Source organism: Macaca fascicularis, chromosome 2 (assembly GCF_037993035.2).
Source record: "Macaca fascicularis isolate 582-1 chromosome 2, T2T-MFA8v1.1".
In the NCBI taxonomy this organism is placed as follows: Eukaryota; Metazoa; Chordata; class Mammalia; order Primates; family Cercopithecidae; genus Macaca; species Macaca fascicularis.
Window position 1 is genome coordinate 503,445 of NC_088376.1, and position 71,599 is coordinate 575,043.

At 49.3% G+C, this 71,599-nt stretch overlaps 1 long non-coding RNA gene across 6 annotated transcripts; it reads right to left on the reverse strand.

Moving 5' to 3' along the window:
- Positions 1 to 9,450: 9,450 nt before the first annotated feature.
- On the reverse strand, positions 9,451 to 46,320 carry LOC135969577 (uncharacterized). 6 transcript variants are annotated; one of them, XR_012430393.1, is made up of 4 exons: positions 45,782 to 46,320; positions 34,631 to 41,663; positions 21,650 to 21,832; positions 9,451 to 13,677 (listed from the first exon to the last, which is right to left on the reverse strand). It is a non-coding gene; the product is annotated as an uncharacterized lncRNA (long non-coding RNA). The 6 variants fall into 6 exon arrangements; XR_010584821.2 differs by lacking the exons at positions 34,631 to 41,663; positions 45,782 to 46,320 and adding an exon at positions 22,395 to 23,258; XR_012430404.1 differs by lacking the exons at positions 34,631 to 41,663; positions 45,782 to 46,320 and adding an exon at positions 19,251 to 19,290 and having other exon boundaries at positions 21,650 to 23,258.
- Between the last annotated feature and the right edge of the window lie 25,279 nt (positions 46,321 to 71,599).

The following is a 71,599-nucleotide window of genomic DNA, read 5'->3' on the forward strand; positions in this document are numbered from 1 at the left end:
GAGGAGGAAGAAGAGAGAGGGCGGTGGGCAGGAGCCTGGGAAATGTGTCCCAGAGCCGGTTCCTGACCGTCATGGGTGCGTCAGAGCTGATCTTCCAGGAGAGGTGGCCTGGGAGGGCTGACCCTTAGGAAGTGAGGGCCAGGGGGAGCTGATTTTTTGGCCCTCAGCGGGGCTGTTGTTGACCTGAGATACAGTCGATAGTTTTCCTGAAGAGATCGTCTGCACAGCCACCGTTTGCTGCCAGGTTGGAGACAGAAGTGCTCCTCCCCATGGATTCTTTCTAGTTTGTGGATTTTTCCCAGTTTACCTGAGCAGCCTGTCAGTGGAAATGTCGGGGATTACTAACATGTCTCCATTCTACAGAGCAGTCGACCAGCTTCCAATCCTGTAGTTGTTGGGGGCACCATTCCGGTCCTGTCAGTGCCGGCCCAGCGTGGAAGCCGCAGCCCGAGGCGCTGGGAAACCTGCGGGGCTCTCACTGCCAGGAAAGATGTCCTTAGGGCAGAGCCTGGCGAGGAGGGGGTGCTGCTGTTGCAGCAGTACATGGAATTTCAAATGACAAATGAAACAAGCTTTTAATTATGACCAGAGCCCTATGCTCTGCGTTTCTTCAAATGGAAATGTTGTGCTGAAATGAATTTGCTGTTAATCGGTTGCCTCATCCAAGACGCAAGACGGAGGGCTGGGAGCAAAGTAGAACGTGGATTTATCTACAAAGCTTCCTCCTCTCAGACTATCATCAGTTGGATGGTGCTACACAGGAATATGTGAGAATTCGTGTGAGAAAGGTGATGGGTGCAGACCTGTGTGACCGGCAGGTGTGGGGGGAGGTTTGAGAGAAGCTTTTGGCTGAAGCGATGTCAGATGCAGGTGCTGAAGTGTGATGTCTGTCTGGATGGAAGAGCACACACGCCTCTGGGCTGCGGGAAACAGATAAAGGAGGAGGTGGACAGACGTGAGTCGTGTCTTAGGAATGGTAGCAATTCAGGCAGACCCAGGATCAGGCTCCCACGGGGGAGGAGTGGATATCAGGACCCAGGGAGCGTGGGACGGGGGTCATGCCCAGGCCTCTGCGGGTCTTGCTCTTGTGTCAGCAGGGCCCTGTGCTTGCCCTCCTTAAAACTTTCCTGATCCATAAAACGGGCACGACAAAATCCACCTTGTGACACTGAAGCTTAAATGAGATGATGTACATGGTGTCTTCCTTCCCTTCCTGACACATCCTAGACTCACAGCTATGGTAGCAGCGACAGACTGGATGGAATGCTGGAGCCGCTTTGCGCCTGGTGAAGCCACATGGATTTGTGCAGTGCTGGCGACTGTCTCTGAAAGCCTTTGGTCATGGCAGTGGCAGCCTGGAGTGGCTCTTGGCATACTTGAGTCTGTGGAGTGCAAGGTTGACTGGAGCTCCGAGGCCATTGATACTATCTAGGGGTGAGCTGATGAGGCCCTAAAACATGGGGGGAAGGCCGAGAGGACTTGGCTGCCAGAAGCATTGTAGATTTCTGGCTTCGAGAACTGGCTGACTTATGGACATAGGAAGGTAAACCCAGATGGCTCCAAAATTGTAAGTCCAGAAGAAAGGTGGGAGGGTACAATTGCTGACTAGGTCATGGTTGCCCTGTCCCTTTGTTTCTGGCCATCGTTTCTCCTCCCTCCCCCTGCCTTTGTGGGCTGGAGGGCCTGAGCCTGCACAGCGGTCTATTTCATGATGACAATGGCCGATTATTACCCTGCAGTAAGAAGTCTCTCCATTTTATTTGGCAGCAGTAGTTAAATAAATTTAAGGAGTGATGGTGTAGTAGTATTTGATTTGTTTGTGCTTTTTTTTTTTTTTTTTTTTTTTTTTTTTTTTTTTTTAGTGTCATTTAACTGAATGTTATTTCCAATTTCACTGATTGAGAGGCCAAAACATGCTTTGATTTGTTATTTTGTGTTTGAGCTAGTTTATTGCCTCACAGGAATGCCAAGTATTCTGTTGTCACACATCAGTAAGTATCTCAAATTGTGTTACTATAATACTTAGCTGAATTACCTCCCTTATTTTGGCTTTTAAAAATCTAAAATCTGTGTGAAACACAGGATGGTGCATCTCCATTGAGGATTGTTGAGAAGTGTGACTTTTGCTGGCATGCTTGAGAATCAGTGACATTATTTTATAGAAACACTTTGTAACTGACAGCAAAGCTAGAAGCTCCTGTAAAGGGCAGAGTAGGCAACGTGTTATGCTTTGAGGGCCACAGAAGTCTCTGCATATATTTCTTTTGTGAAAACTTCAACGTGTAAAAATCCCTGGCCAAGGCTCGGTCGGGATCATGGTTTGCAGACCCTTAACAGCAGCTTAGCTGAAAGCTGGTCTCCCATGCGGTGAGCAGGAGCCTACCTCATTGCTTCAGCCAGGAAGATGCTGCCCTGATGCTGGAATTTACTTCAAACAAACTTGAAAGCTCTGGCACCGCTGCTCATTTCCATACTGTTGCAGGCTATCTAAAATACGGAGGATGCCGTGGCGTTTTGATTTTGTTACTCCTCTTGAACGGCTCTGAGATGGCTCATCGCGAGTTAGACATTTGCAGAAATGATCAAGCAGAGCTGCAGTCATCTTGCAGATAAAGTGAAGTTTTTTCTGAAAACTCGTTACAGGCTTAAATTTCTGATCCCATTCCATCCACTGATCTTGTATGATTGGTTTCTTTTTGTACCCATTTGGGTCTATGAAGCGTCTCCCCACCGTGGTAGAAATTTAGCTCTGATTTTGTGCATGAGTCGGTATCCTCACTCCTCATCTGCGAGGAGAAAGTGCTGCAGGTCCTGTGTGGTTTCCATCCCCTCCCTGCACGCGGATGGATTGGGAGGTATTTGTGGTGTGTGAACTTGCTACCCCCAGAGCCTTCTGCTTCATTCCCTGGACCGCTTTCCTCCCTCCTCCCTCCTGACTCACTCCCCTGGACCACACTTCTCCCTCCTGGTTCACTCCTTGGGCCGAACTCCACCCTCCTCCCTCCTGGTTCACTGCCCTGGGCCCCCACGCCTCCCTCCTTGTTCACTCCCCTGAGCCCCCACGCCTCCCTCATAGTTCACTCCCCAGGGCCCCCACTCCTCCCTACTCTCCTGGGCCAGATTCCTCCCTCCTGGTTCACTCCCCTGGGTCCCCAATCCTCCCTCTTGGGGGCTTGGTAGTTTCTGATGTGCTTGTGCCAGCACGATAAGGCTGAGTGGCAGCTCCAGGGCTGCGGCTGCTCACGCAGCTGTGGCATGAGTGCAGAGAACTGCGGGGATGCAGCTGCCCTTGCTGTGATGCTTCGAGTGTCATAGTCGATATGGGAAACTGGGTGGGATGTGGATGTCCCAGGAAGGGACAGGAGCCTCCCCTCAGCCTCTGTCAAACAGTTCTCAGCCAGGCGTGGTGGCTCACGCCTGTAATCCCAGCACTTTGGGAGGCCGGGGCGGGCAGATCCCCTGAGGTCAGGAGTTGGAGACCAGCTTGGCCAATGTGGTAATTTTTGACGCATTAAGGATTAAGGAAAATGACTCACACTAGTTTGCCTTGCTTTTTAATTGATAATTGGTGTACCCCAGTAGTCTGAACTTGTTAAGCAACCATTCTTACCGAAAGACTAATCTTTAAAAGTCTCTTCCTCTTGACACGTCTTTGGCTGCTGTAATCAAATGCAATGTAATCAGCACTGGTTAATGGCTTTCCTTGCTTGGCTAACAATTGCTCCTCAAAAACTTTGATTTCTTGTTATTTCCATTTATAATTATGTTTTAAGCCTTCTAAATTTTCTAGCTTTCCTGCGAGTTGGGAATAACTGTGATGGGTGCTTAGTTTGGGATGTTGACGTACACTCTATGCCCAGCTACTATGCCATTGTGTGAACACTGATTTCTCACTTTCTCATGAACACTGATTTCACCTAGTTTGGTAAATTCTATTAATTTTAAGGAAGGGGGTGGAATGCAACTGCTGTTAGGAGGCTTTTCTAAGGATCGAGGAAATGTTGCCATGATTATTACCATTACAGAAGGAACATAAAAATGCGTGCTGCCTTCAGTCATGATGAATATGTAAGTCCGCATCTGTGACTGCAGAAAACGGCAGCCCCAAATCCTAAAATCGTGTGGATGCACCAAGCCCATCTGCAGGGCACTGTGGAGCAGCCTGCATTAGCCGAAGTTAGCCCACAAGCCCTGAGGGATGGTGTCTGAGTTATGATAAGGCTCTGACTTGGGATTAAACAGGCCTCCAAATAGTGTGATATTCTAAACAAAAACATGATACTGCCCAGGGAGCCCAGTGGGCACCTGTAGGCAGTGTAGGTGAGAAAAGGTTCCAAAGAAGATTCCTGCAGCTCAGCTAGGAGGATTCTGTAAGGCAGTAGACACATCAATGTTCACATAGGAGTGTTGAGCTATATTCATTCCTTTTAAGCAGCCAGGCTTGTGTGTGTTTTTAGGGGCACTCACATGGCGCCCTTTCCACCCTCACTGCTGGTTGTGCCTGTTTGATGTTGCGGACTTCTGTGTTAAGTGTGTCCACTCTCCAAATGTATCTCTGTCTCTAGAATATTTTAGAGTAAACCATTTATTGTTTAAACGCTTGTTTTTAGTGAGGAAGAAATCTTTAAAATGGGCCATACAGACCCTGCTATAAATGTTGAACAATGGCACGTGTAATGTTTAACACGTAGTGTTTAAAGTAGAAGACAGTTTAATTTAGAAATCCTGTTGGAATGCCAACTTAAATTATGACCATCTGTACACATATGGAAAAGAATGAGAGTGAAGGTACAGAATTGGAATTTTGTCTATTTTGTAGAGATTCTGTAATGTATCAGGTACAAGTCTCACTTCATGATTTAAATGCATGAAGCTGAAATTAGAAAACTTGACAAAAACATGCCTTTGAATAGTGAGCCTTTATCCTCCTTGAAATAGTGACTCATTCACTAAAACGTCCACCTGCAACTTTGTCAAATACATTTGTTGCATTAGTCCTCAAGTGAGCTCAGTTTTCCAGACAGGCAGATTATTACTGTTTAAAGTTTGTCCTGATGATGTTGGTGAACAGGGAAAATCCTTTGACGTGGATCCTCTGTGTGTGTTACACATCAGACGCGGCCTGCCCAACCCTCTGCCTGTAACTGGGAACCTTGACTGTCAGGATCATTGTAGAGAACCTTGAGGAAAGCAAAACAAGCCTCTGGAGTAGCAAAAGATGTAGCTGATTTCATGCAATAAAACTTACACATTTTTCTTTAAAATGCTTCCTTCGGAACGTCAGCTTGCTGACTATCTTAGAATCGCTGTAGTCCGCTGACAGCAGTCATGGGAACAGGTGCATGGCCTGGCTGATGCAGGAGGGTCTCAGAGTGGAGCCACACTCCTGACACTGAAGGAGGGGCTGGAGCCATCGCGCTCGTGACTCGTGCAGATGGCCTTGGCTGACCTCCAGAAGAGAAAACGTCAGTATCCAAGGAGGAAAAAGTCTATTAATTTCATGAGTGTTTGCCTTCGCAATGGCTAATACCCTGAGTTTGTGGCACCTGCTGTCTCTGGAATGAGGAGTCTTCCCTTCCTGGCAGACAAGCTCTAGATGGGAACAGGAGCTGTGATTGCTGGATTGAAGAGATTTCCTTCTTGGGGAGGTGGCCTTCGAGCCTGACATGAAGGAAGCTGTGACTGGCGGGAAAGGGCCTTGGAGACAGTGCATTTACCAGGAGGGTCGGTGACTGAGAACCATCCTGTTCCGAGTGTTGCCATTCTGGTTCTAGAGTAAACTTGGGGAGAGACAACAGCCAAAAGCCCCGAGGAATATTCTGTGATGTTGATCACGTCTGGTAGATTTGTTGCTGAGACTCTGAAATGAGAAGCCCGGGAGGTGCAGGTCTATCAGGCCGTGGGACGTGAGACAGCTGCTGCTTCAGGGGTTGGAGTCCCCGTGCCAGAGGCTCAGTCCTGCAGAGACTTCTGCACAGTGGGCAACTGATGCCTCCGGTTGATTGTGAGTCCCCCAGATGAATACCCATGAAAGGTACCGTGTCAGCAAAGAGTCAAACTCTGTGAAGCATTTGGAGATTTATTCTGAGCCAAATGAGTTACCATGGCCCTTGATACTGCCCTCAGGAAATCCTAAGAACGTATTCCCGAGGTGGTCAGAGCCCAGCCTGGTTTTATAGCTTTTAGGGAGGCATAAGACAATCAATCAAATAAATGTAAGATGTACATGGGTTTGGTCTGGAAAGGTGGGACAACTGGAAGCAGGGGTGTCCAGGTCATAGGTAGATTCGAAAATTTCCTGATTGACAGTTGGTTAAGAGAGTTGTCAGATAAGGGGTTGTGGAGACCAAGGCTTTGTCATGTGGAGGAAATCCTCCAGGTAGCTTTGGAGAGAATAGATTGTAAATGTTTCCCATCAGACTAAGCGTCTAAGTTCTGTCTAATTCCAGAAGGGAGGTGGGGTGATGAGGCAAGTCCGACCCCCCAGCGATCATGGCCTGGACTAGTTTTTCAGATTACCTTTGGAATGCCCTTGTCAAAAGCAGGGGCTGTTCAGATGGCCAAAGGGGCTTCGAATTCTAATGTTTTTAAAACCAGAAAGTGATTGTGTTTTTTTCTGTGGATGACAGCCAGTGTAGTAATTAATATTTTATTAGCAGATTAATTTGGAAGTCAATGTGTTTTCAAGTATGTTAATTATTAAGTCATCAACAAACAGAGAAAGGCTTACTTTGAAACCAGCCTGAGACTCAAGAGGCTCATCAAAGAAAACGTTGGACTTGGGAGAACTGATTCACGTGTTTACTGTGCCAAGTTTCAGGCATTATGAGAAGTCTGTGCTGATACATTGTGACTTGAGAACTTAAATCTTGATGGACTCTTAAGAGTGAGGCTTTTTTTTTCTTTTCTTTGTAAATGGTCAGTGTTTCTGTCTCCTGTGTTTTGTCTTCCAGCCGCTGAGCACTTTAGCTTTGTGTTCACGTGGCCTTGTTCTCCGAACCACCTGCTTTGTGGCTCCTCTGTCCTGCCCACCTTGATCGCGTCTTCCCTGCCCCGTGGGTTTTATCCCGAGGACTGTTCTCCGCTGTGGGGAGGGGAGGATCAGTGGACACTGGCTTTACCGCCTCATTTTCTGTGTAGCTCCCAGTTTCTCAAAATCTTAATTGTCTTGGATTCCCTGTGAAACTGGGAGTCAGGCCTTGGGCGCAGTGCTGGGTGGCCTTGGGCGCAGTACTGGGGCAGGAGGGAGAGATGAGAACAGGAAGGATGGGTTTGTCAGGGGAAGGAACCCCTTGCCAAATTCCTGTGTCTGTTTTAGGTTAAAGATGAATGGCCGGATGGTGGATGTCTCACCTGCTGTGGCTGGACCTCGCTGTGCTGAACCCTGAGCAGGGGCCCCAGCAGCTGCCTCCTGCCAGGCCGGGGCCACAGGGCTGGGCTTCTGCCTCTGGGAGGGCTCGTGCCAAGGTGCAAGGGTCTGCACCGCTCGTGTGTGACCTGAGGGGCATGTGGGAAGCTTTTCTGTGCTCCTCACCTGGGAGAAGTTGAGCTCATCTGGGCTAGAGCCTCTGGGGAGGTAGGAAGGCAGAGGCCTGGAATTCCTGCTTTCCCCAGACAGCAAGAAAGCTCAGCGTTGTACCTGCTCTGAGATGCCCTCAGCAGCCATATATAGTTGATTTTAACATGACGGAAGGTGCCAATTAACCCGGCTCTGTGGAGAGCTTTGAGGAGTCCAGGCCCTGGGCCCCGGGCTTTTTAATATGTTCCTTCCTGAACAAAAAACAACAAAAGATCCCTGTGGCTGATGTCGACTGCGTGGGGTAGGACATGCCGAGCTTGGGTGGGGCTTGCCCCTGAGTTTCCTTGGTGCTCCTCCCAGCCCCCACGGACACCAGCCTCTCCAGGCCGAGGCTTGTCCTGTTTAGACCCTCGTTGGTGGGGTCTGTGGTCCTGGATCGAGGGCCCAAGCACTTCTTTCATATTATTATAAATGATTCACCAGAGATGCACGGCTGTGCCCAAACATCTCACGAGCATGAGATACAGCCAGTGTCGCCGCCGCAAGCTCATAATTCTAGTGGAAAGAGGAAATTTTACTTTTAATGTGCTCGTGTGACTCAGATGCAAATATTCAATTCCCATTAAACTTTCAAGACCTTGAGATCCTCTGAGATTCCTTGGAAAGCCGTTCCTTGGCCCCACGACTAACTCTCCTGTGGAAGGAGGCTGGGGTGGTCCGCGGGGTCTGGGATCCTGCTGCGTTCTCCAGGATTCCTTAGGTTTCATCATTAGTCCCAGCTCTTCAGCAGGTGGAGCTGATTGACTCTGACATTTCCATTATATTGTTCTTGTGTTGCCTCAGTTAACTTAGAATAACCAGTATTTACCAGAAATAATTGATGGCGAGATGGGAATTATTGGTGATTCCCTGACATAGGCAGCCTGTATAGATAAGCGTGTTACACGGTGTCTAATTTCTGAGATGTTGGTCCACACCTTCTCAGGAACACACTTTCAGGGGTAGATTCCTGTGCAGGAGAAGCTGCTTTTCCCCGAGACGCGGTGGCGGCTCCTGCACTGGCATGGCAGGGTGGCTGTGTGACTGGGCAGGGCTGGACATGCTCCTGCGCTGGGCGCCCACCTCCGCCCTACATCTGTGTCGAGGGTGCCTGCCTTTGTTCCCCCAGCTCGAACTCATAGAATTGTATACCTTCCTGACACATTCCTGCATAGAGATGATTAGATCTGGGGGCTGAATCTCAATCTGACATGCATGTAGGTAAATTATTGACGTGAATGACTTGGGTCCTCCACCTTCAGGGTCAGGAGGCACGAGATGGGTTTGGAGACAGCTGCCTGGCCTCAGGAAGTTTCTCTCAGAGCCTGTTTCTTTCTCTAGCAAAGTAAATGATGCCTACCTCACCGGGCTTAACACACGCTCAGTACTCAGATGCTGTCTGATCTTTGTTATAGTTAGTATTTGGGGAACAGCGTGGCTGGTAAGAAAATGTGTTATCTTTACAATTTATACAATGTCATACAAGGCAAGCGTGAAACCGGGACACTACCTTAATCTGAAGATGCTGGTGCTTAGTCTTCTCCTCAAGCATTTTGTTGTCATTCTGGCGTGTGTCAGCCAAGTCATATGACGGTACCGCGTGCGTGATGCCAGCTCAGTTACCTTGGAATGGGGAACCTGAGGCTGCCAGGGAGCATCCCTCCTGCCTCCAGTCCTCGGGGGTTTCTCTCTCTCTCTCCTTTCCTCTGTCCCTCCCTATCCCCCAATCCTCCTCACCACTCCTGCTCCCCTCCCTACCCTCCTCACTTACTCTACAACAGAGGTCCAGACTTTGACAAATCCCAGCTGGGCCTATTTATCGCTTGGCTGGGAAAGCAGAGGGAAATGGGCCCAGTTACTACAAAAATAGAGAATTGAAATAGAATGTGAGCTACTTTTGCGTCTTGTTTTTTATTTTAATCTGAATATAAAAGGCAAGTGTCAAACAAAATCGGTGCTAACTGCGCCACTCAGCTCCGAGTCTGCTTTGTCGGGGCTCCGTGGGTTCCCACGCCGTGGCCTTCTCCATGAGCGTCTGGACACGCCGTGGCTGTGAAAGGAGCATTCAGTTATGGTCCTTTGAATGTTCCAGAGTCATGTTTAATAAAAATCTTCACGTTTACCCACAGCCAAGTCTTGATTTAATAACAGGTACTGCAGGTCTCTGGGTGGGGCTGAGCCTCTGTTTTAGAAGCAGCTGCACCATCTGAGGGGCAGGTCCGTATGGGCTGGCAGGCGGCCTGGTCCTTGGAGCACAGGGTGGACCTGACTCAGTCCTGGCAGTGGGGGGCCTTGCAGTTCTAGGATGTAGTGATGCAACCTGTGGCATAAATAAAAAGCCTCATGTGCCCCCATGAGAAGCTGGGGCTTCCCCCTCAGTACTGTGGTGTGCTGTGTTTGTGATCGTGCAGATGTAAAAGGGTGAGGGAGATGTCTAAAAACCAGGCTCCCAAAGACAGCCCTTCATGTCTGGTGCTTTCATGTGTATATGCACACGTGTTTGACGCGTGTACACCTTCACACGTTCACCTCTTTCATGCGTGTACACCTGTTCCTGTGTTCATACACCTGTTTCGCGCATGCGCCTGTTTCTCCTGTGTATGTGCCTGCGCGTTCACCCTGTATTGCGTCATACGTTGTATTTTACAGATTGGGTATTTTCAGTTTGTATCGTGAGCTTGTAACGACGTCGTGAAGAAAAGAGGGGGCCCTGGCAGCCTTTGGCTCTGAGAAACGTGATGTCACGGGAACAGATGAGACAGCCCGGGTGAGGCCGGCAGAGGCCATCGTGGCCTTGGGAGTCCGTGCACATCCACTGTCTGTCGCTGTGTGACAAGTGACCCCAAAACCTAGGGGCTTAAGGCAACATACACGTACGACTGTGCAGCTTTTTCAGGTTGGAAATTCAGGGCAGCCCTGCTGAGCGGCTCTGGCCCAGTCCCCCGGGTCACTGTGAAGATGCTGTCCAGGGCTGCAGCCATCTGTAGGCTCAGCTGGGCTGGAAGTTCTGCTCCAGGATGCCGTGCTGACGTGTCTGCGGGCAGAGGCCTGGTCGTCCACACCTGGCCACTCCCCGGGGCTGCCAAGTGCATTCCTGCCCAGGGCCTCTCCTTTCCCCAGAGACGTAGCAGTGCTGGTCTTATGCCCAGCGTCAAGGTGGCCGGGTCAGGAGCAAAGACTTGTTTCCCCTACTCGGCGGCTACTCCTGCAGGGCTGGGAGACAGTGGAGGTCGCGCAGGAAGGTGTTCGCTGAAGACCGTGCTCTGTGACTTGACGGGTGTTCCTCCCAGGAGAGTGAAATGGAGACTGGACGCCGGAAGCAGCATCCTGCGTGACCCCATGTGTAGTGGGGTCACAGCAGAGCTAAGTCCTTCCTTTACAGATACTTTTCAGAGTCTACCCGCCTTTAGATTCTCTGATTAACGTGTCTGAGGAGGGTCCCAGGAGTCTGCCACCTGCCAGGCCAAGGAGGTTCCCTGCATGTGGCTCTCCCCTGACACCTTGAGAAACGTGACTCGAGAGAATCACCGAAGTTTCCTTAAATGAGTCACCTGCTTTCTCTTCTCTTTGCTTTCATGCCCCCCCAGGGTAGGTCAGTCCTGTCCGCCACAGCGATACCGGCATGCTGGAGTTCCAAGGAGATTGGGGGTGTGTGTGGTCCCCCAGGGAGATTCGGTGACTGAGGATGCTGTCATAGCAGCCAACATGTCCTTATTGTTTTCACTTTTAATGAAGTTCAGTTACTAGGTTTTCTGAGGCACAATGATATCCTTGTGAAAAATTGGTGATCAGGGAAGCAAGCAAGTGTGGGAAAATGATCCTGCCCTTAAATCTAAAAAACGATGAAACAGCAAAGAGCCCTGAAGAGCCCATGAACCTCCTCATGGGGCGGTGAGGAGACACCTCAGTAATGGCTTAAAAAAAAAGTGATAATACTGAAGAAAAGGTAAACTAAATTTTGGGTCTCCTATGGGTAAAGAGATTGTGGTTTACATTTTGGATGTATGCGTTTATATACTTATTTATTTTTCTTTGTTGGATTTAGAATTAGTTGAAATAATTGTGTTTTTTTAATTAAAAAAATTGGGGTATACGAAGTCTAATCCCTTTGTGATATTTCTGTACTGTGAGACTCCACATACAAAAGTGAAGCCCAGACTGTCTGTCTCTAATGAACCAGAGAGAGGTGGTCATCTCCTGCAGGCCGGTCTGGTCTCCAGGCATCTGGCCATCCTCCCAGTCTTGGGCACACCTGCATCACTGGTGCTTCCTGCCAGACTGTGACTCTGCCCAGGTTTCAGGAGCACCCGGAACAGTTTTCCTAGGGGCTCCTGCTTTGTCCTGGCTCCTGGAAGCACAGGCTTTTGACGAAGGACTCTCCCCACTGCCAGGTAAATTGGTGATTGCCCCATAGTCTGTATTTATCACATGGGGCACAGAGAGTCTGGACGTGCTGTCCTGGCCCTGGAGCCAGCTCTAGGACTGCCCGGCGGCATTGCCTCCACCCCTCATCTGGGAACAGGGCGGTGGGGAGGAGAAGGGAAGCAGGGTCTTGACCCTTCTGCGTCTCGAGAACACGGGAACACATCGTCTCATTGCCTCACACCATTCACAGCCCAAGCTTGTGTGAAGTATTATTTTATAACCTCCCCTGACAATGATGTATTTTATATAAGCAGCACATAAAGTGGTAATTTAATACCCTATCGAGCAGGATTAAACAATAAGGAGCAGATATCACTGTAGAAAAGTTACTTTATCCGGGAAACATTTATCTACTGCAGGTGGATGTGAATCATGGCTTCCTCCTCGGTGGCTCCTGATGAGCCTGTGAAATTCTGTCCTGTTCACCACTGTTAGTTATAAGCTACACCTTTCCTTCTATGACGTTAGTTACAAGCTCTACCTTTCCTTCTATGATGTTTATTTCTTGCCTGTTCAGCACTGTTAGTTACAAGCTATACCTTTTCTTCTGTGATGTATATTTCTTGAAGGCATGGACTAAATCCTAATTCCACAGTATTCGATGCACATACTCAAGAGATACTTGTTTGAATGAATGGATTAATAGAAAATAGAAGTGGTGACTTCACTTTATTTCATTATGTCAAACTTTGTCTACACGGAAAATTATATGGTCCTTTGGAAAAACAGGGCCTCTGTGCAGGGTTGTTAGAGATTGTGAGAATGCCGCAAATGGCTCTGTGGCTCTAGGCTCACAAAGGGCTTGAGGGACTTGGTGGCGCACCTGTGTTGAAAACTGAGTTCTGCAAATCCATTCGAGTGACCTGCCAGCACACACAATCCTACTTCCCAGTTGATTTCTGCACAGAGGCTTCTCCTGAATGCCCCAGGTGAACGTGGGTTCAGCCAGCACTGCTGGGCTTCCACAGCAAGCCAGGGTGCTGCAGGGACGAGAGAGAAGAGGGGCAGGACCAGGATCTTCCTGGGCCCCAGTGCCCGTGTGGGGACGCTGCCTGGCCTGGCTTTTCTGGGGGAGGTCAGGGAAATGATGGCATGGAGGGACTGTTGGTATGAGTCGCTTGCTCAAACATAGATCCCAGGTCTGTGTGGGAGGCAAATAGAAATTTATGTGGGTATCATCAGTAACATAGCAAACATGGGCTTCTTCACTAGGGTGGCTGACCCTCTTGCTCATCTGCTGAGCAAAGGCCCGGCCCGGCCCGGCCCGGCCTGGCCTGGCCTTCTACGCCTCCAGAGTGAGCTTTTCTCAAGCTCTGTCCACTCCATGGAGATAGCCGGAGCCAGGGCAGATATGGGGTGTTTTCCACTTTTTATTTATTTTTTCTTTTTTGAGATGGAGTCTTGCTCTGTCGCCCAGGCTGGAGTGCAGTGGTGTGATCTCGGCTCAGTGCAAGCTCCACCTCCCAGGTTCACGCCATTCTCCTGCCTCAGTCTCTCGAGTAGCTGGGGCCACAGGTGTCCGCCAACACACCAGGCTAATTTTTTGCGTTTTTAGTAGAGTCAGGGCTTCACCGTGTTAGCCAGGATGGTCTCAATCTCCTGACCTCGTGATCCACCAGCCTCGGCCTCCCAAAGTGCTGGGATTACAGGCGTGAGCCACTGCACCCGGCCAGGTATTTGTCAGTTTTTGAAAGCTACATTTAAAGAATGAAATAGACCGAACAGAATTACTTCCTTTTGAATATTTAATACTCAGTCTACCAGAACACTTAAATATAGTTAATGTATTCAAATAATAAGAAAGAACTTTCCCTCTGTTCCAAAGAAAAAGTATAAACAACCTTTTACTTGTCAGGGATTTCACTATGTTTCTAAAAAGCCAGCAAGCACTTTTCCTGAAATAGACCCATCTCTTCCTCTGCATAGACCCTATGAACATTTTAGCTACATTTCTGCTGTATCTTAATGTGATAGATTGTAGAAAATTCCTTGCTACTGGAACTTCACGATGCTTTCCTTTGAAACATCAAATAGAAAGTATGGATAGTAAATCTCAGACTAGTTGCAATTATCAGTCTTGGTAGAGCTGCCACCCACAGCCTCTGTCAATTACAACAGAGTGTGTCTCCCCAGCAACCCGGATTAGATTGCGGACCAAGCCAGGCTCACCCAGGATTCAGTGCAACGTCTTTCAAAGCGGTAGTCACTGCCCCTGGAGGAGACTTGAGAAGTCCTCCCTTTGATGCCTGTGCAGGGCTGTTCTCAGATCACAGCAGCTGCAGCTGCAGCTGCAACTGCAGCAGCATCTCAGAGGATGCCAGCAGGGGTGTCCTGGGTATTGACATCACGGTAGGGGCCTGCAGTGTCTGAATGAAATGGGCCGTGAAAGTGAGCACCCTAGAGGAGTCCACAGCCACGTTTCAAAGGTGCAGTGGCCCGAGGTGAACCCCAGAGCACTGAGGAGCCTGGAGTTGACCTGTCACGACTTCATTGAGAGAGCTGACGGAATTCCGTACCTGTGCGGGCAAAATATGGCTGTTTGCGCTTGGCCCCTTCTCAGTCCAGGGCTAGGGAGGTTGTCTGCACAGCTAGTGGGAGCTTAACTTTGTGCACACTCGGGGTTGGGTCCCACTCCTTTCTGTGATCCCAGGGAAGATAGACATGCCGAGCTCTCCTGGAAGAGGGCCCTGACGAGTGGAAGCTGAGCTTCAAGATGGTCGGCCTTGTGGTGTGCGTGGCGGGTTCGGAGTCGGTGTGTGCTGAGTGGGGGCCCGGCTGCTGCTGTTGCTATTGGGCTCAGCAGACGCTGCGGTGGATGTGGCTCCTGTGGTACTTGGTTTTCTCCTCACAGAGGTGGGTTTCCCTGCGGTGAAGGTGTTGGTGCTGTGACAGGCAGCCTGGCAGGAGGAAAGGTGCTCGTGGGGTTGTGCCCCGAGGCCCCCTTCCTCTTGAGGAGGAGGAAGTAGGTTTGGGACCCAGCTTCCTGCTGCGCTTCCTTGCTGGTTCTTGGCCTCGGGGGCCGGGAGAAGCTGAGTGCAGGGCTGAAACCTGGACCCCTTCCACAGCCTCCGTGGCGTTTGTGGTGGTATGCGGGACGAGGCCCTTGGAACTCCAAGCCCTACGCTGGCATGCCCGCCCACTGGGGCGTCTTGGGCACCTGCTGTGTGCTTGGCTCCGTGGTGGGGTGGGCGGTAGCAAGGGCTGTGGGGTAGAGTGGACACGGTACGCGGATGATGAGAAGCGTCAGGGAGGCAGTGAGAGCACAGCTGAGACCTGCAAGGAGGGGACTGGCTGTGGGTGTTGGGGCTCAGGGAGCTGCCTCTACCCAGAGCCACAGTGGCCAGTGAGGGCAGAGCAGGGGACCGAGGCCCAGGGAAGCCGAGTGTATGGTTCGCATCAGGTGTGCGGGTCTGCCGGGCTGTGCGGCCCTTCTCAGTCCTGGCTGGGCCTGGGGTCCCAGAGGGAACGGAGGGTCTTCGCATCTCCCTCCTCTTGCTTCCCTGCTGCTTCCTGGTCAAGGGATGCTTCTTTATTGCAACTCTGGCAGTTATTCTGCATATTAAGAGGAGTTTCACAAAATCGTAGGGGGGGAGGCGGACTAGGGATTCATTTTTTTTTTCTCCCCCTGATTTTACACGGAGCCTTCTACTACCCCTTAGTGTGGAGGCAGAGTGCAGATGCTCTACAGTTATCTATCCAGGAAGAGAAGAGCTGATGGGAAGTCACAGATCTGATCATTGCAATAGCACTGACATTTTTAAGTGGGAGAATGCTGATGTCTATAATAATCAGAGTAAAACTTCAGTAGCTTCAACATAAAGATTCTGAGATGATCTTAGAGCCATTTCGTCCCTAGATCCTTCTGCAGTGTGGAGTGTGACATCTCTACCAGCCTCTGGTCAGTGGCCGCCTGTGGGCAACTGAATGCTTGAAGTGTAAATGAGAACTTCTAATTTTATTTAATTTTAGTCAAATTTAAATAGCTATATGGCCCGGGCACCGTGGCTCATGCGTGTATTCCCAGCAGTTTGGGAGGTCGAGGCGGGTGGATCATGTGAGGTCAGGTGTTCAAGACCAGCCTGGCCAACAAGGTGAAATCCCATCTGTACTTAAAAATATAAATAAAATAGTCAGGCGCGGTGACAGGCGCCTGTAATTCCAGCTACTCGGGAGGCCGAGGCAGAAGAATCACTTGAACTCGAGAGGCAGAGGTTGCAGCAAGCCGAGATCGAGCCACTGCACTCCAGCCTGGGTGACAGAGGGATACTCTGTCTTAAGAAAAAAAAAAGATTTTAAAAAACCCTACATGCCCCTAGTTTCCTCTGTAGGAGACGGCATGGTTCCAGAAGGTACACTTTGTGTTGAGGACTCTGCAGCGTCAGGCTGGAGACAGTCTCCCTTCCTAGCAGCGTGGGCCCCTGGGCTGTTCTTCTACCAGAAGGGATGGTGGCGTCTCTGGGAGGTATCTGTAGACTCAGATCTGTGTGGATTAGTGACTTGTGTTACTCACAGATACTTAATTTTATGGGTAAATGAATACCTGGACTGGCTGCAACTTCAGGGCGAGATTCGGGAGTAGGGAGTGAAAAGTACGACGGAACCCTGGGCTTGTCCTGCTGCCCCCAGGACCCGGTCGGGGTGCCTTCTCGTCTGAAGTCCCAGCACGTGGTCAGGGTACCCCTTGCCTCTGAAGCCCCCAGGAAGTGATCGGGGCACCAATCCCCTCTGAAGCCCCAGCACCTGGTCGGGGCACCCTTCCCTTCTGAATCCCCCAGCCACCTGGTCGGGGAGCCCCTCCCTTCTGAATCCCCCAGTACCTGGTCGGGGCGCCCCTCCCTTCTGAATCCCCCAGACCCTCCTGGCCTGCGGTGCTGCTTCTCCAAATGCTGTCCTTGGCTGTTTTCCAGGAGTCACCTGCACCAGAGCAGGCTGCGTGTGTCATTTCTTGTCGGATCTGGGGTGTCAGTGAAGCTCATTTATCTTGTCTTCCTCCTCATGTGCCGTATCTCACCTGTTGACTGTCTGAGTTTGTGTGAGTGCGTGTTGTGCGTTCTCAGGCTGTACTCGGTGCTTAGGTGACAAGAACGTCTTAGAGCAACGAACTGTCTGCTCCAAAGGATGCTGGGCATGAATCGAGACACAGTTTACTTGTGGGGTTTAAATTTCCTGGGTGTTGGAGGCAATTAAGGGGAAACAAGGTCTAAAAAAGCCCCTGCAGATGAGGAAGGCAATAATGAAAAAAATTACTCTATACACACTTAGCAGTTGATTTAATTTGTAGGTGAATTTTGCATTTCGGGAACTACTAAAGGTACTGTTTGTAGGGATTCCTTGATGAGCTTCTTGTTTTCTGTCTAGAAAGTAAAGTGGATCGGTTTTGCCTTTAATGCTGACTGACTAGAATCTACTTCCTTTTCCCCCCATTCACGTTAGGGTGGGGATTGGACTGGAAGAGCTGTAGGATCTCTTTATTTCTGATCTTAAATGAATTTTTTCTTCAATGCCCTGTTCTTTGGTTTGGGAAATGTGCTCAATTTGTACCGTGCTTTAAATGTACACAAGGGTCGAAATTGCTACTTTTCTTTAAAGTTAGATATAACATCTTAAGTAAAATGTCATCTATAAATCAGGCACAGTCTGGGGCCTGGAGACCCCTCTTGTCGCTTCCTTCCAGCTGTGTCTTCTTCCCTGGCCACATTGCCCTGGCCACATCTCCTCCCCACACCACGCCGTGTCATCCGCCCACCACCTCACCTCTGGTCACAACACCTCCCTCCCGGCCACATCACCTGTGGCCTCACTGCCTGCCTCCCTCCTTCCTGGTGGCCTCCGTGGCTCCCACTGTCTGCCCTCCCGAGGGTCTGTTCAAGGCTCCTTCCCCGTTTTCCACTCCTGAGTGGGTCTCGGGGCCTAGATGTTTCACAGGATGCAAGTTTCTTCCCTTCCAGCCGTGGGTCTCTGAGCGACAACTCCAGAGAGGGCACTAAGCTCTCCTTACCTACCTGGGGGGCCCTGAGCCCTGACCACCGACCACCAAGGCTTTTCTGCAGTGTGTGGGGCAGACTCATGCATGAATTGGACTAAAAAGATGCTTCCAGGAATCCTTGTTTTAAATGCACTGGAGCAGAGATGGGGAGAGGGGACCACCTGGTTTGCTCAGAATTTGGTCCTGATCACAGCCAATGAGGCAACATAAGCACCTCCTAAATGAAGCGTTCCACAGACTGATTTTACACATGACAGAAAGGCTTCACACAATGAGTGAGTTTGAGCTACATTTGAAGGAAGAACAGGTCCCTGTAGGTGGAAATGAAAGGTAAGCGTGACCCAAGCCATCAGCAGCAGCGGGGGTGGGGTGGTGCAGACTCCCCATGGATGGTGGGCATGGCTGAAATGCAGGAGAGGGCAGGGGTGCGAAGGAACAGCAGGGCGGCAGTAAAATTCCCCTGCAGAGAGGGGACGTGACTGAGATATTATCACATGTATACAACTGAGAGATGATTTGAGGAGGATTTCTGGGAGCCTGTGGGAAGAGCACGTGGTCATCATCAGTTCTCGGGATCTCTTTTTATGAAGTGAAAATAGTCTTGCCTCTGCCTATCTTGTGAGCTGTTGTGACGATCAAATCAGATAATCTTCAGCGAGCCTTGTAAATGCTAAAGGTTATGACAGACTGTTCCAGCCCCCTTGTCTCTACCCTCCTTTCCTCCTGGGTAACGTGAACCCTGCTGGGTACCTCACTATCTGCCTGGTTTCCTCCTCCATAACGTGAGCCTTGAGTACTTGCTGGGTCCCTCGCTGTGCACCTTCCTTAGTAACGTGAGCCCTGAGTATTTGCTGGGTACCTCGCTACCTGCCGTACAGCTGGCTGTAGAATTGTCAAACGCACTTGGCTGGCACATAAGCAGAAGTGCTCGCTGGGCCTTGGGAGGGCTTTGTGACATGTGGGTGCCTTCTGTTCCCTGTTAGGCTGGAGCTGCAGGAGCCCCCCTAGACCAGATAGAGGACCAAGGCTGTGGCCTCGGGGTGGGGGCTGGGGGAGCTCCCTGGGTTTATTGTGTGGGTGAGAGCAAACTTCAGTCCCGCTGTGGCATTGGGATTCAGGGTTCCTTCTGGAATGTTCTGAGTGAGAAACAGGAAGTGCGCACAGGTGCGTCTTCTGCGGATTTTATGGTTATCTCTTGGGAGAGCACTGGTGCCTCTGAACTATGAACCTGCAGAACCACTTGTTCCACTAACGGCCGCCTTTATATAAAGAATGACTTACAAAAGATGCCACTTCAGATGGAGGTATTTGCAGGTGTGGCCTGAAAAATGAACAAAATGACTTTCATCTCAAGGAAAGTACCGTACATTTTTCCCAATGATAGACATTTGAGCTTTCCAGCGAATATTAAAACATAAAAATCTTGTGTCCACCACTTTCTCATGTGATCAATGGTGATACTGATGTGGGGTTTTTTTTTTTTTTTTTTTTTTTTGGACATATAATGAAACGTGGAAGCCGCTCATAACTCTGAACCAGTATTTTCTAACCAATGTGTGATTACAAAATCGTGTGCTGGTAAAAGCCATTCAAGTGCAAGACGGACCAGTCGACTTAGAAGGAATTGGGGCAGAAAGGCCCGTCGACCAGAGCACAGACTCTGTGTTGCAGACAGCCTGTACGGAAGTGCCACTTGTTACATTTGGCAGCAGAGAATACCTAAAATGATCTGAAAACACAATGAAAATACTGCTTCCTAATTGTATATCAGTATGGGGTCGGACTTTCTTCATAAACTTCAGCCATGGCTCTGCAGCCCACTGAACGCAGATGCAGGCATGAGAATCCTGCTGTCTGAGGTGCAGAGATGTTAGGTGTTTTCACAGCAGCACAAACTGTTGCCACGCTGCTGCTTATTTTGGAAAATGGTTTCTTCTTTAAGACTGTGTTAAGATGTAATGACTTTATCCTTGTAAAAGAAACTAAATTATGTTCTTTTTTTTTTTTTTTTTTTTTTTTTTTTTTTGAGACGGAGTCTTGCTCTGCCACGCAGGCCGGAGTGCGGTGGTGTGACCTCAGCTCACTTCAACCTCTGCCTCCTGAGTTCAAGCGATTCTCCTGCCTCAGCCTCCCTAGTAGCCGGTACTACAGGTGTTCGGCACCATGCCAGGCTAATTTTTGTATTTTAGTAGAGACGGGGTTTCACCATGTTGGCCAGGCCGGTCTCGAACTCCTGACCTCAAGTGATCCACCTGTCTCTGCCTCCCAAAGTGCTGGGATTACAGGCATGAGCAGCCACCACTCCCGGCCTGATGAGAAAGCTTTTTTGTGCTCTTTAATAAAGTGCAAAGGGTTCCTGAGACCCAAAAGTTTGAAAACCACTGGCTTAAACCGACAAAATTGTCCATGATTCTTCAGTGTATCTTCTAATCTGTTGATGGAGAGAGGACAGCAAGGGTTGCTTTACTTTTTTCCTTTCACAACTCAATGGTGCTGGGACAACTGGGGTATCCACATAGAAAAGGATGGACTGGACCCTTCCTCACCCTACACGCAAAGCTCCACATGGTTCCAATGTGAGGAGCTGACTGAGACCCATTCTGTCAGTCTGCTGGGTACCATAACGGACACCACAGACCGTGCGACTTAGACAATAGCATCTTATTTCCTTTTTTCTGGAGACTGGAAGCCTGGGATCAAGGTGAGGGGGGCAGGGTTGGATTCTCTGGGGCCTCACCCCATGCTGTGTAGACAGCTTCTTCTCTGTGTCCTCACAGGTTTCTCTCACGTGTATGCAGCACTGAGGACTGTGTCTAAATTCTCTTAAAAGAACACCAGTCATACTGGATCAGGGCCTACTTTTAAGATCTTATGGGACCTAAATTGCCAAGTTAAAGGCCCTGTATGTAAATACAGTGACATTTTGGGTTTCTGGGGTTGTGACTTTAACATGGAATCTTGGGGGAGGGGGACAGTTCAGCTCATAACACCTTTAGGGGAGAATCCTGGGGAAACTGTTAGGTTGGATTAGGCAATGTTTCCTTGGCTGAGACGTCTAGAGCTATAACAAGCAACTGAAGGGAAAAAGACGGTATCAAAATTAAAAATGTTCAATTCAGAGGATACTATTAAAGTAAAAAGACAACCCACAGAACAGGATACATTATCACGATAAGGACCTGATATCAAGAATATATTCAAAAACTCTTAATAAAAATCCAATTTAAAAATGGACAAAGGATTTGAATAGACACTCTCCAAAGAAAGACATATCAATGCCTTAAAAAGCACATGAGATGTTTAGCAGAATTCGTCATCTTAGAAATGGAAATCAAAACCACCGTGAAATAACACTTCACAACCACCGTGATGGGTGGGTAAAACCCCCCAGTATTGGACAGTGACATGTTGGTGAATTGGGGAAAACTGAAATCTTGATATATTGCTAGTGGGAGGGGAAGTAAAATGGTGCAGTTGATTTGGAAAAGTCCGACAGTTCCTCAGAAAAGCATGAAATCACCGTACGACCCAGCAATTTCACTCCTAGCCATATGCTCAAGAAAACTGAAAACATTTTTCCAAAAAGTATGTCATGCCTGAATCTTCACAGCAGCATTATTCATAGTGGTAGAAACAGTCCAGGTGTCTGTCAACCGGTCACTCACTGAGATTCCACTCACCTTAGACGTGAAAGATGTCAGCACCGAAGGTCACACCAAAGGTCATGCACTGTACGATTCTCCTCACAACAGGTGTCCAGAATGTGCAAATCCAGAGAAAAGGAAGTTGGCTGGTGATTGCCAGGGGCTGGTAGAAGGAAGGAGCCAGGTGCTGACTCTTAATGGGTTCAAGGTTTCTTTGGCCTGTGGTGAAAAAGTCCCGGAATTACATACTAGTGGTTGATGTGCAGCTTTTAGAATATGCTAAAAAGACTGAATTGTATTCTTTAATATTGGGGCTTTTGTGCTTTGTAAATTGCTTTTCAATTTAAAAAGGAATTCAAGAAGTTATTTGGTGTTGATATGATAGCATCCAAAACAAGTTACTATGTAACTCACGTCCCCAGAGTTAAACTTCATTTTCTGAGGATCTTGAAGTGTTTGAGGCTAGGAGACACAACGATCCTATACTGTATGTTACACCCCATCTTACTGATTTCTATCTCACATAACCATATTCAGGAAAAACCGACATGTAAATGTGAGCTGAATGCTATGCAGAGGCACATTCCTCTTACCCGGATGATCTTTAGTGGTACAGTAAGAGATGAGATCATAGCAACGTTAGTTTAGTTAGTTTAATTTCCATGGCAACAGGAATTTGGCACATGGGATGAGTTAGATCTCCCTGCACAGCTCCTAACGGGGTTGCCCATTTCTGTGTGGTGTCTGTGTATATTCTCGCTGTGGAAATAAGTGATAGCACCTGCACAAACACTTGTCCGGAAGCGCACACGAAGCTGGTGAAGGCAGAGGACAGGCGAGAGGGAAGCATGGCTCAGCCCTGGCAAAGAAGACCGTTATTCCAAACGCAAAATATTCAGGAACACAATCCTTGGGAAGACTGGTGATGTCTTTAGACCTCACCACTATCGGGTTGTATCTGTGCAGCCAGTTACCAGAGCCGCAGAACGGCGTGTGTTGGTATTGGTGTCATCAGTCAACGATTCTGACTTTTCCTGGTGCTGAGGATGACTGCATATGGCAGAAGCAAAGTGCTAATCTAGCACAGGTCATCATATCCAAGTTCTTTTCTATGAAGGCGGGCAGGGTTAGGAACCACCCCACCCCACCCCACTCCCCAATCCTATAAGAACTGGGATCTGATGATCTGTGCTGTCGAGAGAGGCAGGGTTAGAACACCTCATTCCTCAATCCCATTGTTGAAAATAATAGTTGGATTGGGAGGGTTTTTACTCCTAAGGTTGAAGCCGTGCATTTCTGGAGCCTGGGCTGTCAGTCATGGTGGCTGGGGAATGCTGGGGCTGCGGTTGTCTGGCTGCCGGTAGCCCTGCTGGTGGGTCCTCCCTCTTTGACACCGTTCATTTCTGAAGCTTGCTTTCCCCGGTGTTGGAAGTAGCAGCACTGGAGGAATGGCCGCCTTCCTACAGTGAAGCTCTGGCAGGAGAGGAGAAGATACGGAGCGTCTGTTCAAGGACGTGACGTTCTGGGCACTGCACCATGCGTTCTGCTTCTCAGCTGTGCCTCCTGGTTGATGTTACCATCACCTGGCATTTCCCAGGAGGTAACTCGCGAATGCCACACTGATGGAACAGTGCGGCTCGAGTCCAGGGCCGCTGGAGCACATCAGCAAGGTCAGGCTGGAGGCATGTGCTTGCTGACAGGAAAATGACAGGAAATGACATGTCAGTTCAGGAAAATGACAGGAAATGTCATGTCAGTTCAGGAAAATGACAGGAAATGTCATGTCAGTTCAGGAAAATGACAGGAAATGTGTTTGCTGACAGAAAAATGACAGGAAGAGGACAGGAAAGAGGCCCATGAGGAGAGGAACCAGTAGATTCAAGGCAGTTAACCGAAGGAGCGAGCCATCACAGGCTGGGAGGACACCCCAGCCACAGTGGATGTCAGCGGTGGTGGCTGGACTCGGGGTCCGTGAATGTTGCATGATCGAACGTGTTTGGTACATTCTCAGCTCCTGCCCAGGTGCCTCCCAAGCATCAGGTGTTGTGGCTCCCCACACCCTTCCCATCTGTGTGTAGCATGACCACCACCTTCCTACCGTGTGTTTGTCCTATCACGGCTGCTGTGCCTAACGGACGCTTTGCTTTCCAGCTACTTTCCTATAACCAAAACCCTTGAACGACTTTGCGTTTCAGAGACGACAGGGTATTAGTTTTTCATGATTGCTCTGAGGATTGCCGAAAGCAAATGTAACTTACAGGATGGAAGATATTGGAGACAGTAATTATAGATGACTTTTCTCAGTTTTTTGATTGTGGTAAAGTTACACAGCACTCTATTTTTAAGTGTATGGTTTTGTGGCATTAAGTGTGTTCACACTGTCGTGCTGCGATCACCGCCATCCATCTCCAGAACTTTCTGGTCTCCCCACGCTTGAAACTCGGTCTACCAAACACTAGCTCTCCTCCCGCCCCAGCTCTGGTAAGCACTACAGGTTGCTTACAAAATAAGCTTTTTCAGTAAGAGAAGGGGCAAGGAAAAGAGCTCTAAAGACTGTCTTGAGATTTGAGGAAGTGTTTTAGGTTTTGTTGTGTGGTTCCCGGTGTAAAGGAACTATTGAAGACGTGGGAAGGCGAAGGTCTGTGATCTCAGGAAGTGCTGGGCTGGGCAGCTTTCCCACTGTGACGGGGGCACTTGCCCTCAAACCTGCCTGAGATAATCGCGTGAGGATGGTGCTGCATTGTGACAGCTCTGAACTTGGTCTCCTTGAACGTTGCCAGGTACATAAGCTTTGGCGGTTACCGTCTAGTGTCTGTGGGAGACCTAGAATTTGAACATTGTTGACTTTAGGACACACTCATTTTATAACACTCTACCTGTTCTCATCAATAGGAAATATGCTGTGTCCTTTTTTTTTTTTTTTTGAGAGGGAGTCTCGCTCTGTCGCCCAGGCTGGGGTGCAGTGGCCGGATCTCAGCTCACTGCAAGCTCCGCCTCCTGGGTTTACGCCATTCTCCTGCCTCAGCCTCCCGAGTAGCTGGGACTACAGGCGCCCGCCACCTCGCCCGGTTAGGTTTTTTTTTTTTTTTTTTTTGTATTTTTTAGTAGAGATGGGGTTTCACCGTGTTAGCCAGGATGGTCTCGATCTCCTGACCTCGTGATCCGCCCGTCTTGGCCCCCCAAAGTGCTGGGATTACAGGCTTGAGCCACCGCGCCCGGCCTTTTTTTTTTTTTTTTTTTTTTTTCCCTTAATATTCTGTGTTGCTGTAACAGTAGTTGCAGCGGACGCTACTTCTGGTTCATGGTCGTCACCAAACACAAGCTTCAGGAAACCGTGTGAAAAATGAAGGGGAAAGTGCTTTTCTGCAAAGGGCTTTTTTGAACATCTTGTTTTTTTCTGGAATATCTGTTTTGGTGTAAAACGTTTTCATATTTAGGGGTTTGTAACGTGTTTTATACTGGTTAGCTTTGAAACCCCATGTTTTTGCATGCCATGGGGCTGCTTTATCCTGTTATTCTATGATATAGCAGGTTGGCAAAACTATTGGTTATTTCACTTTAAAAACCAAAGCAGCTTACAGATTGAGTGTGATTCTTGTAAGAATTTCATTGTAAAATTGATTTGTGTTCAACAAGCTTACTGGAATGGCTAGATCCGTGGACAAAAAGATAAGAACATGTCAAGTCTCTGGGCCAGGAAGGACTTCCAAATAATACAAGTGATACACATTAATTTCTTAACAAAAGATTAGATTTAGTACATAACTGTTTAAAACCTCCATATTTTCTATTATAGCCATTCCACAGTGCCCATGGGGGTGGGCTGCAGGACTGCCTATGGAATCCAAGGTCTTTGGGCGTTGAGGTCCCTGCAATAAAATGGCATCGTGTTTGCATATGACATATGCACATCCTCCTGCAGACAGTCATGTCAGGGTTGCTCGTAACAGCTATACCATGGACATTCCATGCGAGTAGTTGTTTAATGAATAATAAAGTCTGAATGCTTAGTACAAACACATTAAAAAATATGTTGATCTATGGTTGGTTGAATCCACAGGCCTGGAACCCCGGGAGAGAGTACAAACTCTAGAAGCAAAACGAACAAAGCACTTGAGGTCAGCAGTGACGGGTGTGGGATCACACTGAATCTCATGTGTTTTGCTGTCTGTGTCACTGTGTCCCGTGTAAACGGGAATCATTTGTAGCTTAAGGTAAAATAGGTAACAGGAAACACTACAGAGTGGGCACGAAGGCGCGCCCCTCATTACCCCGTGTTACAGCCAAGCGTCTGCCTCCTGGGGAAGGATTTGTTCTGTGGGGAGACTAGATGTTGATGATTTCCGGATGTGTGAAGGGAAACTCCCTCCGAGAAGCGTGGCTTTGGCCGGAGCACATCAGACGAGAGTTAGCGTGGCATGGAGTTTCCACAGTGGCCCTCAGGCCTGCTGCTTCTCTCCTCTCCCCACCCCTGGCCCTGACTCTTACCAAGGGAGGCAAGTTCAGCTCCAGCTGAGCCCCGCACAGGGCTGTGGGTCTCTAGGGCAGGTGCCCACCTTCGCCTGAACAGGCTGTGTCAGAGGAGGGTCTGGCTGTACTTGAGCTGTGAGAGATGCTCTCAGAGATCCAGCATCCTGAAAACCCAGGTGCTGAAGGTTCCTCCTCTTCCACCATCCTGCGGGGAAGGGGGTCTTATCCTGCTTCCCCTCAACCCAGGCTGACTTCTTGTCTGTTCTGTACACCTAGGTTTTCAGAACAGTTTTGTTAATCATCTAGCAGACAAACAACCATAAGGTGACAGCCTGGGAGGGTAGACGGCGCTGGAAGGTAGTTTCCTGAATAACAGCGTTCAGTTTCCTGTTTTGCCATCATTTGACCCAAGGCCCCAAGATAATTGAAATATTGTCAGCCAAACACCGATTTTTTATCTGAGTTTTTTTTTTCTTTTTAAGTTATGGGTGCAAACTTATAACCAGGGACCTGACAAAAGAGAAGGATTTATTTGCAAAGTGAATGTCGGGGATGGTTGGCATTTGCCAACTCTGACTAGCAGGGACCCAGGCTGCTTCCGTTCTGCTGCCCGACTCCTGATCCTCCAGCTCCTGCCCCTGTTCCCACCAGCAGGAAGAGGAGTGGGAAGGTGCCTTTTCCCCTTTAAGGGGATGAGGTGAGAGTTGCACCTGCCAGTTTGCTAGTCCCTGGGGTGATTCTCCAGCATGGGTGGGAGTTGGGTTTGGAGGCCTGAGCCCCGTGAAGCTGGGGTTGCTGTTCCCTGAGCAGCAGGAAACTGGACTCTGGGAAGTGGGGTCAGAGGGTAGCATCCTCAGGAGGGGCCTCTCGTCCCATTTGACATCTTCACTGCAAAAGGGGGTGTGGGCTTCATGGTCCATTGACAAATAGAACGTTACTTTTTTTTTTTGAAGCACATAGAACCCTAATTCCTTTGGCTTTTACTAAAGTGGCATTTTGTAATTCCACATGATTTCATTGATATACTCGCAGGAGAGAATGCTTCCTGTAAACCAGAAGGATCTCTGCGACAGTCCTCGATCCATAGAGAGTTCATTTCCCCAAGGTTATAGACACAGTCTTAGGAGGGGTTGAGGACACACTGTGGCAGCCTCAGGAGGTCCTGGACATGTGTCCAAGGTGTTTGGGGCACAACTTGGTCTTACACATTTTAGGGAGACGTGAGACATCAATACATGTGAGACGTACGTTGGTTCAGTCTAGGAAGGATGGACGGCTCGAAGCGGGGAGGGATTTCCAGGTCACAGGTAGATCAGACAAATGCATTTCTGGTGCATCTTTCCAGAGGAAGCAGTCAGATCCGCATTTATCTCCGTGTGCAGATGGTGACTTTGAGTTCTGTCCTCTGTCCATGAGGAATTTCCTTGTGGATCGGTTGTGAGGGAGGTACGTGGCTTTTCCCCCCACCCCCAGTAGCTGTCTCTGTTAGGAAGAGCATGGGAGGCAGGTTTGGTCTAAGCTCTTCCTCACCTTGACGTCCCTTTACCTTAGTGATTTTGGGGTCCTGAGATGTATTTTCAACTTCATGTTTCTGAATACACTGGCACTCTAAACAGTGTTGTAGGAGGCATCTAACTTACTTAGAAGAAGAAGAATATTTGGAAACACTTGAGCACCTTCGTCCTTGAGAGAACCAAGCCTTTGTTTAGTTTGCTTTGCCCTGAGGCTGTTACGCTGTCCCGGGCTGTGCGGCCTTAGAAAGCTGTGCCCCTGTGAGCTACTGCCTGTGGAATCTGGTGACTTTGAAGTTAATCCAGCAGCTACATATTTTGGAAAGCAGATTCCCTCTTAAAGTGTTGGTGATTATGATTCTAGCACTAGAATTTCAGTGTGTATTTTCCACCCTTCTTACTTTGTCTCCTCATACACTGAGATGCTGCTGCATTTGCTCTTAGGCTTCACGGAGGGAGGGTCAGTTCTGACCCTTTCTTGGATATTGACCTTGAACGGACAGAATCGAGATTCAGGAAAACTCTCGAGCTGTGAGAGTGTGCTGATATCTATGTAAGTGGGGTTCATGTGTCAAACTCAGGTTTAAGAAAAACCAATTCTAGGCTGGGCATAGTGGCTCACACCTGTCATCCCAGCACCTTGGGAGGCTGAGTTGGGCAGTTCACTTTTGAGCCCAGGAATTCGAGACCAGCCTGGGCAACATAGCAAGACCCTGACTCTACAAAAAATTAAATAGGACAGGTGATGTACACCTGTGGTCCCAGCTACTCGGGAAGCTAAGGCTGGAGGATGACCCAAGCCTGGCAGGTTGAGGCTGCAGTGAACCACGATAGCACCACTGTACTTATGGTGCACTGTGCCTGAGTGGCAGAAGAACAACCACTCCCCCACACACAAAATATCAATTAATGCAGTGGCCAGTTCTGCTGGGACCACCTGTTAAGACTACTCTGGGTCTCATGGTTTGAGAAGCATCTGTCCGGGGTCGAGAGGGAGTAGCTTGAGGGCCTAGAAACCAGTTCTTGTGGTTGAGCGTGATTGCGGGTGTGGAGTTGGGGGCAGGGCTCTCCACGGCATGAGTGGGTAAATGGATAGGCTTCCAGGACGAGCCCCTGTGACTTTGCCTGGTTTACATCCGTCCAATACAAATCCACAGGCTCTTACTCTAGAAGCTTCTGCAGGGCCTGATGGACTGGCCTGGGGACAGAGGGTGCCCTCAGAGCCTCATGGTGCCGTCTGGTTTAGGAAGAGCACTTAGTCACCTAGATCTAGGATTTATGGCACTACAAGGGGACTCCTCACACTCGGAGCAGCATCCATCTGCATTCTAGACTTGGTTCTAGGCAAAGTATTTTGGAGCCTGTTGGTACCCTGTGTTCTGTTTATGTGTAAAACAAGTTAGAGTTATAACTAGTTAAAACCTATTTTTAAAATTTTGTCACAGAATATGGCAGTTGTGGTGGAGCCTGGCCAGAGACCCCCACACTCAGACGCTGTTGCTTGCTGGAGTTGCAGGCGTTGCCTGCATCGGCTGCCCCTCCCGGCGTGTCTGTGTTCTTGACACGGGCGCCCATCGAGGCTCGGCCTGTGAGAATCGTGCCACCGTTTGTCTCCGTGTTCCTCTGAGGTTCCGCAGACTTCACGGTCCCGTGGCAGAGCGTACGGTATCTGCTTGCATCCTGATTTCCCCAAACCCCAGGACAGACCAAGAGTTCCTTACACACAACTGCAGAGGGCCCCGTGGCGTGGATTTGCAGAGACACAGCCTTTCCCCAGCTTGGCCTTCGTCTCCAGAGTTGGCTTTAGGGTGATAGAAGCTTCCTTCAGACTGGGGGGCCTTGAAGCTTTGGTGCTAGGAATTCGGTGACCAGCACGGATGATACCCCGTTTCTCTGCATTTGTAGCAACAGTTGTTAACACGACCACGAGATGTACAGAGGAAGGAAAAAGGAGGTTTTATTTTCAGAGTAACACTCTGTGCTTTGGGAAATGTGGTCTTGGGGGAGCTGTAAGCACACGCCCCTCAGGAGGGGAGGAGGCCGCGGCATTACACGTTCCGGGGTTTGTTGGCTGTGTGTGTTCATCGGGCTCAAGGAATGTCTGAACGTTTACAGGGAAAGTGGGGTTTGTTCATCCGGTTCGTACAATGTCTGAACACTTACAGGGAAAGTCTAGCACACATGCAGTGAGTTAACCTGTAACATCCATGTTCGCCTTGGGGCAAGTGTAACATTTGAAATGAGGTGGACTGGGCGTGTCATGTACAAAGGTGAGCTGTTGGGCGCAGACGTTTATGCGCAGCCTCAGTCACAGCCAGGACTGGCTCAGGGTCTGCAGCCTGTGGCAGGAAAGGACACTCATGAGGCCATTCTGTCCAGTCGGGGCTGCCGGCAGGGTCCCAGGGTGGGGCTGTCTGGTCGACCGGCATCTGGAGTCCACCCAGGTCCAGTGGGCAGCGTTCCTCTACACCAGGCTTCTGATTGTGGAGGAGACTTCATGCTGGTTAACACACTGTACAGGAGTAATGTTGTGGGGCTTTGGGGTCCACCTTCCCTATGATGCCGGTTACATTTCTCTCCGGACCTCACAGCCACAGAGATTGCACCTCGTCTGACAGCAGGGGGTGCCATGTTGACATAGTAATTTATTGTATTAACCTTTTTATTACTATTTTAATAACTTTCTTTTTCTTTTTAAAGAGATAGGGTATTGCTGTGTTACTCAAGCCAGTCTTGAACTCCTGGCCTCAAGCAATCCTCCCACCTCGGCCTCCCAAAGTGCTGGGCTTATAGACGTGAGCCAGTGCGCCCAGCCTACAGCCACGTTTTTAAAACTCAGCAGTTTAAAAATCCTATTCCTTTTACCCCCTCAAGCAGGCTGGTTGGCCTTGTGCAAACTGGGGTGTCACGATCTTAGCCCCCCTTTTATTTTTCCCTTTGGCCTCAAATTCTGATGAGAACAGCAGTTACAAAATGGGCTTTAGGTGATCCTTCCGTTACTAAAGCCAGAATTCTCACCAGTTAGAGGTGTCTGTCCCCAGGATTCCAGAAAGCTGTTTTGAATCAAGCCCGTAGCAAATAAGTAAGGAACTAAACTCTTGGTCCTCTGCTTAGTACCAGGGGAATGGGTTAGTTGCTGATACCCTTTGATCTGTGCTCACGTGCTGCATCTCATCACGGGAAGCAGAGTCGCCCTGTGGAATAAAGCCCGGCTCAAGGTGGCGCGTCGAGACGCTTGGGGCTGTCAGTCCCTTATACAGCGGCAGACTTGGAGACTCAGTATCGCGTGCAGAGCCCAGGCAACCGGAGTGCATCCACCTTAGAGACCACATGGACGGTCGGCAAGGTGGATGTCCGGGCATATGGCCTTGACAGGCCCACTGCGAGGTGAATTAGGAATTCGTTAGCAAAGAAATCAAACTCGCCTTTGGGTCCCAACTACTTGGAAGGTTGAGGCGGGAGGATTGCTTGAGGCAGAAGGTCAAGGCCGCGATGAGCCGTGATTGTAATACTGCACTCTGGACTGGGTGACATAGCGAGACTCCAAGTCAAAAAAAAAAAAAAGAAAAACAAAAAAAACAAACCTTACTCTTCATAGCAAGAGGGAGAATTTATCAAAGTAACTGAAACAAAATCTTAGATGATGTAATTTCAGTGGCTAAGTGAGCTGTCCAGCCCACGTGGCTGGCTCACAACGCAACAGAGCCAGGTGCTGCTGCAACTGCCCCCCAACCACGATCGCTTGTGGACATTTTCTGTTTTCCCATATCTCCCTTTTGGATACGTAGCTCGCTACTTTATAGCTAAGCATCAGTAAAACAGGTTGTCTATTTTGAAAAGTAACTATTTTGTCTTTTAAGGACAGAAAATGAAGCAGGTGACAATAGCATGGCAACCTGGTGAATAGATTTAGAGGAATATTTAATACTTGGCACCACTCTGATCCCTTCTTCTCTCATGCTTAGTTACAGCTACCGCCTCCTAGGACAGAACACTTTGAGCTCTGTGAGTAGGAATTAAACATGTTCTAAATCAGAAGTTTTAGTTAAGCAGTATTTTATGTGAATGCCCAGATCCTAAGTGTTCACTGTACTGGTGTGTGGTGTTGAAGAAGGAACGAGGGCTTGGGGCCACGTCTATGGTGCAGCGTCCGGGTTCCCATATGTGAGATGAGGGCCATGAGACACGGCCTGGAAGGTTCAGACTGTGGGATTGAAGGGATCTACCCACTCCTGGAAAGCCTCAAGTCTAACTTGACTTGGGCTGGTTTTAGGGAGATGCTGGCAGCGCTGTCCACACAGGTCACTGGGAGGGGCTCTGGCACCGTCCCCGTCAGGTGTCTCATGATCAGCCCAGCTTGCTCATCTCAGAAGCTGTTGGTCGTGTTCTCGTTCCTGTTGTTCGTTGCGTGTTATTTAGGTTCTGTTCATGTGGGGACCTAGGAAGTTCCACAGTGGGAGGAGAGCCGCTGAGCCGCCTTCCTGCCTGGACGCCAGCCCCACGGAGGACCGTAACTGCTTGAGGTTGGCTTCTGCCCCCGGCCTCACCTGTGGAGGCATTGATGCAGTGGTACTTTCTAAGCTCCTGGGGCACACAGTGCTGTTGTGTGGATCCACAGGCCACTGTGGCGTCCAAGCACGTGCTCCCGGAGGAGAGGACTCTGCGGGCACTGATAGTGGGAGCTGGCTGAGAGTCCAGCGAGTTGAGACTCCCTGTGACGTGCACAGCTGCCATCTGCACAGCCCCTCCTGACGCCAAGATGGTTGTGCGATAAATGCACAAAGCACATCTCCAGCAAAAAGCCGCCGAGTGTCCACATCCAGGATATCCACCACGGTGGCTTTTTGGTGTTAATACGATGAATGTGAGCAGCAGGTGGTCTGCATTGAGTGTGACTGTGCCACTGCAGTTTTGTTCTCATGTCGTGATGAGCATGAACGGTTCCTGACGAGGGTAGGTAAGGATGCTGGGACCTGAGACTCTGCAGTATTGTAGCTTGAGGAACCAAGGAGTTTTTCTGTCTTGCAAACCTGTCAGGGAGGATGTTCCAGGCTGGTGACTGCTCCATGAGGTATTCAGAGATCCAGGTTTCTTCCCGACCCCTGCTCTGCGTTCCCAGGGACACGGCTGTCCTTGCCGTGGTTGGGAATGGGTGATTGCCATGCTGGCGGGGGAGGCTTAAGGTGAGAGTGGCCCTGATTTACCTAATCTACATAATGACAGGGAGCCTGGGAGTAAAGTGTAGCCATGGCCTGGAGGATGGATGATGGATGTTGGTGAACGACTGGCTGCACTCACCGCAGCTGGCCCAGGAATGGGGAAGGATGGCTGAGTATGCCGTTCAACGGTACCTGGTTCTTTCAGATTTGACTTCCTTATGGATTTTCTGCTGTAAAGAGGAGAGAGCCTGTGGTTCTAGGCCAAGCATCTCACTCATCTCATAGCATCTTGTATCCCTCAGCCAACATTTATGTCAAGTTTTAGAAGTCCTATCAAACTGGCAAGCATTTCTCAATTTGGTTTAACCATTGGATTTTATATCTGTGTCTGCATGTCTATTTTACATCTATGTGGTTATTTGACACTCTGTAGTACCTTTGTAATAGGTTCTATTTGGTGGAAGTTACTTTCAACAAACCCTTGCTGCTACTTGAATTTTCAAGGTTGCAAGTAGAAAGGAGAGAATAAAAACCACATCTTCTCTAATTTTAAAATGTGTTGTTTCTCAAATCACACCAGAAGTACAGATATTACAAATTACGAAAGCAGCCAGAATCAAGGTTAAGAGATTTCTGGGCGATTCTGGCTAATCAGCAGTATTTGCTGAGGTGTGTGCAGCAGAGCAACATGCCAAGAAGCCCGGGACGGGGGAGAGTTGGGAGGCCAGGCTGTGACTTCGGAGGTGTGTTGCCTCAGGGAGAGGAGCTAGATGTAGAGAGGATAAATGGCCACAGGTGTGACCACCGCCATCCTTGCCGCGGTACGGAGGCCTTTCTACAGGGGCCTTTGTGAGCTGAGTTAAAAATCGAAATTGAGAGAGTGCAATGCATTCTTAGTTTTTAAAATAAAATGCTAATAGAGAACGTTTTGTTTGTAAGAATGTAAAATGTTACATCTTTGTTTAGAATTTAAGAATAATAATTTGCTTCTGAGATCTTTGTGAGTGAGATTTGAAATCTTAAGTATGGTTTTTTCTTCCATGTTTTATACATATGCACGTATACACATATATGTAAGGTATATAAAAGGAAAATAAGCGTGTCTGTATTCACATTTATATACACTTCCATAATGTGTATACTTCCAGTCACACTTAGGTCTAAGAGACTATGACTTGACTTGATAACCATGAGAGGGTAATCGCGCCTCCTGCGTTCCAGGCCTCACACAGCCCGTGCCAGGTTTTGGAAGCAGGAGTTTGTCTGCAGCCACTTCGGGAAGCATGTGGTTGCCAGGATTGCCTAGAGCTCCAGGCTGTCTCCAGTCCCAGCCTCCCTGGGGTAGAAGCTGCCCTACCAGGGGCCTGGACATGGATGTTAGGGCCTGGAGCCAGGGACCGCTCCTGAAGCGGGGGGCTCCCCTCACGGCTGGGCATGAGAACCGAGGATAGGAGGCGGAACCAGCCTCGGGCCAGTGCACGGCCTCGCTGAAGTGCTTGCGGGAAGCCCCAGCTGCACTTTGCTGACCCCATAGACAGCACCTCACTCTGTGAGATCCCCCTGGCCCACCCCTCAGGTTCCTAAAATGATGAAGGTTTCCTGAGCTGTGAATTTTTAGGTCTAGGCTAAAAAGTCCTGGGACAGGCTCACAGGGTTCTTTATGTAGAAATGATGAGTGTGCTGGTGACTCAGAGCAGGCACTGCACCCTCACTCCAGGGTCCTTCGTGCCAGGTGGAAACGAGCGTGTGGGTCACCCAGAGTCCCTGCATCCTCACTCCAGTCACTGCTCTTTGGTTTCTTAATTAAAAGCCTAAAAGCCTTGATAATGAAAATGCATTCTCCCCAGAGAGTCGAGTTTCCGGTTATGGAGGCTCACCTGTAAATGCCGTGCCAGGTCAAATATGCTGAGATCTGGGCCAGGTCCTGCTTCCTGCCCACGGCCAAAGCAGGTACTTCATTTGGGAGGTGACCCAGGGGGATATCTGAGAGGCCTGCCGGTCCCCGAGGGATGAATCCGCTGGCCTTCACATTCTGCTCCGGCCTCCATCAGCTCCTTTCTACCTGCAAACTGCCTGCTTTGACGTTGCCATCATTGGAGATATGTTAGGGACTTAGTATGGGTTGACACCCATAGGACCAGCAGATCGTGGAAAGGTGGGAACCAGGGCTGGGAGGGTGGTGACCACGGCCAAACTGAGAACCGTGGTGGGCTGGGAGGTCCATCTTCTGTCTAAAGTGTTTTTCAAAATATAAAACATAGTGTCTCAGGAGCATGAGAGGGCAGGCCACAGACGGGGAGAACGCATCTGTAAAAGACTCATCTGAGAAAGGCTGTTATCCAAACCGTGCAAGGAACTCTCAAAACTCAACAAGAAAATGAACAACCTGATTAAAAATGGACCAAAGACCTGGACAGATACCCCAACAAAGAAGATACACAGATGGCAAATCTACACGTGGAAACATGACCGGCCTCTTATGTCATAGGGTGAGGCGTCACTGTGCACCCATCGGCCTGGCCAAAACCCGAACTCCGACACTGCCGCGTGCTGGTGGCTGTGTGGGCATCAGGACCCTCACTCATCACTGGGGGAAGTGGGGCAGCTGCTGTAGGAGGCAGCGTGGCGGTTTTCCGTGGAACTAAGCTCTCTGACCACAGAAGCAATCACAGTCCTGGACGTTTACTCGGAGGAGCTAAAAGTTTACTTCCATGCGGAAATGTGCACACAGACGTTGACAGCAGCTTTATAATTGCCAAAACTAGAAAGCAACCAAGATGCCCTTCAGCAGGTGAATGGATAAACTGTGGTATGTCAGATACTGGGATATTATTCAGCACTAAAAAGAACTGGACCCCTAAGCCATGAAGACAAGGAAGGATCTTAAATGCATGTTGCTAAGTGAGACTCCAATCTGGAAAGGCTGCCTGCTGTCCGAGTCCAACCACAGCACAGTCTGGAAAAGGCAAAGCTGTGGAGACAGTCAAACAGTCAGTGGCTGCCAGGGGCTGGGGAAGGGAGAGATGAATGGGAGGAGCATAGGGGATATGGAAGGTGGGAAACAACTCCAGGTGGGGCTTTCATGGGGGATGCATGCCGTTCCACGTCTGTGAAACCCACAGAGTGAGCAGCAGCAGGCCGAGTCCTCGTGTGAGCTGTGAACTGTGGGTGGTGGTGCCGTGTTGATGCGGGTCTGTCGGTCGTACAGACATGCTGGTCTGGTGAGGGCAGGAGAATGATGGAGGCTGTGCCTGTGCTGGGAAAGGAGATAGGTGAGGACTCTCTGTACTTTCCTCTTGATTTTGCTATGAACCAAAAACTGCTTTTAAAAATGTCTATTGAAAAGACAAACAAAAGAGTGCTGGCCAGACAACCTCTGTGTGAGGGTGTGGCCTGTGTTCTACATTCAGAATTTCCGTTAGAATACACACATCTAAATTTTTCAAAGTTAAACCTTTGCATTAAGTAACTCACTACCAAGTTACAGGATCAGCTTGAGCGCTGCCAGGATGGCCAGGATCCTGTATCCTGACAGGCTTCTCCCCTTGCAGGTGCAGTTGACGTCCATGGCCACATCCCAGTAAGCAGCAGGGCTGGAATCAGGAGTCAGGCTTTGTGGGACAGAGAGGAAGTGAGATCTGTAAGCACGTGGCTGAGGGCCGGCAGGGGGGAACCCATGGCAGGGGGCCGGCAGGGATGACTTTTTGATCAGTTTTCCTTATCGCTGAGGCCTTCCTAGACTTGGGGAGTTGGAGTCCCCACTCTCGGGTGCCTCAGAAACCAAAGGCTGCTCGTAATCCTCAAGTTCCAGATGCCTCAGGGGAGGTACCTGGGTTGTTGGGTGCAGTTCCGTTATTTGCTGCTCGGTGCGATTTGCCCACAGCATTTCTGGTTGTTTTTAAGAGCTGGTGTTTGAGCTGCTTATAATCACATATGGATGTCGATCTACCAATAAAAGTTAAGAGCAGAATTTTAGTTCAAAGAGTTGTGAAAATGCTCAAGGTCGTGTACTAATGTATACATTACATTTGTGGAAATATCTAAAAGTCCAGGATTTATATTAAACACTTCTCTTGATTTTTGTGATATCTACCTGTCATTTTTCCATTTGATTAATAGATGTCAGAGGGCTTAAATTTTGAGTGCCTGAATTCACTGAAACTAAAACTTCTTACATCAAATGTAATTGAACTGAACGTAGCCAACAGTGCATGCTTTTATAAGTACTGATTAAAATATATATAAAAACACATATCCATGAACATGCAGATGGGGGCAACATGTTAAACCATGGAAGTAGAATTAGTATTGTTTTCTGAGAAGACAAATTTTTAAAAAGCTAAGGGGTCTTATAACTTTCTAGTTTCCAACTTATTTACCCTAAAGTGGAAGATTGACAGCAGCAGAAGAGGAGATCCTGCGCCAGTGCAGGCTCTGGGAGCAGCGGGGTGAGTGCTGGAAGGAGCTGGCTGGAGGTAGAGCCAGGGAGGTGCTCAGACAGGCCAGGACGGCCTCAGGGCACGCAGCTCAGTGAGTGAGAAAAGGTTCACATTTCTTGGAGAGCCCTTGTCTCTGCCCACGGAAAACCCAAACTCCTTCCAACGGGGATGTGCATCTCATGTAAAAGTTGTTACTCCCAGAAAGAAAGCCAGTGGATGTAGAAATTTTATGTATGCAGAAATAATTTCAAATTTCTTTCTAACCTTATCCTTTTCTTCCCCCATCTTAATGTGTGGTGACTTTCTGCAGGTGACGCACACATCTTAGGAGAGCGCTGTATTTCAGTTCCTGTTGGCTCTGTTGTGACTTTGTGGTGTCCGATGTTCTTGTTCTGAGGTTCTGCCCAGAACGTGGCTCCTCCCTGCTGAGCGTTGCTTGTTGAAGGCCCGTGTGGAAACTTTCCCTGTAAGCTCGTTGCCCACAGCAGTCTTGGTTCAGAAATCTTTAGACCTCCTGAGACTCCACACAACCTTCTAAACTTTCTAGCGTGACCTTTTCATTTTACTGTTCTCCACTAACTCAGATGTTTTCCAGAATGTAAGTAATCTGCTGCATGCAGGGTGGGGAGTGCCCTCCGTTGGCTCTGGGGAGAAGCATCCCTGTTTCTCCGGGCGGAGCTTCCCGCCCACCATGGTGTGCTCCAAGACGCAGCAGGGTTCCTTGGCAGAAGTAACCGTCGAAGGCCCGTGTCTCCGTGGCATGGTGGCTGTGGGTATGCGGCCTCGCGGCCATACCGGCCCCTCCCCATCAATGGCACCACGGAGAGGAGCAGGGGGAGGCCTGGGATCTGTCTCCAGAGTCACAGCTGTGCTTCCGAGACTGCGTCGTCCGTTTGTAACTAGACATGCAGAGAAAGTGTTGGAGATCAGCAGGAGACGGTGTCTGTCCCTAATGAGCTCAGGCATGCCCTTGAGAGGGTCAGGTTTCTGTGCGGCTGATCTGGACTCAGCCTGGCTGTGGCAGTGCAGGTGACTGCTGGGCTTTGGCAAGGCTGCACCCACTGTCCGTCTGAAATGGCCCCCTTCCCTGGCTCACGGTGCCAACTGGGTGCCCAGGCCTGTGTGTGTGTCGGGGAAGGGGTGGGTGGGGGTCCTACTTTATTGCCGTATCCAATGGCACGCGGGGTCAGCACTCAGGAAACGTGTGCTGTGTGGGTCAGCGATTGAGTTCAGAAACCTGGAAAATTCAGCAGTGTAGGCTTTGGGCATGACCCGTCCAGCCTTCGGGCTCTTTCTTTCTCTGAATTTCCTTCCATGGCATCCTCCTCATCCCAGGAGCCCCTGTCCCCGTATGGCTGTTGGCAGCTTCACAGGTTCCTCTGCCTCCCCTCCCAGGCCCTGGAGTGGCTGGGACAGCTAGTGGCTGTGCAGACCCCACAGCCAGTAGATCGTGGGTGCCAACGCCTTGGGCCTGGGTTACCTGAGTCAAGGACTCCAGTACATGGCTGAGCTCACCCCGAATGTCTGGATCAGAAGGCCTTGGGTTGCAGAAAGGTGGGAGTTCGATATCGAAGGACAGCCTCCAAAGCAGAAGGGGAAATGGCTGTGCTGGATGGGCAGCTAGAAGAGTCTGTGCACAGCCTGGGACCCAGTGCAGACACAGAGCTGACATGGGCAATGCAGTGACACGGCCACCGTGGAAGTGGGCAAAGTTATAGGCTTCAGATCGATATGGAGGGGCTGGTCTAAAACAATCCTCTGTTTCCTTTAATCCTAGCAACTGCTGGCTTTTGGGGTGGGGGAGTGAGATCTGTGGTGGCCGCGAGGAGAGACAGGGATTTTAATTAAACCCCTCTTTCTGGGAGAGGGGAGTAGCCGTTTCTGTAGGGCAGTGAGCATCGTCATCTCAGGCAGCTCAGGCTGCTGTAACGGAACATCATTGACTGAGTGGCTTATGAAAAACAGGAATTTGTTTCTCACAGTTCTAGCGGCTGGAAGGCAGGATCAGGGTGCCGCACGGGTGGATTCTGGTGTGGGCTCCTTCCTGGTTGGCACACACCTTCTCTCTGGCCCTGACACAAATGGGAGGGTGAGGGATTTGCTGGGTCCCTTTCTGAGGCACAAATCCCATTCAAGGGTCTCCAGCCTCGGGAACTCATCACCTCCCAAAGACCTCCTGACAGCATCACATTGAGGGTGAGGATTTCAACCTGTGTTTTGGGGGGCAGGCAGTTCGTAATCTTCACCCGCTTTGTGTATTTCTGACTCAACATTGAGTCTGCCTTTGGCTCTCCAGGGGACAGAGCCTGTGTGGACACTGAGCAAGGTCAGAGCTGCAAGCATGTGCACATCGGGGGCAAGGGAGCTGCCAGGGGTGTGAGAAGGGGGTTTCAGCGTCAATCGGAGCTGCTTTCCTGGCAAATGTACTCATAAGCTATCCTGGCAACATTTGCTTTTCACGAAGAGTCGATGAGGCAGTGGGGGCAGCAGGCGGTGTTGCCAGAAGCTTGGAACTGATGGGCAGCAGAGAAGGGGCAGAGGCCATGACCTTGGGGTGGTCAGCAGTGCCAGGTGTCTGCCCTCCAGGTCTCAAGTCTGTGATTGTGCAGAGACTGAGCAGACCGGGGCTTGCCGGCCAGTGCGGCTCTCATGCAGGTGATTATCGGGGTTGCCTTCTATGTAATGTTCCCTCAACGCCATCCCCCCCCCCCACCAATTTCTGTAACTAGCAGAAATGATGCTGCGTTTCCTTGATGAAGCCTTGAGTTTCCCGTGGAGATGTAGGAATAGCACGATTTGGCTCACGTCAAAATACTTTGCAGTGAAGCTGCACGGAAGAGGATTCTAGGCTTCCATTTGACGTTTTCAACAATGCCTGAGTGTTACAGGACCGTCTTGCTTGTTAAAAAGCACCAGATGAAAAAGGCTACTGGTTAATAAAGGAGACTTTTTACATTAGCACAGAGAGGGTGGCTTGAGATAAATTCAGCGTAACATAGGTGTGTTTGTAAGCCGTCAAAAGGACCATCTCTCTGCTGGCGACACATGTTTTCCGGTATTGGTTTTGTTCTGAAAAAGGATGACTGGCATTCGGCAGAGTCATTCCAGAATTCACCTGGAAGGTGTCCACATGGTGCCTTTTCTCCTGACATTCTGGGCACCACGAGGAATCATTCCTGTCTTCAGCACTAGCAGGAGACTTTTCCTGAACACCTGCTCCTCTTTGGCGTTGTGGGTGTGAAGGGGTCAGAGTGAGCCTGTCTTCATGGAGCTTTCAGACACCATGGGGATAGTGTGGCACAAGTGTCGGGCTCAGGGGGGACGGAGGCTTTCCCCCAGAAAACAGCTGCCGATTCCAGGATGGTCCTCGACGCCTCCTCCCTCTGTTCCTCTGCGTCATGTTTGAATTAAGGCTGTTCTATCGTAGCGGGGGTGTCATGTTAACTGGAAGTGTGCTTTTTTACTGGGCAGTAAGTAAATTAATGGTACATTTTCCAAGGACAGCGAGGTTTGATTTGATGAATCCAGTGGGGGAAAGGAGAAGGGGCTTGGCTGTGTGGGGACGTGTGTGATGGGAGCAGAATGGAGCAGCCATGCAGGCTGTTGGGATGGAGGGGCCACGCCCGCATTTCCATGGGGTCCGTCGCTGTTTGTGCCACTAGACCTGAACCTCTGTCTCTGCAGTAGTAACGCATCATTCACGTCCCAGCAGGCCAAGTCCTCAGGAAAATGGGGCCAAAAAGTAGAAAACCATGACCGTAGAAGGTAACGGCACATGACTGAGCTTTCTGGGTGGTGCGTCCTTGTGATAAAAACAGTCCTGAGCTGAACACCAGGATGAAAACGAACCGTCCTCCGTGCTGAAGGCGGAAGAGGTGTGCTTGGCTCTCCGCAGTGCCTGCCTGTTTGGGCGGTGATTACTACAGGTCACACGTGCTGTACAGGAGGAGGGCAGTGAACTCTGGAGCCAGGCTGGCCGGGTGCAAGTCCCAGCTCCATAGCCAGTCTGTGATCTGGGACAATTCACCTATGTCCTCTGCCTCTCGGTTTCCTCCTCTGTAAAAGGGGGGTAATAGTCGCATCTATCTGAAAGGGCTATGTGAGAATTAAACGACCTTGTAAATGTAAGGGGCTGAGAACAGTATCTGCTCTTGGTGAGCAGAAGGATGACCAAGGAGGTGACCAGCAAAATACCCCTTTCGAAGCCTCAATACTGTTCCATAGTGAGCAAAGACACAGCTCCTCTATGGACGAAGCCATTAATAGTCGATCCTGGCAGGCAGAGTGCAGATTCCTTCGAATCAGAAATTTGAACTCGGGCCAACGACTGCTGTACTGATTGAGTAAATCTTAGGATTTGTTGTTAATGGTAAAGTCTACAAAAACAGAAACAGTCTGAAGGAGTTTGAGAGGGTGTGGGCTCAGCTGCAATCTCTCCTCCCAAGGCCGTTGGTTAACATCATCTCCAGCCCTGTGGAAAGACAGCAGCAGTGAAGAAAATGTCGGACAAACATTTGGTGTGTTTGTACACTTCTCCCAGAAATCCTAAATGCTTTGCATGTTTCAGCTAATAATTCATTAAAATGGATTATGCTGACCATTTTATAACCTACTTCACTGCTCTCCTGTCTAAATCCATCCCTTTGTGACACATTTTTTACACTTGGCTCATTTTTTCAATTGTGTTTGCTGTCTTACTGCCATGTAAAGGATAAACGTGCATGTCTATGTTGATTTGACGGAGACAGCTAATGCTAAATATGTCTCTGTTCCTTGAAGGGTGACTTGTGATGGTGTCATTTAAGTCTCTTACTTTTTCCCCTTGAGTCAGCAAAATATTCCATGTTACTTTGAGCAAAACTTGCTCACTAGTGTTATGGAGGGTATAAAAGCAAATGGAATAAGTTTCCTGCCTTCAGGAGGATTGAAATCTCAAAGTCGGTATGACAGCATGGATGGGAGTCAGCTCAGTTTGCAGCTTTTAAAACATGTTGGAATCTTTCCTCTGCCACTTTTAATGGTGAGACCCTGAGCAAATCCTTTCCACAAGCATCAGGCTCCCCATCTATGACATGGAAGTAAAAATAGCAATCTTGACAAAATTGTGATGACTACAGACGTGTACCTAACCTCTTATTTACCGCCTCCCGATAGAAGATATTGTAACTCATCCCATTTGAGAGCAGGTGGTGATCACCCCATCCTGTGAGATTCAAGTATAATAATTATCTGGAATCCCCCATCTGCAGGCGAGGAAGACCCAGCAGCCCTCACAATGTCTTCTGGAAACTGGATTTTGTTTGAAGGGTGAACTGACTCCAAGTTTCTTCTGTTTTCACGTATTGTCCTTCCTACGTGTCTCCTGGGGTTTTTCCCTACCTCCCAATCTACATTAACCTGATAACAGCCAGCTATGTTTTCTAGAATTCCCCTAAATTGACTCATGCCAAATACTGAATACAGTAGATTGGGAGGGTTCATTAAATCACGATAGAGCATCCTAAAGAAGGAAAGTAGACACCTTTGTTCTTAAAGGGTCTTCAGCCATCCCACCCTGGAGAAGGTTGCTGATTGCCTCTTCTCCTCGGGCAGTCTTGTTACTATGCATCACTTTTTTTTTTTTTTTCCTGAGATGAAGTCTCTGTCACTCAGGCTGGAGTGCAGTGTCATGATCTTGTCTCACTGCAACCTCCATCTCCTGGGTTCAAGTGATTCTCCTGCCTCAGCCTTCCGAGTAGCTGGACTACAGGTATGTGCCACCACACCCAGCTAATTTTTGTATTTTTGGTAGAGACAGGGTTTCACAATATTGGTCAGACTGGTCTTGAACTCTTGACTTCGTGATCCATCCACGTTGGCTTCCCAAAGTGCTAGGATTACAGGCGTGAGTCACTGCACCCGGCCTGCATCACTTTTTATGCCTCGTCTTCATCCTTACAGCTTCTCCTTCCTAGGGGCCTCAATTCCCAACCCTGGAGTAAGGGTCACAACTGTCCATCTTCATGCAACACAGCTTCGTTCCCCTTCTTCTCCTCCCCACCATGCCCTATGGGCTGCTTTTCTACAACCAGAATGGAGACCCAGGGAGATCTGCTAAACTAAGACAGTTCTCACCCCTGGGAGAAAAATCTACTTCCCAGTTCTCAGTCCTGCTAAACTATTGTTAAGATAAAGAAGGACCATGATAAATCCTATTGGCTAAGAGAAGAAGATTCTCCAGGTTGCCATAGGACAAGAGAGGAAGTGACAGAATCTGCAGCCATTTGGTCGAATATGTGATATGTGAGTCATTCTGAGGAATACGTTAAAATTCTGTACTCAGGTCTTGGAAAATGATATTGCCAGTAGAGGGAAGAATGTAACAAAAAACCCAGGCAGAAAACAAACAAGTGTGTGTGGAGAAGAACAATAATGTGATGTGAATGAAGGGTTCGGTGTCATGAGTGAGAAATGGCTGACCGAAAGTAGGGAGATGCAGAGAGGAAGATACCACGGGAAGACTGAACATCACATTAAGTGATTTAGGTGATTCTGCCTGCAGTGCAAATATTTTGGGCTCTGAAGTGAAGTCATCAAAAGGTTTACGTCTGTAATGGAGGATTGGTCTAGATAGCCTCTCAGATCCCACTCGGCTTTGAGATCCTTGATTCCGGGTCACACCTGCGGGTCTGGAGGGCAGTTCTTCAGGGTCATGAAGGAAGGATTCCAGGAGGCTGGAACATGAAGGACATTCAGGTGACCACATCACGAGATCAAGTGGGGTAACAAGAGCCTGAACTAGAAGGAATGCAGTGTAAATATGAAGAAGAGGAAATGGGAAACTGACTAGAAACGATAAGTAGAGAAAAAGGGAAACGTGTGATTCCAAGGTTTAGAACAGTATTTGTAAGTTACAGTCCCACAACTTCTTTCATAAACAGTATCTAAGAGAGTCATTTTAAAAAGAATAGCAAACTTCCAAGTTCCACTGAAAGACATCAGCATCTCTGTGGAGTGAATTGGGGAAAGAGAATGAAGAAGTCTGTTCAACTTTTAGATATACAAAATGTGAATTGAATTGCATGAGTGACACCAACAATGTGAAGATATTTAACAGGAGCTCTTTTTTCCCTTTTTGGCCTGTAGTATTTAATCCTTCTATCATCATTATCGTCCTTTCTCTAATTTAATGTCTTTGAACCTTTCTTCAAAAATCCACTATGTATAGGTAACACGTTTGTGAGATTATTACTAGACCCTCTAGGAGGTTTCATTAACCCAGTTTTGATAGTTCAGGTAAGTCCTCCACCATTTTTTTTTCCAAGTTGTCTTAGCTCTTTTGGGTTCTTTAAATTTCCAGACACATTTTGGAATCTGCTAGTTCATTTCTACTGAAAAAAAATAAAATAAAATAAAATAAAATGCTGGGATTTTGATTGGAATTGCATTAAACCTCTGATCCACAAGGGCAGAACTGACATCTTAACAATATTGAGCCTGCTGATCCATGAACACAGTATATCACTTCATTTATTTAGTTCTTTAATTTATCTCAGCATCACTGCCTGCTTTACAGTGCATAGATCTTACACATCTTTTGTCAGATTTAGTCTTAATATTACTTTGTAAATTTCCATTTCCAATTATTTCTTTGCCAGTGTATAAAGAGATAAATACTGCTTATGGAAAGTTTGCAAGATACAAGCTAAACACAAACTCACTTATTAGTAAGTAATTTATTATTATTAGTTTTAGTGGATTTTTGTGATTTCAGGAGATTTTCCACACGGGTGATCACGTCACCTGCAGATACAGATAGTTTTAAATCTTATTTTCTAATAAGGGTGCATTTTATGTGTTTTAACTTGCCTTATTGCACTGACTAGACTCCAAAAAAATGCTGAAAAGCAGTGAGAAAAAAGTCATCAGGTGGGATGGTAAATACAGCCCTTGTTCTTCCATTTTGACCTGAAGCACCCAGTGTGATCATTTTCTCATTTGATTTTTGTGAGGACTTTTTGTTTCCTTTTTTTCCTTTATTTTTTTTAAAAATACACTTTATCTTTTAGGCAGTTTCACGTTCACAGAAAAATTGAGGGAAAGGTGCAGAGAGACCTTCTATATGCCTTCCCTTCCCCCACGTGCACAGCCTCCCCAACTAACAACACTCCTGCCCAGAAGGAGCATTTGTAATAATTGAAGAACCTACGTTGACATATTGTCACCCAGAGTCCACAGTTTACATGAGGGCTCCGTCTTGGTGCTTGTTCTATGGGTTTGAACAAATATGTCATGACATGTATCCACCATGATAGCATCGTACAGAGCAGTTGCACTAAAATCCTAAAAATCTCCGTGTTTCACCTCCTCATCTCTCCCTCTTCCCAACACCTGGGAAGCACGGACATTTTCACTCCATAGTCTGGCCTTTTTCGGGATGTCCTTTAGTTGGAAGCTTACAGTATTTAGTCTTTTCCGAGGGGCCTCTTTTGTGTAGCCGTGCATGTTTAAAGTTCCTACGTGTCTTTTCATGGCTTGACAGCTCACTTCCCTTCAGTGCTAAAGAATATTCCATTGTTTGGATATATCACAGGTTATTTATCCACTCACCTAGTGAAGAACATTTTGGTTTCTTCGTTGCCTCCAAGTTTGAGCAATTATGAATAAAGCTGGAATAAAATTAGCAATTATGATTAAAGCTTCTATAAATGTCCATGTGCAGGTTTTTCTGTGAACACAAGTTTTCAACTCCTTTGGATAAATACCTAAGAGTGCAATTGCTGGAGCACATGTTAAGAGGATATCTCGTGCCCATCAATGATACACTGGATACACAAAATGTGGCACGTATATACCACGGAATACTATGCAACCATAAAAAAGAATGGGTTCCTGTCCTTTACAGGGACATGGATGAAGCTGGAAGCCATCATTCTCAGCAAACTAAAAGAGGAACAGAAAACCAAACACCACATGCTCTCACTCATAAGTGGCAGTTGAACAATGAGATCACATGGACACGGGGAGGGGAACGACACACACGGGGGCCTGTTGGGGGGTGGGGGCAAGAGGAGGGAGGGCATTAGGACAAATACTTCATGCATGCAGGGCTTAAAACCTAGATGATGGGTTGACAGGTGCAGCAAACCCCCATGGCACATGTATACCTATGTAACACACCTGCATATGTATCTAAGAAAAAGTAAAATGTAAAAATAAAAAATAGGGAGTATAGTTTGGTAAGACAATGTGATAATTTTACAAACACAAAACATGTCATACCCACTTCCCCACCTCCCTCAAGTGCTTTCAACAGCATCCTGTTGCTGTTATTAAGAGAATAAAGCATCTACCATCATCTCCCAGCCCCTGCCTGCCTGCCTTCATTCTTGTCTTGTGCCACTTTCTCCCGTGTTTACTTCCTTGCACGTGCCTGTTTCCTGCTGCAAGAGGCATTCCGCACGCACCCCCATCTCTGTTTAGACCGTGGTGTCCCTACACTCCACCCCCCTCAACAAGCAACCTCTACTTCTCTCCAGACTGCAAGGGGATCATACCTTCCAGAATGCATCGGTTTTCTACCTCTCATCCCAAGATACGCCAGATTCTTTTACAGCATAAATTTAGAGAACCCCGCTTCCCTTTCTTTGGTGCGCTTTCCTCAATTCTTCATCAGAAACCCATTAGACTGATTGTCATATTAGTGCCCATTCTCCCCATCAGGCCGCAAGTTCGTGTGAGCAGGGGCCACAGTCACGTTGGTGAACCACGGTATTCTCAGTGACTATCCATGTGCTTAGAAAGTATTTGCTGAATGAGTAAATGGGTCTGCAGTTCCAACCAAAGCTAGAAGCTTGACTTTGGAAGAATGAAAGTAGATAACATCTCCAAAGCAGACCCCATAGCATGAAAAAAGAAAGGAAGAACGGAGGCAGAGCTGAAGGATGAATATTGGCACAGGAGTAGGTGAGAGTTTGATGTAGTTTGAACTACATCAAAATATTAAGAGTAGCCATTTCAGGATGACAAGAGAACAATATGTTGTTTTTGTTCATTCTTTTCAACATTTGCAAAGTTTTTTGCCTTGAGTGTAGTCACTTTTGCAATCAGAGGTTACAGTGCTTGATGGAATGAGGCCATGAAGCACACACACCACCGAGTTTCTAACACAGAGCAATCTGTGAGGAAGGATGGAGACACAGGAAAGGTTCATTTTAAAGCAATGCAAGTGTTTTTTTCATAAAGGCAAAAGACATTTTTTGAAGTGTTTGCATCACACACAAGTCTGCTAAATTTGGTCAAAAAACAGAGAAAACAGTAACAGAGGAACACTTTAGCCCACAAGGAGACCAGCAGACCCAGCTCGAGACCACTCCAGATGAGGAGTGGAGAGTGGTTTCCTCACAGCTGACCCACAGGATCGGGTAACACAAGCAGAAGGGAAACATGGGGACCACAGAGACATCAGACTGTGGACTTCATAGCAAGAGACAGCAACACAAACTAGCGGAGTAATTAAAAACTATGGTAAAAAGAGGTCCACATTCTATTTTAACCTGAAATCAGTGGCACGGGGACCACCACACCACCCTGCAGTTGCCTCCTCCCTCCCCCACACACAGCAGCCTCCTGGGACAACATCCTACTTCCAACTTGCAGTTGCCTCCCGTCCCACCCCCCCACAGTGGCCCCCTACGACAACATCGTACTTCCACCCTGCAGCTGCCTCCCATCCCCCACACACAGCAGCCTCCTGGGACAACTTCCTACTTGCCGGCCACAGCCTGGAGCCCCCAAAGCATGGAGGGGCTTAGCCGAGCCACACAGCATTCCCCCTTCACACCTGGGAAGTCAGCCCCTCACTGAAGTGGGTCCTGTGCCCACCAGCTGTGCACGATCAGAGGTGTGAGGTTATGGACCTGGTCACCCACTGTGCAGAGAGGCGTGAGGTCATGGACCTAGTCACCCGTTGTGCACGATCAGAGGTGTGCAAGGTTCCAGACCTGGTCACCCGCTATGCACAATCAGAGGTGTGAGGTGATGGACCCGGTCACCCGCTGGGTATGAATAGAGGTGTGGGTGGTTAGTGACCTGGTCACCAGCTCTGCACAATCAGAGCCATGCGAAGTTGCAGACCTGGTCACCAGCTGCACCCAATCAGAAGCTTTTGAGGTTAGGGACCTGGTCACCTGCTGTGCACAGAAGTGTGAGGTTATGGACCTCGTCACCCGCTGTGCATGATCAGAGGTGGGCCAGGTTAGGGACCATGTGCGTGGTGATGGACCTGATCAGCAGCCAAGACACCTGCCGTTTCCAGTGTCATCCCGGCTTCTTTCAAAACTGGAAAAGTCTTCAGATATTTCCCAAAAGCTTGTCCATCTTTGAAAACGATATGCGTGTGCACAGGTGATACCGATGACTGAAGATTGAAGGTTAGAGCATTCCAGCCCCATGCCCATGTCCCATCCCATCTGCGAAAACTTGAGCACAAACATCTCCCTCTCTGAAGCTCCCTGAACCCTGTGGCAGGCCTGAGACTCAGGTCCAGTGTCCTGTCAGTTACACTGAACAAAATGTAATTCAACACTGGCCATGGGCCCTGTGCTTTAAAAACCACATATAAATCTCCCAAAGAACTACAATCTATGAAAGCTTTCATGGCTAGTATTTTAGGAAGACTGATCAGTCTTGACCTAAATCAAAGCCGACACTGCCCAAATGCACTCTAACCCCAGCTTCGTGCACAGGCAGCCATCGCCTGGCCGTCAGGGTGACCAGCAGCCTGGGCACAGACAGGACCAGCGCCGGTCCCTCCCTGCACCTTAAGGGGGCTTCTGAGCTGCTGTCCATGATCAGTGATGGTGACGCCCAGAGCAGCTTTCCGGGAAAGCAGTAAACCTTTCAGGTCCTCACCTCACGAGGATGGCCATGTATAAATCAACCGCCTTTGTTACTGCCCTGCCATTCTCAAAGAGGAGATGGGTTAAACTTCTTTATCCACATGCCCAACACAAGGCACACCTGCCCCAGCACGAGGCTCATCTACTTAATCCCGGGAAACTCACACAACCCACAATCAGAGGCCGCACACAATCAGAGGCCGCGCACAATCCGAGACTGAGCACAATCAGAGACCACACACAATCAGAGGCTGCACAGAGACCACACACAGAGACCCACACAATCAGAGGCCACAAAGAGGCCAGAGGCCACAATCAGAGACTATACACAATCACAGGATGTGCACAATCAGAGGCCATGCACAGTCTCTGCAACCTCATCAGAAACTGTTTCTGACCATTCACCTGAGGCCACCAAGTTTAAATGAGAGGCCCAGGTTTTAAAAGACAGCAGGAGTTCTCTGAAGGCAAACTCCGTGCATTCCACCATCAGCACCATTTGTGCCTGTCACGGTCAGGAAGAACCACAACCACGTCTCGGTGCCCTTGCAGTGCAGGGCGCTGCGTTTCTCCCCCTTTCCAAACCCGCGGCGGCTCCTGGCGACCCAGCGCCTCTGCTCAGCCACACGCCCCCAAGGCCTTCCTCCCTCACCCCACAGGGGAGCTCCGGCAGCCGGGCTATCTGGCTCATCACTCCGATTCAGTCACTTACACCCTCATTCCAGGCTGAAAATCTCTTCTGAAAATATCCAAATCTTACCCACGTCAGGCTCCATCTTTTCCCCAGAGCTCCTCATCCCCTCCAGAGCAGCAGCCCTGGTGCCCGTGCAGCCGGGGCCTGTGGGCAGATCCGTGGGCTCAGAATGCCCAGCCCCTCAGCCCCTCTGTGTGTCCCCTTACTCCCTGCTCCCTGGCGTTAATGCCCTCCGTCTTCGATTTCCTGATAGGCCAAAGGGGGTTAATTCTAAGAGTGCTAACCGAACTGGATCACTTAACACCATGTCGGGCCCAGAATACCCCTTGATCAATGACAGGTATTGCTGCGCTGTTACCATTGCGCTGGGTCCAGGTTTCCTGTGAGCCCTTTAGGCTCTTTGCCGTAAAGGCCACTCAATGGTCCTGTCCAAGCCTGTCTGTGGCAGATGGACAGGTGAGTGGCCGATGCACACGTGTGATGCTGAATGGGATCGTGCAAAGCTGGCCCCGCGTATTGTGGTCAACGTAAGAAAAAAGTCGCCCATGCTTGCTTGCTGCTGCCCTGCGGTGTCCAGAAGGAGCCGCTTAAAGGCAACTGCGCCGCACCTACCTTCTTGGAAGGAGACGGCAAGACCAGACTGGCTGGAGCTGGGAAGTTGTGCGCTACAGATCAGGGCTGCGTAACCCAGGGAAGGCATCACTCGAAACACGTGCTGGAGGGCAGCCAATCCGACCCGACCGTCCACCTCCAGGGTCAGCCATGGGGCTCCACTTGATGTGTCATCCTGATCACCCCTCACAGAGCAAATGAGCCTTTGACTTCAGCCTGTCCTAGGTACAACACTGACTCCCACCTCCCACGTCCTGAACCAGCCTGTTCCGGGGATTGCTGTGGAGGTAGAGGAGCAGGCCCAAGACATCTAGTGGCATTTCCTGGCAAGGACACTCACCATGCTCGACCATAAAACTCGGGTCAACTGGTTTTTCGGAGGGACTGTAATTTACTTGTGGCACGCATGGATACTGATTGACCCAGGGAGGGGCACGGAGGAGGCTGAAGGAAAACCCATGGTGACTGCGCCAGACATTCCCGCACACACCGACATCTTCAGACTGGGGCGGCGTCCTAGTCTTACAATCAAACCGAAAGCCCAGAGAAACTAGGGACCTTGTCCAAGACCAGCAACAGGTATGTGGGCAGCTGGGATTCAACTAAGTCCTTTCCTGGATCCATCCGCGCTGCTCCCTGCCCCCACTCCCACCACCCCGCCATGGCCCCCGATAGACACAGCAGGTCTGAACATCAGGCACCCCGCACGCAGAGTACGGAGCAGAGCCGGCTTCCGCAGTGGGATCTCACACACATCCCACTCCCCTTCTTGCCGAATGCCTCGGGACTCTGTGCGGTCAAGTCTGCAGATGTGGCCTCACTCTGCGCTAGGAGATCTGGGTGGCCGGCAACGTTTTGCAGAGTGCTCCTCCAGACGGGGCTCGTCGGCTGATCCATGAGACACAGGACACCTGAGAGAAGGGCCGACAAACCCCACAAAGTCGCTCCCAACATGGAGAGGACAGGACCACAGCGGGGCTCTCGCAGTCCACGCTTTGGACAGGTCTTGCTGCAAACTGTGGTGCTCGTCAGGCGCGAGGAAGTTTCCCAGGGCAGGAGCTCTAAGTGACACAGCAAAAGCGACACAGGCGATGCAGCAGAATGTACTTCAGCTCAGGGCTCAGGAACCACGGGGTGCAGCGTGGCCTGCAGCAAACCAGACACATCAGAAGCCAATGTCCCACCTTTTACATTCAGTGACATTGAACGGAGGGAGTTATATGTAGCAATCATCTTCCTGGGGGACCCGTACAGCACGCATGACCACCGACACTGACCACGAGTCCTTCCTAGGTCCTGGGGGCTACCCCACTTTACACGCACGGTTCCATGCACAAATCTACGCGTGGCAGTTGTTAGGCCCAGCTTAGAGATGAGGAAAACGCTGCTGGAAAAGCTAAGTGAGAAAATCAGACTTCAGCACACCTGCCATCTCCAAGACCACTACTACTGTATGTGCTAGGGTCTCAAGGGTTGGGTGTGTGGCATTTTAAGTGACTAATTGTAGGTGGTTTTCTTCTCTCCTACACCTGTTTAGCCTGAACGTGCACGTACATGCTCTGCTGCAGGTGCACTGCCGTATGTAGACCAGCAATGCTCTTTCCTGCCTCGGGTTCTCGTCACTGCCTTCCGGAAAATCTCACCTGCTTTACAGCCAAGCCAGGTAGGCCTGGTCAGCCGCACAGTGAAACTCCCGCAGTGTCAGAGCTAAGTGCTGGCTGAGACTTTAACGGCGAAGACAGTGGAGTAATGGGGATAAACTGAGCAAAACTGTATTGTAACGCAGATGAACGTCTAGAAGCAAAAGAAACTGACACCCCTGAGAGCAGGCGACTGTCTCTTACTATGATGTTAATAGCAGCTTGCTGTTTCCAGTGTCTCCGTGTGCCAGGGTTTCCAGTCAGCGTTTGTGTTTATCTGCTCTTGGGCTACCTGATCAAACCTCTGCAGAGATCAGGGATATCTAAATTGACCCAGTATCTGCAGGCTGGCTGCTCAGAGGCCGTGGTGTGGAACGGCCAGGACATCCCTTAGTCATACGGGGCACAAGCATGTCACTTGCCACTCCTGTCTTTCTGTTTCATCAAACCCTCTTTTCTCCTGAATATTGACCATAGCAAAGTCATTAGCCTTTGAGATGCATTTGAAACATCAACTTGCTTTGTTCAAGAGGTTTAAGACACACGTAAGTCTTTCTTGCCATGCTCAACACACACAGCCGGCCGTTTCTGAAGTCAGTGTTTCTGGAACAAAAGCCTCGGCCTGCCCCAGTGAACATTCACACTGAGCACACTGTCGCAAGGCTGCTTGGCCAACCAGCAGGGGGCAGGAGAGAGCTGCAGGGGCCACGTGGGGTCCCTGCAAAGGCGCCTCACTCCCTCAAATCAAGACCGGTGCCTCCTGCCAATCCAGCGGCTTCCTCCAAGGGGAGGAGGCCTCTTCAGCTGCTACTGCACTGATTTCAGACGGCTCAGCCAATGGGGCAACAGATTCAACAGAGTTCCATGTTGTTTAAGGAAAACTTCTGTTACCAGGCAACCTTAGTACCATATTCAACGTAAAATAACCAACAACATTGTTTCCAAAACAACATGCTACTAGTGCCTTATCCTTCAATGCTGCTTAAACACGGAAAAGTATGAGGAAAAAAGAGCATGGCACTTACTTCTTAAAAAATAACACCTCTTCCAGGTTATTTTTACCCCTATCATAAAGACTTAGAACTGTGGATTCCCTACAGGAATGTGGAGTGGGGTTGGATCCCCACACTGACCCAGCCTCACCCCAGGTCAGTCATCCCCCCACCACGGGGTTCACACCTCTCCAGACACTGTCACCTCATCAAGGAAAGGTGGCGTCTCTGAGCTCTCTTCGCAGGAAGCACCCGAACGGGAGCTAGAGACACAGACACACCCACAACTACTTTGAAATCCTAAACATATTTAAGGACTTCATTATTAGTTTTTTAAAACTGTAAGAACAAAGTGACCCTGGTTTTAACCTCTCTGTCACAATAACACCGTGTACATCTGTCTTTTGCTATTTGTTCCTTCTCCAGCAGCTGCTGCCTGGCTGGCCGACTGCAGAAGAACAGCCTCTGGTACTCCCGGGAAGCCCTCGGTAAAAGCGTGAACACCACGATCACGTCTCAGGACGCCGCACATGTTAGGGTCGCCCACAGACCGCCATTCCCAGTGCCTAGAAGGCACTGAACGGGCCTCCTGTTCTTTGTAAATGTCAACTTTCCTAAGCTAAGTTTTCTTGAAAATTTTTAACTGCAGTCCACACGTACTTCTTTGTGCCTTGTTTTTATCCTAGAGGAATACTTTTATGGAAAATTAAGCTTGCAAGGTTGAAGGATTTTCTGAAAGTCGACTCCTAATCCTGGAAGAAAAAAAAAAATGGGCCAAATGTGGTGCTCACGCCTGTAATCCCAGCAGTTTTGGAGGTTGAGGCCAGGAGATTGCTTGAGCCCAGGAGTTCGAGACCAGCCTGGAAAACATGGCAAAACCCTGTCTCTACTAAAAATACCAATAATAATAATAATAATAAAGCTGGGCATGGTGACGTGTGTCTAGTCACAGCAACTCAGGAAGCTGAGGTGGGAAGATCACCTGAGCCCAGGAGGTGAAGGCTGCAGTCAGCCCAGATTTGCATCACTGCACTCCAGCTTGGGCGACAGAGTGAGACACCGTCTCGAAAAAACAAAAAGCAAAAACAACTGTATAAATCATTATAGAAGGGAGCTGGCCAGGCGCAGTGGCTCACGCCTGTAATCCCAGCAATTTGGGAGGTCGAGGTGGGCAGATCACCTGAGGTCAGGAGTTTGAGACCAGCCTGGACACTATGGCAAAACCCCATCTCTAATAAAAATACAAAAATTAGCGGGGCATGGTGGTGGGTACCTGTAATCCCAACTACTGGGGAGGCTGAGGCAGGAGAAGCACTTCAACCCTGGAGGCGGAAGTTGCAGTGGGCCGAGACTGCGTCACTGCACTCCAGCCTGGGCAACAAGAGTGAGAGTCCACTTCAAAACATAAAAATAAAAATCAAGGGAGCTAATGTTTTTCATTTAAAGGAAGGGAGAAGAACATTCAGTATTTATACCTCTCAAGCACACATCTCCAGTGGTGTCCTAAAGTATTCAAGATACACATTCCTACAAATATAGCTCAAAACTACTCACCAAGTTACATGCTAAAAGCACATGCATTGTAAGAATGCTACATTATATTTTTTGAGCATCTGTATCCAATATTTTAGCATACTGGCAGTTTTCCCTTCAGGTGCTGTATGCCTAAATTATTACATGTTTAGTCATTCATTTTAGAATTTATGACTATTATGCTTTAGGCAATAAACATAAGCTACTAAATTAATGACTTAGGGGAAAAGTTACTAAGTTAACTTGGAAGTTAAACTTTGCAAACTGAATTTGTTGGACCTCATTCAAGCTAGATGATCAGTTTTTTAAATTGTTTCCTGTGTGTTTCCCTCCAGGATGGAAATAGCTTCACTCTCATCCACTGTGCACACTGCAGCCCACGCCTCTCGTCCACCGCGCCACACTGCAGCCTGCAATTCACCCTGTACCAGGCTTTCCACACCGTACCTGAAAGTCACTAAGTATAACCAAGAAGGAAATGAAAAGCAGATAAATGACCTCCACCCCTACATCCAGCATGCAAATGTTAAACATTCATCAAAGTAAAACCAAAATCCCATGTTAGCTCACGATTGTAACTGGTAGAGTTATGTGCATGGCAATTTAAAAAGTCTAGTTAAGTAAAAACCTAATTGAGACTCTCAAGAAAGACATCTGCAAAGATTGACAGTGAGGAGAGGACTTCACTCTGCATCCAGCCTGTTCTGGAAGCCACGGCCAAATATCAGGTTGTATAGATCCGAAAAGCAGGAAAAAACAAGTGTTGAAAGGTGTACAGTCTCAGCAATGTACAAATTCGATGTAGGATGCTCAGAAACCTTGAATTTCCAATCAGGAAACAGCAACATGAGCAAGTTTCCCAGCAGTGCCCACTTTCTACCTACGGCACGTGTAACAGTTACGCTGGCCACCTCCGGGGGAACAGAGGCTTCCTGGTCACATTCGCTCTGGCAGCCACACAGCTGGCCCCGCCAAACACCTGTCTAATACTGAGGAACCACTCTCTCCCTGGGCTTTGCTCACTCTAGCCAGGAGAGCATATTTACAGAGTACTTTACTGAGTCCTCGTTCAATGCGTCAAGCTTGTTGAAGGCAGGGCAACCCCATTCCTGGCCCAATTAAGTGAACTGACCAGAGCAAATGCCTCCAGTTGGACGGCACTCAGTCACAACAGCAGTGGCCACTGTTCACAGGGCGCTGGCTTCGTGCCGAGAACAGTTACAAGCGTCTTCTCTCTGTCCGAGGAATGTGCACTGCAACCCTGTGGGGCCGTTTGCAACGTCCACCAGAGTTCTGAGGCAGCCAAGTCCAGGCTGTCCGTGGGCCTTGCCACGTGGCCGTCCACGTCCCCTGCAGATCAGACCTCACTGCAGGGACCATGGGTTCCAGGGCTGCCTTGAGGCACATGCTCCCTTCACCACCTCCTCCTGGCCCCTGACATCAACCCTCACCACTGCTGCCAACACTTGATTTTCTGATGGCTCCTGAGGGGCCTGTTCTGCCCTTCCCTGCTGCCTGCGTCCGGCTTGGAGGGTACCCACATCAACGCCAACACTCACGTAATCACCAACCTTTCCACGGGGCTTGATGCCTAGGAGTCTCAATATCAGAAAGTCAGATTCCTGTGCTTGTTGGAGAATTTCTTCCCATTGTACAAGTGAAGGAGATAAAATTCTAGGTGCCTGCAATAACCTCATTTCCACAACGAAGCAACTTCAGCAGTAGCACAAAACAAACAAACAAAAAAAGCTTTTTTTTTTTAAACTTCTTTTATACAAGCTAAATACAATTTAATTTTTACATCCACGTTCTCATCAGCTCCCACCTGGTGAGCAGGCAAATAGTAATTTTCAAAGAAACAAATTGTTGCATAATTTTAACACTTAGCATTATCACTATTAAGCAAGAAGTATCCCAAAAATACATGATGATCTTGTTCTCACGTTCAAAAATTGATTGTCACACAGTGAAATAACACTTAATGCAAAGGAAATTTTCTTTTCAGGTATCTGTTCTGGAAAAGAAAAAAAAAAAGATTTCTGGCAAAGAGATAAACATTAATTATGTAACAATCCAAAATGCCTCTGGGAAAAATGATGTCATCCAATTAGTTCTTTGAAGTGTTACAAATGCAGCTGAGTTTTAATAGTAATTTCTCCATAATTATCAAAAGAGTCTTTAAAAATCTTAGTGCTGAAATAACTATAAATGGATATAATACGCAAAGCAGAAGAGTTAACATTTGGGGTAGATTTTGGCCCATATTTTTAACATATGCATAGTTATTCACCTAGTTGAAGCTTATCCCTCTCCTCCTAGGCTCTTCAAGACTGATTTTCAAACATAGACTGGCTTTTGGTACATGAAGGCAGCTTTAAAAGATGTCAGGATCAGGCCGGGCACAGTGGCTCAAGCCTGTAATCCCAGTATTTTAGGAGGGCAAGGTGGGCCGATCATTTGAGGCAAGGAGTTCGAGACCAGCCTGACCAATATGGCAAAACCCAGCCTATATTAAATATTTTTGTAATTAGCCAAGCGTGGTGGCACACACCTATAATCCCAGCTACTTGGGAGGCTGAGGCAGGGAGAACTGCTTGAAACCAGGAGGCGGAGGTTGCAGTGAGCCAAGATCGCACCACTGCACTCCAGCTTGGGCGACAAAGAGAGACGGTCTCAAACTAGAACTTAGCCCTCAGGAAAAGCATTGAGCACCCCCCACCCAAACCAACCCAAGGAATCACATGGCAATGGTTATCATCTGATTTCGACAAATAAAGTTCTGTTCTCCCCTCTGAACACAATGGTAAACACCTGCCATCAGCCCACAGAAACTCCCAGGACCCAGTAACACTGGACTAGCAAGATCAATGGGCCACGTATGCAGGGTTCAGCAGCAGAAAGTCATGGCACCGAGAATGGTGTGTGCTCAAACCAGATTCCTTGCTTTCGGGGTGAAGGGGCTTCCCGGGAAAATCTAGTCCAGTTGGATGGTTTCCACTTCCACCATGAGGAGGAAATGGGGGGTTTCCTGAGGGCACTGACAGGACCTGGGTCTCTGCCCCTTTGTCCTCTGTCCTGTTATGGGATGAGGGTGGGCTGAAGGCAGGTTTCCCCTACATCTTCCGGGCAGGAGAGATGGAGCTGACAAGTGGACGACGCTTTTTCCAAAACGTTCCCATGTTTATAACCTGTTATCAACCTGTTTTTCCTGGAGATCAGTGAAGCAGCATCATTGATTCTCTTCCATTAGGGACAACCCGGTGTTATGGGAGGCAGGAGACGACATGCGAGCTGGTCTGAGTCAGTCACTTGTGTCTGGTCCCCAGCGTGCTCGTCTATCAAATGGGCGGCCCCACAGACCAGTGACTTTGAACCAGAGTTCCATGGAGGTTGCCCAAGGACAGGGAGGGGGAAGAGGGGGAAGAGGAGGAAGAGGAGGGAGGAGGAAAGGGAGGAAGGAAGGAAGAAGGGGAGGAAGGAAGGAAGAAGGGGAGGAAGGAAGGAAGAAGGGGAGGAAGGAAGGAAGAAGGGGAGGAAGGAAGGAAGAAGGGGAGGAAGGAAGGAAGAAGGGGAGAGGAAGGAAGGAAGAAGGGAAGGGGAAGGAAGAAGGGGAGGGGGCGGAAGAGGTGTGGAGGGAGGAGTGTGGAGGGAGCACTGTGGAGGGAGCAGTGTGGAAGGAGGAGCAGAAGGGGAGTTCTCTGAGGAGGAGGGCCAAGTTTTTGAGGTGTCTTGGAGTCAGAGGTGGCAGTGGCTTGGGCTCTAGGCCCTCTGTTGCATAGTTTTAGGCTTTAACTATTTATATTTGTGGACTCTTTAAAAGATTTAATTTGAAGGAAACCGGAGTTGGGGATACCTTGCTTCTAAAACACAATTTCTCAAGCCTGAGACTAAGTGCTAGGCATTGCTCATTCTGTTACAATCATTTCCTCCTATTTAAAATCAGCCACACACCCCCAACCTCTCTTCAGGGCAAACATCTTTTCCGAGGATCTCAAACAGCAGAGCGAGCGGCCCGTGACCCCAGCCGTGGGCACGAGGAGCGAAGAGGAGACGTGTGGAGAGGGCTGCTGATGACATGAGAGGTAGAGGCCCGGCACCTCCCTCCAGGGGCTGTGCTCCTCCAGGCCTAAAGGACATCCTCGCCTCTGGGGTGAACAAGCAGCACAAACTATCAACACTTATTCCAAAAGAACAGGAAGAAAATTCAAACGAAGTTAATACAGTTACCCCAACACAACACTGCAGCAGCCCAGAAACAGGAGGGCCACTGAGCCTGAGGTGGGCGGTTCCAATAGCAGGACAGCGACGTTGGCATTAGGGCTTTTCGGCAAAGAAAAAAAAAAAAAAAAGACACAAAAGGTAACATGGGCCACCCATTATTTCCTGCCAGTGGAAAGACACCCACAGGCCCCCAGATGCCAACGGCCCCTTGGGAACGAGCTCACGCAGCACTTCAGGTCTTCGCACGAGCAGGCACGTGGTGTCCTCAGTACCCCCGCCTGTGACACACACACCACACTTGACTCCCATACCTGAGGGTCCAGGGGAATGGCGGGAAGTTCTCGGGGGACCGGGCATCCTGTGAGGGCACTGCATGACTATGTACCTCAGAGGGGTCCCCGGGCAGGTGCTCTCTCTCCAAAGGATGAACTGGATCCTGACCACACCCAGATTGCGCTGGCCTCCAAGCCGAGCGCCAACATCTCACATCCAAAGGGATGCACAGATGCCTGCTGCACGTGGAGCCCAAGCCCCTCGCAGAGCTCAGGACGAACCCAGTGTCCAGGCCTGGGGCCGTCACCAGCCAGGAGAGGTGTCCGGGGCACTTCCCAGCGATGGCCACAAGAAGAAACAACTCAGGACAAAGCCAGTGTCCAGCCCCAGGGCCGTCACCAGCCTGGAGAGGCGTCTGGGGCATTTCCCAGCGATGGCCATGGGAAGTAACAACTCAGGCCCATCAGGGGCTTCCTCACTATACGGGTGTTAGAAGTAGAGACAGAGGTTCAGGTCTAGTGGCACAAACAGCGACGGATCCCATGGAAATGTGGGCGTGGCCCCTCCATCCCAAAAGCCTGCATGGCTACTCCATTCTGCTCCCATCACACACATCCCCACACAGCCAAGCCCCTTCTCCTTTCCCCCACTGGATTCATCAAATCAAACCTCGCTGTCCTTGGAAAATGTACCATTAATTTACTTACTGCCCAGTAAAAAAGCACACTTCCAGTTAACATGACACCCCCGCTACGATGGAACAGCCTTAATTCAGACATGACGCAGAGGAACAGAGGGAGGAGGGGTCGAGGGCCGTCCTGGAATCGGCAGCTGTTTTCTGGGGAAAGTCTCCCTCCCACCCGAGCCCGACACTCGAGCCACACTATCCCCATGGTGTCTGAAAACTCCATGAAGACAGGGTCACTCTGACCCCTTCACACCCACAGCGCCAAAGAGGAGCAGGTGTTCAGGAAAAGTCTCCTGCTAGTGCTGAAGACAGGAATAATCCCTCGTGGTGCCCAGAATGTCAGGAGAAAACAAGGCACCATGTGGACGCCTTCCAGGTGAATTCTGGAATGACTCTGCCGAATGCCAGTCATCCTTTTACAGAACAAAACCAATACCGGAAAACATGTGTCGCCAGCAGAGAGATGGTCCTTTTGACGGCTTACAAACACACCTACGTTACGCTGAATTTATCTCAAGCCACCCTCTCTGTGCTAATGTAAAAAGTCTCCTTTATTAACCAGTAGCCTTTTTCATCTGGTGCTTTATTAACAAGCAAGACGGTCCTGTAACACTCAGGCATTGTTGAAAACGTCAAATGGAAGCCTAGAAACCTCTTCCGTGCAGCTTCACTGCAAAGTATTTTGACGTGAGCCAAATCATGCTATTCCTACATCTCCACAGGAAACTCAAGGCTTCATCAAGGAAACGCAGCATCATTTCTGCTAGGCACAGAAATTGGTGGGGTGGGCATGGGGTTGAGGGAACATTACATAGAAAGCACAACGCGATAATCACCTGTATGAGAGCCACACTGGCCGGCAAGCCCCGGTCGGCTCGGTCTCTACACAGTTACAGACGTGAGGCCTGGAGGGCAGACACCTGGCACTGCTGACTACCCCAAGGTCGTGGCCCCTGCCCCTTCTCTGCTGCTCATCAGCTCCAAGCTTCTGGCAACACCGCCTGCTGCCCCCACTGCCTCATCGACTCTTTGTGAAAAGCAAATGTTGCCAGGATAGCTTATGAGTACATTTGCCAGGAAAGCAGCTCCGATTGACGCTGAAACCCCTTCTCACACCCCTGGCAGCTCCCTTGCCCCCGATGTGTACATGCTTGCAGCTCTGACCTTGCTCAGTGTCCACACAGGCTCTGTCCACTGGAGAGCCAAAGGCAGACTCAATGTTGAGTCAGAAATACACAAAGAGGGTGAAGGTTACAAACTGCCTGCCTGCCCCTCAAAACACAGGTTGAAATCCTCAGCCTCAATGTGATGCTGTCAGGTGGTCTTTGGGAGGTAATGAGTTCCCGAGGCTGGAGACCCTTGAATGGGATTTGTGCCTCAGAAAGGGGCCCAGCAAATCCCTCACCCTCCCATTGTGTCAGGGCCAGAGAGAAGGTGTGTGCCAACCAGGAAAGAGCCCACACCAGAATTCACCCGTGCGGCACCCTGATCCTGCCTTCCAGCCGCTAGAACTGTGAGAAACAAATTCCTGTTGTTCATAAGCCGCTCAGTCAATGGTGTTTCGTTACAGCAGCCTGAGCTGCCTGAGATGACGATGCTCACCGCCCTACAGAAACGGCTACTCCCCTCTCCCAGAAAGAGGGGTTTAATTAAAATCCCTGTCTCTCCTCGCGGCCACCACAGATCTCACTCCCCCACCCTGTAAGCCAGCAATTGTTAGGATTAAAGGAAAATGAGGATCGTTTTAGACCAGCCGCTCCATATCGGTCTGAAGCCTGTAACTTTGCCCAATTCCACGGTGGCCGTGTCACTGCATTGCCCATGTCAGCTCTGTGTCTGCACTGGGTCCCAGGCTCTGCACAGACTCCTCTAGCTGCCCATCAGCACAGCCATTTCCCCTTCTGCTTTGCAGGTTGTCCTTCAATATCCAATCCCCACCCCTCTGCAACCCAAGGCCTTCCGATCCAGGCATTCGGGGTGGGCTCAGCCATGTACTGCAGTCCTTGACTCAAGTAAACCAGGCCCAAGGCGTTGGCACCAATGATCTACTGGCTGTGGGGTCTACACAGCTACTAGCTGCCCCAGCCACACCAGGGCCCGGGAGGGGAGGCAGAGGAACCTGTGAAGTTGCCAACAGCCATATGGGAACAGGGGCCCCTGGGATGAGGAGGATGCCATGGAAGGAAATTCAGAGAAAGAAAGAGCCCCAAGGCTGGACGGGTCATGCCCAAAGCCTACACTGCTGAATTTTCCAGGTTTCTGAACTCAATCGCTGACCCACACAGCACATGTTTCCTGAGTGCTGACCCCGCGTGGCATTGGATACGGCAATAAAGTAGGACCCCCACCTCCCCCTTCCCCGACACATACACAGGGCCTCCGTCCTGGCGGGAATTCAGGCCTGGGGGCCCAGTTGGCACCGCGAGCCAAGGAAGGGGGCCATTTCAGACAGATAGTGGGTGCAGCCTTGCCAAAGCCCAGCAGTCACCTGCACTGCCACAGCCAGGCTGAGTCCAGATCAGCCGCACAGAAACCTGACCCTCTCAAGGGCACGCCTGAGCTCATTAGGGACAGACACCGTCTCCTGCTGATCTCCAACACTTTCTCTGCATGTCTAGTTACATATGGACGACGCAGTCTCGGAAGCACAGCTGTGACTCTGGAGACAGATCCCAACCCTCCCCCTGCTCCTCTCCGTTGTGCCATTGATGGGGAGGGGCCGGTATGGCCGCGAGGTCCCATACCCACAGCCACCCTGCCACGGAGACGCAGGCCTTCGACGATTATTTCTGCCAAAGAACCCTGCTGCGTCTTGGAGCACACCATGGTGGGCGGGAAGCTCCACCCGGAGAAACAGCGATGCTTCTCCCCAGAGCCAACGGAGGGCACCCCCCACCCTGCATTCAGCAGATTACTTACATTCTGGAAAACATCTGGGTTAATGGGGAACAGTAAAATGAAAAGGACACACTAGAAAGGTTAGAAGGCTGTGTGAAGTCTCAGGGGGTCCAAAGGTTTCTTAACCAAGACTGCTGTGGGCAACGAGCTTACAGGGAAAGTTTCCACACGGGCCTTCAACAAGCAACGCTCAGCAGGGAGGAGCCACGTTCTGGGCAGAACCTCAGAACAAGAACATCGGACACCACAAAGTCACATCAGAGCCAACAGCAACTGAAATACAGCGCTCTCCTAAGATGTGTGCGTCACCTGCAGAAAGTCACCACACATTAAGATGGGGGAAGAAAAGGATAAGGTTAGAAACAAATTTGAAGTAATTTCTGCATACGTAAAATTTCTACATCCACTGGCTTTCTTTCTGGGAGTAACAACTTTTACATGAGATGCACATCCCCGTTGGAAGGAGTTTGGGTTTTCCGTGGGCAGAGTCAAGGGCTCTCCAAGAAATGTGAACCTTTTCTCACTCACTGAGCCGCGTGCCCTGAGGCCGTCCTGGCCTGTCTGAGCACCTCCCTGGCTCTGCCTCCAGCCAGCTCCTTCCAGCACTCACCCCGCTGCTCCCAGAGCCTGCACTGGCGCAGGATCTCCTCTTCTGCTGCTGTCAATCTTCCACTTTAGGGTAAATAAGTTGGAAACTAGAAAGTTATAAGACCCCTTAGCTTTTTAAAAATTTGTCTTCTCAGAAAACAATACTAATTCTACTTCCATGGTTTAATATGTTGCCCCCATCTGCATGTTCATGGATATGTGTTTTTATATATTTTTTAATCAGTACTTATAAAAGCATGCACTGTTGCTACATTCAGTTCAATTACATTTGATGTAAGAAGTTTTAATTTCAGTGAATTCAGGCACTCAAAATTTAAGCCCTCTGACATCTATTAATCAAATGGGAAAATGACAGGTAGATATTACAAAAATCAAGAGAAGTGTTTAATGTAAATCCTGCACTTTCAAATATTTCCACAAATGTAATGTATACATTAGTACATAACCTTGAGCATTTTCACAACTCTTTGCACTCAAATTCCATTCTTAACTTTTATGGATAAATCGACATCCATATGTGATTTTAAGCAGCTCAAACATCAGCTCTTATAAACAATCAGAAATGTTGCGGGCAAATCCCACTGAGCAGCAAATAACGGAACTGTACCCAACAACCCAGGTACCTCCCCTGAGGCATCTGGAACTTGAGCATTACAAGCAGCCTTTGGTTTCTGAGGCACCCGAGAGTGGGGACTCCCAACTCCCCAAGTCTAAGAAGGCCTCAGCGATAAGGAAAACTGGTCAAAAAGTCATCCCTGCCGGCTCCCTGCGCCACGGGCTCCTCCCTGCCCGCATTCAGCCACGTGCTTACAAGATCTCACTTCCTCTCTGTCCCGCAAAGCCTGACTCCTGATTCCAGCCCTGCCGCTTACTGGGATGTGGCCATGGACGTCAACTGCACCTGTAAGGGGAGAAGCTGGTCAGGATACAGGATCCTGGCCATCCTGGCAGTGCTCAAGCTGATACTGTAACTTGGTAGTGAGTTACTTAATGCAAAGGTTTAACTTTGAAAAATTTAGATACGTGTATTCTAAAAGGGAAATTCTGAACGTAGAACACAGGCCACACCCTCACACTGATGTTGTCTGGCCAGCACTTTTTTGTTTGCCTTTTCAATAGACGTTTTTAAAAGCAGTTTTCGGTTCATAGCAAAATCAAGAGGAAAGTACAGAGAGTCCTCACATATCCTTTCCCAGCACAGGCACAGCCTCCATCATTCTCCTGCCCTCACCAGACCAGCATGTCTGTACGACCGACAGACCCGCATCAACACGGCACCACCACCCACAGTCCACAGCTCACACGAGGACTCGGCCTGCTGCTGCTCACTCTGTGGGTTTCACAGACGTGGAACGGCATGGATCCCCCATGAAAGCCCCACCTGGAGTTGCTGCCCCACCCTACACACCCCCTATGCTCCTCCCATTCATCTCTCCCCTCCCCAACCACTGACAGCTGCTGATTGTTTTACTGTTTCCACAGCTTTGCCTTTTCCGGACTGTGCTGTGGTTGGACTCAGACAGCAGGCAGCCTTTCCAGATTGGAGTCTCACTTAGCAACATGCGTTTATGATCCTTCTGTGTCTTTTCATGGCTTAGGGGTCCAGTTCTTTTTAGTGCTGAATAATATCCCAGTATCTGACATACCACAGTTTATCCATTCACCTGCTGAAGGGCATCTTGGTTGCTTTCTAGTTTTGGCAATTATAAAGCTGCTGTCAACGTCTGTGTGCACATTTCCGCATGGAAGTAAACTTTTAGCTCCTCCGAGTAAACGTCCAGGACTGTGATTGCTTCTGTGGTCGGAGAGCTTAGTTCCAAGGAAAACCGCCATGCTGCCTCCCACTGGAGCTGCCCCACTTCCCCCAGCGATGAGTGAGGGTCCTGATGCCCACACACCCACCAGCACGTGGTGGTGTCGGAGTTCAGGTTTTGGCCAGGCCGATGGGTGCACAGTGACGCCTCGCCCTATGACATAAGACGCGGGCCATCTTTCCACGTGTACATTTGCCATCTGTGTATCTTCTTTGTTGGGGTATCTGTCCAGGTCTTTGGTCCATTTTTAATCACGTTGTTCATTTTCTTGTTGAGTTTTGAGAGTTCCTTGCACGGTTTGGATAACAGCCTTTCTCAGATGAGTCTTTTACAGATGCGTTCTCCCCGTCTGTGGCCTCCCCTCTCATGCTCCTGAGACACTGTTTTTTATTTTAAAAAACACTTCAGACAGAAGATGGACCTCCCAGCCCACCACGGTTCTCAGTTTGGCCGTGGTCACCACCCTCCCAGCCATGGTTCCCACCTTTTCACGATCTGCTGGTCCTATGGGCATCAACCCATACCAAGTCCCTAACATATCTCCAATGATTGCAACGTCAAAGCCGGCAGTTTGCAGGTAGGAAGGAGCTGATGGAGGCCGGAGCAGAATGTGAAGGCCAGCGGATTCATCCCTCGGGGACCGGCAGGCCTCTCAGATATCTCCCTGGGTCACCTCCCAAATGAAGTACCTGCTTTGACCGTGAGCAGGAAGCAGGACCTGGCCCAGATCTCAGCATATTTGACCTGGCACGGCATTTACAGGTGAGCCTCCATAACCGGAAACTCGACTCTCTGGGGAGAATGCATTTTCATTATCAAGGCTTTTAGGCTTTTAATTAAGAAACCAAAGAGCAGTGACTGGAGTGAGGATGCAGGGACTCTGGGTGACCCACACGCTCGTTTCCACCTGGCACGAAGGACCCTGGAGTGAGGGTGCAGTGCCTGCTCTGAGTCACCAGCACACTCATCATTTCTACATAAAGAACCCTGTGAGCCTGTCCCAGGACTTTTTAGCCTAGACCTAAAAATTCACAGCTCAGGAAACCTTCATCATTTTAGGAACCTGAGGGGTGGGCCAGGGGGATCTCACAGAGTGTGGTGCTGTCTATGGGGTCAGCAAAGTACAGCTGGGGCTTCCCGCAAGCACTTCAGGGAGGCCGTGCACTGGCCCGAGGCTGGTTCCGCCTCCTATCCTCGGTTCTCATGCCCAGCCGTGAGGGGAGCCCCCCGCTTCAGGAGCGGTCCCTGGCTCCAGGCCCTAACGTCCATGTCCAGGCCCCTGGTAGGGCAGCTTCTACCCCAGGGAGGCTGGGACTGGAGACAGCCTGGAGCTCTAGGCAATCCTGGCAACCACATGTTTCCCGAAGTGGCCGCAGACAAACTCCTGCTTCCAAAACCTGGCACGGGCTGTGTGAGGCCTGGAACGCAGGAGGCGCGTTTCGCAGGGTCCCTGCTCACATACAAAAGCAAGGCTAAGAGCAGATAAATTATTTAATTACCCTCTCATGGTTATCAAGTCAAGTCATAGTCTCTTAGACTTATGTGTGACTGGAAGTATACACATTATGGAAGTGTATATAAATGTGAATACAGATATGCTTATTTTCCTTTTATATACCTTACATATATGTGTATACGTGCATATGTATAAAACATGGAAGAAAAAACCATACTTAAGATTTCAAATCTCAGTCACAAAGATCTCAGAAGCAAATTATTATTCTTTAACAAAGATGTAACATTTTACATTCTTACAAACAAAACGTTCTCTATTAGCATTTTATTTTAAAAACTAAGAATGCATTGCACTCTCTCAATTTCAATTTTTAACTCAGCTCACAAAGGTCCCTGTACAAAGACCTCCGTGCCACCGCAAGGATGGCGGTGGTCACACCTGTGTCCATTTATCCTCTCTACATCTAGCTCCTCTCCCTGAGGCAACAGCACCTCCGAAGTCACAGCCGGGCCTCCCATCTCTCCCCCGTCCCGGGCGTTTTGGCATGTTGCTCTGCTGCACACACCTCAGCAAATACTGCTGATTAGCCAGAATCGCCCAGAAATCTCTTAACCTTGATTCTGGCTGCTTTTGTAATTTGTAATATCTGTACTTCTGGTGTGATTTGAGAAACAACACATTTTAAAATTAGAGAAGATGTGGTTTTTATTCTCTCCTTTCTACTTGCAACCTTGAAAATTCAAGTAGCAGCAAGGGTTTGTTGAAAGTAACTTCCACCAAATAGAACCTATTACAAAGGTACTACAGAGTGTCAAATAACCACATAGATGTAAAATAGACATGCAGACACAGATATAAAATCCAATGGTTAAACCAAATTGAGAAATGCTTGCCAGTTTGATAGGACTTCTAAAACTTGACATAAATGTTGGCTGAGGGATACAAGATGCTATGAGATGAGTGAGATGCTTGGCCTAGAACCACAGGCTCTCTCCTCTTTACAGCAGAAAATCCATAAGGAAGTCAAATCTGAAAGAACCAGGTACCATTGAATGGCATACTCAGCCATCCTTCCCCATTCCTGGGCCAGCTGCGGTGAGTGCAGCCAGTCGTTCACCAACATCCATCATCCATCCTCCAGGCCATGGCTACACTTTACTCCCAGGCTCCCTGTCATTATGTAGATTAGGTAAATCAGGGCCACTCTCACCGTAAGCCTCCCCTGCCAGCATGGCAATCACCCAGTCCCAACCACGGCAAGGACAGCCATGTCCCTGGGAACGCAGAGCAGGGGTCGGGAAGAAACCTGGATCTCTGAATACCTCATGGAGCAGTCACCAGCCTGGAACATCCTCCCTGACGGCTTTGCAAGAGAGAAGAACTCCTTGGTTCCTCAAGCTACAATACTGCAGAGTCTCAGGTCACAGCATCCTTATCTACCCTCGTCAGGAACCGTTCATGCTCATCAAGACATGAGAACAAAACTGCAGTGGCACAGTCACACTCGACACAGACCACCTGCTGCTCACATTCATCGTATTAACACCAAAAGGCCACCTTGGTGGATATCCTGGATGTGGACACTTGGCGGCTTTTTGCTGGAGACGCGCTTTGTGCATTTATCGCACGACCATCTTGGCCTCAGGAGGGGCTGTGCAGATGGCAGCTGTGCACGTCACAGGGAGTCTCACTTGCTGGACTCTCAGCCAGCTCCCACTATCAGTGCCCGCAGAGTCCTCTCCTCCGGGAGCACGTGCTTGGACGCCACAGTGGCCTGTGGATCCACACAACAGCACTGTGTGCCCCAGGAGCTTAGAAAGTACCACTGCATCAATGCCTCCACAGGTGAGGCCGGGGGCAGAAGCCAACCTCAAGCAGTTACGGTCCTCCGTGGGGCTGGCGTCCAGGCAGGAAGGCGGCTCAGCGGCTCTCGTCTCACTGTGAAACCTCCTAGGTCCCCAGATGAACAGAACCCTAAATAACACGCAACAAACAACAGGAACGAGAACACGACCAGCAGCTTCTGAGATGAGCAAGCTGGGCTGATCATGAGACAGCTGACGGGGACGGTGCCAGAGCCCCTCCCGGTAACCTGTGAGGACAGCGCTGCCAGCATCTCCCTAAAACCAGCCCAAGTCAAGTTAGACTTGAGGCTTTCCAGGAGTGGGTAGATCCATTCAATCCCACAGTCTGAACCTTCCAGGCCGTGTCTCATGGCCCTCATCTCACATATGGGAACGCGGACGCTGCACCATAAACGCAGCCCCAAGCCCTCGTTCCTTCTTCAACACCACACACCAGTACAGTGAACACTTAGGATCTGGGCATTCACGTAAAATACTGCTTAACTAAAACTCCTGATTTAGAATATGTTTAATTCCTACTCACAGAGCTGAAAGTGTTTTGTCATAGAAGGCGGTAGCTGTAACTAAGCATGAGAGAAGAAGGGTTCAGAGTGGTGCCAGGTATTAAATATTCCTCTAAATCTATTCACCAGGTTGCCATGCTATTGTCACCTGCTTCATTTTCTGTCCTTAAAAGACATAATAGTTACTTTTCAAAATAGACAACCTGTTTTACTGATGCTTAGCTATAAAGTAGCGAGCTATGTATCCAAAAGGGAGATATGGGAAAACAGAAAATGTCCACAAGCGATCGGGTGGGGAGGGGCGCAGTTGCAGCAGCACCTGGCTCTGTTGCGTTGTGAGCCAGCCACGTGGGATGGACAGCTCACTTAGCCACTGAAGTTATATCATCTAAGATTTTGTTGCAGTTACTTTGACAAATTCTCCCTCCTGCTATGAAGAGTAAGGTTTGAGGGGTTGTGTTTTTTTTGACTTGGAGTCTCGCTATGTCACCCAGGCCGGAGTGCAGTATTACAATCATGGCTCATCGCGGCCTTGACCTTCTGGCTCAAGCAATCCTCCCGCCTCAGCCTTCCAAGCAGCTGGGACCCAAAGGCGAGTTTGATTTCTTTGCTAACGAATTCCTAATTCACCTCGCAGTGGGCCTGTCAAGGCCATATGCCCGGACATCCACCTTGCCGACCGTCCATGTGGTCTCTAAGGTGGATGCACTCCGGTTGCCTGGGCTCTGCACGCGATACTGAGTCTCCAAGTCTGCCGCTGTATAAGGGACTGACAGCCCCAAGCGTCTCGACGCGCCACCTTGAGCCGGGCTTTATTCCACAGGGCGACTCTGCTTCCCGTGATGAGATGCAGCACGTGAGCACAGATCAAAGGGTATCAGCAACTAACCCATTCCCCTGGTACTAAGCAGAGGACCAAGAGTTTAGTTCCTTACTTATTTACTACGGGCTTGATTCAAAGCAGCTTTCTGGGATCCTGGGGACAAACATCTCCAACTGGTGAGAATTCTGGCTTTAGTAACAGAAGAATCACCTAATGCCCATTTTGTAACTGCTGTTCTCATCAGAACTTGAGGCCAAAGGGAAAAATAAAAGGGGGGCTAAGATCGTGACACCCCAGTTTGCACAAGGCCAACCAGCCTGCTTGAGGGGGTGAAAGGAGTAGGATTTTTGAACTGCTGAGTTTTAAAAACATGGCTGTAGGCTGGGCGCACTGGCTCACGTCTATAAGCCCAGCACTTTGGGAGGCCGAGGTGGGAGGATTGCTTGAGGCCAGGAGTTCAAGACTGGCTTGAGTAACACAGCAATACCCTATATCTCTTGAAAAAGAAAAAAAAAAAGGTATTAAAATAGTAATAAAAAGTTTAATGCAATAAATTACTATATCAACATGGCACCCCCAGCTGTCAGAGGAGGTACAATCTCTGTGGCTATGATGAGATCTGGAGAGAAATGTAACTGGCATCATAGGGAAGGTCAACCCCAAAGCCCCACGGCACTACTCCTGTACAGTGTGTTAACCAGCATGAAGTCTCCTCCACAATCAGAAGCCTGGTTTAGAGGAACGCTGTCCACGGGACCTGGGTGGACTCCAGAGGCTGGCTGACCAGACAACCCCCCCCCCCCGGGACCCTGCCGGCAGCCCCAACTGGACAGAATGACCTCGTGAATGTCCTTTCCCGCCACAAGCTGCAGACCCTGAGCCAGTCCTGGCTGTGACTGAGGCTGCGCATAAACGTCTGCGCTCACCTTTGTACATGACACGCCCAGTCCACCTCATTTCAAATGTGACGCTCGCCCCAAGGCGAACATGGATGTTACAGGTTAACTCACTGCATGTGTGCTAGACTTTCCCTGTAAGTGTTCAGACATTGTACGAACCGGATGAACAAACCCCACTTTCCCTGTAAACGTTCAGACATTCCTTGAGCCCGATGAACACACACAGCCAACAAACCCCGGAACGTGTAATGCCGCGGCCTCCTCCCCTCCTGAGGGGCGTGTGCTTACAGCTCCCCCAAGACCACATTTCCCAAAGCACAGAGTGTTACTCTGAAAATAAAACCTCCTTTTTCCTTCCTCTGTACATCTCGTGGTCGTGTTAACAACTATTGCTACAAATGCAGAGAAATGGGGTATCATCCGTGCTGGTCACCGAATTCCTAGCACCAAAGCTTCAGGGCCCCCCAGTCTGAAGGAAGCTTCTATCGCTCTAAAGCCAACTCTGGAGACGAAGGCCAAGCTGGGGAAAGGCTGTGTCACCGTAAATCCACACCACGGGGCCCTCTGCAGTTGTGTGTAACGAACTCTTGGCCTGTCCTGGGGTTTGGGGAAATCAGGATGCAAGCAGATACCGTACGCTCTGCCATGGGACCGTGAAGTCTGCGGAACCTCAGAGGAACACGGAGACAAACGGTGGCACGATTCTCACAGGCCGAGCCTCGATGGGCGCCCGTGTCAAGAACACAGACACGCCGGGAGGGGCAGCCGATGCAGGCAACGCCTGCAACTCCAGCAAGCAACAGCGTCTGAGTGTGGGGGTCTCTGGCCAGGCTCCACCACAACTGCCATATTCTGTGACAAAATTTTAAAAATAGGTTTTAACTAGTTATAACTCTAACTTGTTTTACACATAAACAGAACACAGGGTACCAACAGGCTCCAAAATACTTTGCCTAGAACCAAGTCTAGAATGCAGATGGATGCTGCTCCGAGTGTGAGGAGTCCCCT